General features: G+C 40.3%; 1 protein-coding gene across 1 annotated transcript; it reads left to right on the top strand.

Moving 5' to 3' along the window:
* The first annotated feature begins 19,374 nt into the window (after positions 1 to 19,374).
* LOC116752590 (ceruloplasmin-like) lies at positions 19,375 to 35,057 on the top strand. The gene is given in 8 exon segments (XM_032629379.1): positions 19,375 to 19,423; positions 22,601 to 22,924; positions 24,123 to 24,244; positions 24,246 to 24,336; positions 24,835 to 24,898; positions 24,900 to 25,003; positions 31,919 to 32,047; positions 34,951 to 35,057. Coding segments are annotated over 8 exon segments (990 nt in total).
* Positions 35,058 to 51,717: the final 16,660 nt, after the last annotated feature.

The raw sequence follows: 51,717 nt of genomic DNA, 5'->3' as shown, positions 1-51,717 counted from the left end.
CATTTATGAACTTTCTACTTATACTTGGCATGACCTTCTGGAGGACAGCTGTCATGTTTTATATTTTTCCATCATCCGTAGGGCCTAGCCCAAAGCAGACATAGGAGACACTCAATGTTGGACATTCATGCCAGGCTCTTCTGCTCCTCATGGCTGCTCTGCTGAGTACCGGTCTCCATCACGGACCCATTGGGCCTTAACACTTCCACCACTTCCCCATTGCCCTCCTCCATGGACACTGTCAACATTGCTCTACCAACGCCTGCCTGGCAGTTGTAGCCAGTAGTCTGGAGAATGCCTCTCTCCTTGGTGCCTGCTCAACCTATAGCCTCCTTTAAGATAGCTGCCCTGTTCACAGCCTTTGCTGAAGTGAGCATCTTGAAAGTAAGCCATGTTGGGTACCACATGACCCCCATGACCTGGACTTAGCTGACAGAACTGGGAACGGCACCCAAGCCATGGGCAGCCTATTGTCACTCTAGTGGCCAATGATTTAGCCTAAAGTGAAACACTGTCCAAATGAGATTGGTGGTTATTCTTGCTTGAAAATTTGAATTATGAAACCAAAAATGAAGCCACGCAGACATTGCTGCCAGGAAAACAAAGGATGAGGAAGAAAGCCAGCCAGAGAGTATCTGATTACTCTATCAAGCCCACAAGCTTGTCATATGCAGCATCCTCTTTCTCCAAAAGGCTTCTCAGTCCTCTTGTAAATGAACTTCTGGCAGGTCAACCCCACCAGTTTGTCACTAAGACTGTCTCCATTGTGTTTAGATTCATTATGGTACCATACATTGAGTGGACCATGAACAGATGTCATCTGAATGACTCTACCACGGAACTGGAAACAATGTCTAACAACAGGGGCACAGTCAAATTCAGTACAGTATATCTATCAGTAAATCAAATATTAACACAGCCACCCAAATTTTGTATTTAAAGAGTATATGCTGATGATGCAATTTTAAGTAAAAACTGTGTATAAATCTTTGTGCGCAGTGTGAACCCAAATTTTAAAAGAAGCCTACAATTACATGTAGACGTGTATAAACGTCCAGATACGTAGAAAAATGACTGGAAAATACCTAAATGTTAATAATTATCACCAAAGGATGAGATCATGAGTTACATTTCTTGTCTTTGCATTGTTCTATATTTTCGAATTTTCCTTGCATTACTTGAAGAATTAGAAAAAAATGTCATTTAAAAAGCAAGTATCCTCTAATCCTTTCTGTAAAATCCATTTGAGGACCTTAAAATAGGAAAGAACTGGACATGAAGCTATGTGTGTGATAGCCCTTTTCCTTACCTTTTTTAGAAGATACTCTTTCCATTTTTTAAGTCTCATATTGAATATTGCCAACTAATCCTAATTAAGAATGATTTCCATTTTGTTCATTTATGCTCCTATAGTTATTATCTCTCTCTTATTTTCCTTGCTTCTTTCTCATTGTACTTTTCCTGACTTTTTTTTTTGTTGTTGTTGTTAGTTTCTGCTTTATAACAAAGTGAATCAGTTATACATATACATATGTTCCCATATCTCTTCCCTCTTGCGTCTCCCTCCCTCCCACCCTCGCTATCCCACCCCTCCAGGCGGTCACAAAGCACCAAGCCGATATCCCTGTGCCATGCAGCTGCTTCCCACTAGCTATCTACCTTACGTTTGGTAGTGTGTATATGTCCATGACTCTCTCTCACCCTGTGACTTCTTAAATTGAAAGCCTAGCTTATTAATTTTTAACCTTTCTTCTTTTCTTAAAATAAGCATTTACGACTATAGTGGTTCCCTTTTACCTGCTGGAGATACGGTCCAAGGCTCCCACTGAATGCCTGAAACCACCAGTAGTACTGAACCCTATACATACTATTTTTTCCCTATACCTATAAACCTATGATAAAGTTTAATTTACAAATTAGGCACAGTAAGAGAATAACAACCATACTTAATAATAAAATAGAACAATTATAACAATATATTGCAATAAAAGTTTGTGAATATGATCTCTCTCTCAAAATATCTTATTGTTCTGTACACACCCTTCTTCTGCTGCTGCTTATGATAACATGAGATAATAAAATGTCGTGATGCAATGAGATGAATGATGAAGGAATTGTGATGTAGAGGTAGGCTACTATTGACCTTCTGACCCTATGTCAGAAGAAGGATCATCTGCTTCCTGTTCTCATGGATCATTGGGCCATGACGATATTGATGATGATTGGATGTCAGGAGTGGACGATGTCAACGGCTGGGGATCCCAGGCAGGACAGAGCAGGTCAGCATAAGATTTCATCACACTGCTCAGAAGGCATGCAATGTAAAACTTATTTAATTGAATCTTGAATTTTCCACTTAATATTTTCCATTTAATATTTTCAGAAGGTAAAACACAGAAGGTGAAACCACAGACAAGGTGGGGACTAGTCTATGCATTTTTCTTTAAGTACTGCTTTGGCTGCATCTCACAAGTTTTGAAATGTTGTATTTAACTTCTTATCCAGTTATGAATATTTTCTACTTTATGATTTATTTTTCAAGCTATGAATGTGCTTTAAAATTCCCAAATATATGAGTTTTTAAAAATTTTTTTAGCTTTCCACTTTATATGTATTTTGATCACAGAATATGGTATATATGATTCGGATACTATGAACATTTTTAAGACTTGTTTCATGGCCAATATTTATAAGTGTTCTATGTACTTACAAATTATGTTTTCTTCAAATATTGGGTGTAGGATTCTACATGTGTCCATTACTTCAAGCTGTTAATTTTGTTGTTCATATGTTCAGTATCTTTTCTTTTTGGTTGTTTGCTTGATCTAGGGTTTCATGAGGATTAAATGATTATATTTATGTACACTAACTTATAATATCTATCTATTATATATGTATGTTTACATAACATATAATATACATTTATATATTTTATATATATAAAGCAGTGTTTGGCATGGATAAGATATATAAGTGGCCTAAACATAGTGGTTTAAAATGTACTCTGGAGTCAGATTGCTCAGATTCACATCTGGGCTCTGACTGATTAGCTGGTTGACCCTGGTCAAGTTTACTTAACCTCTCTGTGCCTCAGCATCTGAATCTGTAAAACAGGAATAATAATAGAGTTGCTGTGGAGATTAAGTGAGTTAGTACATACATATAAAGCTCTTAGAACCATGGTGACTTAAATCTGAATCCAAGTGCAGCTGGGGCAGATTTGAAATGGTTGGACTTGGAAATGCCACAAATACCTCAGAAGGGAAAGAGGCTGGAAGAAAGTCACAGGGTCAGAGGGACAGCACAGGCTCAGGAATCTGGGGAGAGAAAACAGGCAAAGGTAAGAGGTTGCTAGGCTAGATAGAGTGAAGGAGAAACCAGCACTTCCTTTTATCACACGCTCCGAGACTGTGAACATAATCGCCATCATACTCAGGTTCCTAAAACCCCTGCCTCTGGTCAATACACTTCCATCCCACTGAAAAGCTACAAGGAATAGAGGCAATTCAAGGTTACTATTATGAAAAACACTACGTATACTCAGAAAGACTCCTGCCAGTTCTGCTTCCTGCTTTGTGAGATGAAAATGGGAATTAGGGATAAGATTCCAGTACTTGCAGGAAACCAAGGCAAGGAGTCACGCTTGAGGGTGCATAATGGGGCAGGTGTGGAGGATTCGCAAACCTGTTCACTCAAGTAAGAGCCAATCCATGCCTGACCCAAGGAACACAAGCAATACAAATTAAATGAGTTTTCTGGGTTAATATAAAAACACACAAATGCATGCAAGTATGCACACGTGCACACACACTTCCAATTTCATTCCTGCCTAAAATCACATTAAATTTACAATAAAGTGTTCTGGTTTTTTAAAGACATAAACTTACAAATATGGGGAAATTAGGGGAGGAGACAACAGCAATAAAAGTTTGGAAGCTACAAAGCATATTGATGATATGTAACTGACAAAAACAACTCAAGAAACATGAAAATCCCAAGTTATCACTGGAGGAAACTGAGAAAACCTGATTTACACCTTGGAATCTTCAAAAGACTCCCAAATGGATAACACCAGATTCCTCTGGAACTGGGAGTAAAGGAAGACCTCTAAAATGAGAGGGATTGGGTGCATCCCTGTATCCCCTCTCCTCTCCATGCCACCGGGAAGGGGCAGACATCTGAAAGTTTATTCTCTGGAAAAGGTAAAATAGAGGGTCTCTGAATTTGAGAGACCCAGATTCACCAAAGATAGGTCTACTACACCAGAACCAAAGAGATTAAGTGACTGGTATATCCTGAACGATGAATGCTAAGGCACACCCACCTCCAAGCCCTCTTAACCCACTCAGCTCTCAGAATGCTAGCAGCCAGAATTTTACTTTCCAACTTGGAGCCTCTTTCTAAGGAGTCTGACCAGTGCAAGAGGAAAAATGTAGATTCTTACTGTGGTAGGCTGAATTATACCCCTCCCCAAAGGCCCATGTCCTAATCCTTATGCCTGTGAATATGTTACCTCGAAATGGACTTTGCAGATGTGATTAAATTAAGAATATTAAAATGGGGAGATTATCCTGGATTATGCACATGCGTCCAGTGTAGTCACAAGGGAGGCAAGGGTATCAGATTCAGAGAGAAGATGTAAGAACAGAAATGGAAATCGGAGAGAAGAGGAGCTGCTACAGTGGTGGCTTTGAGGATGGAGGGAGGGGATCAATCAAGGAATGCAGGCAGCCTGTAGAAGCTGAAAGAGTCAAGGACATGGATTCTTATCTAGAGCTCCCTGAAGGAATCCGGGACTGCTGAAATCTTGATTTTAGTCCAGCGCCACTGATTTCGGACTTCTGCTCTCCAAAACCCTAAGACAGGAAATTTGTGTTTTATGTCTCTAAGTTTGTGGTAATTTGTCACAGTAGCAATAGGAAACTATTATAAATAATTTGAAATTCCTCAATGATATTTAAATTCCTCAATAAATGGCTCACCCAGCTCACCACGCAGCAGTGAAGTTCAGAGCCAATAAGCCCTACACACACACACACACACACACACACACACACACACACATTCAATTCCAATCAGCTTTCTTCCATTCATTGCCATCACCAGATAGACAGGGATCCCCAAATGCCTGATGAAAGCCTCCTACAGGGAAGTTAGAAACCAAAACAAATTTAAATAAAGATCAATTTGGAGGAAACCAACTTGGAGAAAAAGCTTAAAATATATATATATATATAATTCATTCCTCAGAAAGATAAGAGAAGATTCTGTGTTCATGAAAAAAGAAGAGAATGCTATTTAAAAAGGAACATTCAGGGCTTCCCTGGTGGCGCAGTGGTTGAGAGTCCGCCTGCCGATGCAGGGGACACGGGTTCGTGCCCCGGTCCGGGAAGATCCCACATGCCGCGGAGCAGCTGGGCCCGTGAGCCATGGCCGCTGAGCCTGCGCGTCCGGAGCCTGTGCTCCGCAACGGGAGAGGCCACAACAGTGAGAGTCCCCCGTACCGCAAAAAATAAATAAATAAATAAAAATAATAAAAAGGAACATTCATAGAACAGAAGTAGAACTCTTGGGAATTAAAAAGATAGCATAAACAAAAAAGTCAGTAGAAGATTTGGAAAATGAAGTCAAGGTGTTACTCAGGCACTAGAGCAGAGAGAGTAAAATATATTTTTTTAATGGTGCTAAAACTGAGAAAAATAAAGAACCTGTCAGTCTGAGGAGTCCAATACTAAATAACAGGAATTTCTATAACAGAGAAAATGGAGGACAGAAATCATTATAATTCAAGAAAATTTCATGAAACTGAAGAGCATGAGAATCTGGATGGGAAGCTTATACCAAATGATGTTTAAAAACCTCCAGCTGAAAGAGGGTCGTCTATGTGCTTCCAGAGAAGAAAGAACAGGTCACATATAAAGTATAGGGAATCGTATATTGGCTTTAAGCTTCCGAACAGCTAAATTGGACAAAGACTATGGAGCAATGCCTTTTAAATTCTGAAGGAAATTATTTCTATGATACATGATACTTTCTCATGAGTCAGTTCTCAAAAAAATCCCCCTTCCAAGAAGCTTCTGGAAAATGCACTCCACCAATGAAAGAATTCCTCTTCCTTCAAGAAGGGGAAGAAATAGAATTCAGGAAACAGAATGTAGAACACAGGAGAGAGGTTAGCGGAATCCACGGAAAGAAGGGAAGACTGTTCCAGAGCAACACCTGTTTGCCAGGTGTAGAGCAACCAGCTCACTGGAGCAGTGTGACTTGACAGACAGAAATGCCCAGGGCAGTCTTCAGCAAGGGCCCTGCTGCCAACGTACCATCCTTTGAATGTCAGGACAGCAAGCCTGGCTGCGATGTTTATCTGTATTTGGTTTGGCTTAACCATGTGCTGAAGCTGTTCCTGCCCTCCTTTCTGTTCTCCACTGTTTGGATCTCCTAAGGGCACTCCACTCCTGAGAGCTGGAGGGGGGCTGTGGAGCCAGACTGTGACCCGGAGACTTTCAGCTTATCTTCTCCCAGGAACATTCATCCAAGAGTGGCACAGTCGCCTCTCTGAATACAAACTGGTTTATGCTCACTATTATTTTTTCTTCAAAAATAAACAACAGGGGGGACTTGACAGTCCAGTGGTTAAGACTTCGCCTTCCAACGCAGGGGGTATGGGTTCAATCCCTGGTCAGGGAGCTAAGATCCCACAAGGCTTGTAGCCAAAAAACCAAAACATAAAACAGAAGCAATACTGTAACAAATTCAATAAAGATTTTTAAAATGGTCCACATCAAAAAAATATCTTTAAAAAAAATAAATAAACAACAGGGACTTCCCTGATGGTCCAGTGGTTAAGACCTCCTCTTCTAATGCAGGGGCTGCAGGTTCGATCCCTGGTTGGGGAGCGAAGATCCCACATGCCTTGCGGCCACAAATCCAAAACATAAAACAGAAGTAATATTGTAACAAATTCAATAAAGGCTTTAAAAATGGTCCACATCAAAAAAAATCTTAAAAAAATTTTTTAAAAAACCAGCATATGTTTTAGGGATAGATACTCAGGTAAAATCTTTAAATGATACAGAATAAAATAATTTACTTTCCAGGGGATGAGCTGTGTTCACCAAGGTAGATTCTAGTGTCACCCTGGCAGTTGGTTCCTGGATCTTTAACAATCAGTCGTGGATTTCACACAAAATGTTTTATTGAAAGTCTTGGGAAATTCAAGCTCAAGAAAACCCCCAAGCACAGCAACCCAGAGACTCACATTAATATTGAGGTCTTTATCTCATTCTCCAAAATTTCTCAGCCAGTTTCTGTGTAACCCAGATCTGGTCCTGCAGTTCCCTCCATGTGGCTTCGGATGTTTGAGCTCTGGTGGTGGTAAAGTTCATAACTTGTCACTCTAGGCACTAAGGTTAATATATCTGAGCAATGCTAAAAATGTTTAGAGAAATTTATTTTTATATGTAGACCATCTTGGGGGCAAGCAACTTCTGGACTCCCCCTCCACCCTTTTATCTTCAACAAGACTCTGGCTCTCTACTTGCTGAACCACTGCATCTAATGTAGGGATACAGCAGAAGGCACTGAATGGAAGTTGGAGCTCCGTTAGGCTGCGAGCTGGGGATTCCTTTGTAGATGAAGAACACAGAACCCTGCTGATTGAGTACCACTGAGCTCTCTTGGCATCAGGACATGAGGCCTCAAGGATCCTAAAGTTATTACTGGCAAACCAGAAAAAAGGCCCTAGAAATAAGCCTGGGAAATGAGCAAGATGTGGGATTCTCTGCCTCAGGGAACAGGATGAGGTACACCGGCTGACCTTGCAGCCCTAGGGAATCCATCAGGTCTACCATGGTAGGAATCTCTAGAAGTACAGATGCTGCCTGTCATCGAGGGGTCTTTCATCAGCCTCTCTGAACTGGAAAATGAGGTTCCTTTTGGTGTTCTTGGATATGACAGAGCAAGTTTCTGCTCTGCCTCTGAGCTCTGGGCTTCCTCTTCACCTACTCTAGCAGAGGCAGATAGACTCAGCCCTAAGAGTAAGGGCAGAGAGATTGACAGGAAACATTTGCAAGAATCCTAGAGGCAGTTCCTGGTGTCTTGGGTCAGCTTCTGCAATACCATAAAAAACCCTAAGGATGAGTTCTTTTTGACCGGATGTCTAAGAAGATAGCCAGGGGGAAGGACTGAGACAGACTAAAAGAGTCCAGGGGTCCAGATGAGGTTAACTGTCACTACTTATAGGTTTTTGGAGTTCAGTGATCAGAAATAGGGTTTGATCCCTTATTTTAATGAATGATGAGTAAATAATACTAAACTCATCTAGTGAAAGTATGTTTGGGGAATAAGATATGTATTCAATCTCAAAGCATCACCTTTGAAATTACTAATTAAAAAGGGGAAAGGTACCTTTCTAATGGAGAGACCTGGCAGGCATCACCTTCTTCAAGTGATCAAATTGAGTAGAGCAGACACATCAGTGCCTCCTGCATTTCCCCTTGGTTCACCCAGTAGGGCTTCTGCAGACAGTTCCAGGGCAGGCAGATGACTTTCTGCATCTCTCTACCGGAAGGTGTTCTCCAGGTGAAGGAGCACACTTGCACAGCGCACAGGGCAGGCCAGAAGTACTTGGGGGTTAACACCCCGTAATGGCCTTCAACCAGTGAGCGTTGGTAGATAAATTCCATAACTTCCTTGCCTTTCATTAGGATAATTCTGAGGGGGAGTATTGTTCAGTCTCTCAAAAATCCGCAGCCAGAATGAGCCCCAGTTGCCTAGAGCATTAACTCACTCACTTATTGGCTTTTCCTCCCTTCCCTGTCTCACTTCCTTACTCTCTCATTGTGCTTCCTGGGGTCACATCTCAAATAAACTACTTGTACCCAAATTCTTACCTCAGGGTCTACTTTTAGGAGAGCCCAAACTAAGGTGTGTAACATTACCAATAACAGTGCACACTGACACAACGGTAAGTACGTGATATTACACTATGTTCTTGCCAAAAAAAGTTTAAAAATAAATTATGTTTAAATAATTGTAAGTTATTAATTTTAAGTTGAAAAAAATTTTAATGGTGTTTTAAAAAAAACAAGAAATGGTTAGCCTGAATCCAATAATGAGGAAACAATCGGACAAATCCAGATTGTGGAACATTCCACAAAACAGCTGCCTAGTGATCTTCAAAAATGTAAATATGATAAAGGGCCAAAAAAAGTCAAGAAATTGTTCTAGAATAGTGAAGACTTAAGAGGCCTGACAACCAATTGCAAATATATTCCTTGATTGGCTCCTGGGTCAGGAAAAGGAAGAAAAAAGAAGCTTATAAGGGACATTATTGAAATAGTTGGGGAAATTTGATTATGGACTGTATATTAGTCAAGTTTTTGGTATCAATGTTAAATTGGGTGTGATAATGACATTGTGGTGATATATGAGAATTCCTTGTTCTTAGGAGATGCATGCTGAAGTATTAGGAGTGATAAATTACTTTTAAAGGATTCAGAGAAAAAATAAATATATAGAAAGAGATAAAGCAAATGTAGCAAAAGGTTAACTATTGTTGAATCCAGGTAAAGGGAGTACACGTGTTCATTGCATTAATTACTCCTTCAACTTTTCTGTAGTTTGAAATTTCAAACTAAAAATTAGGAGGGGTCAAACAAAGAGTCTGTAAAACACAAAAATGAATAGAATACATGTGTATCAAAGGGCTTGAAAATGTGACTGTTAAAAGTGCCAGAACAGCTATTATTATGGTTTATATGTTTTAACTATCGTGAAAGATGAATTCCAAGGAGAATAAATCCATGTTTTTCAAACGAATCATTTATAAAAAATTGATTCTGTTAACCCCTGAAGTCAGATAGCCAGCTTGTATATAAAGTCCTTGAAAGGGCTCTTTCAGAATCATTATTTCTTTTTCTCTAATTAAACTTTTTCATAAAAGAGCCAACATTGTCTTCTACCATTTTTATTGTATGAACCTAGTGATTGTTTAAAGTGACCTTTTATGATATCAGTTTCTATTTAAACATTTCTTCCCATATGACACAAATATCTTTCCGAATCCATTGTGTCAGTACATCTGTTACTCCGTGCTATAAATAGAATGCCATTCAAATGTAAATAATGCAGGATTTGAAAGTCACTAAAAGTAATGGGGAACTACCCAAATCACACACAATGTTCTGACAAATAAGGATCTGGCAGAGTTATGATAGGAAACATTTAAAGAAAAAGTCAAAAAGTATGATAACAGGTTATGATATCTAAAGAATGATTTGACTATTATAGATTAAGAGATTCCCTTAGGATGCCCTCTAATATTTAGGCAAAATCACCCTACTTGTGAAAGTGCTGCAAAAATCAAAAGTGAAATGAAGGACTCCATATTGTGCTCTCTTAAAATTTTGTCAATAAAAATGACAGCATTTGGATCTAAACAACATCTTGATTTATTTTTGGTTGATTCTAAGATTTGGTGCAGACTTACAAGACAAATTAAAATTGTGTTAAATATTAGATTGAACCATGTGGAACTGTCATTTTTATAAATCAAAAAAGGAGGGTTTAGGGCTTCCCTGGTGGTGCAGTGGTTGAGAGTCCGCCTGCCCATTCAGTGGACGCGAGTTCGTGCCCCAGTCTAGGGTGATTCCACATGCCACAGAGCGGCTGGGCCCGTGCGCCATGGCCGCTGGGCCTGCGCGTCCAGAGCCTGTGCTCTGCAACGGGAGAGGCCACAACAGTGACAGGCCCGCGTACCAAAAAAAAAAAAAAAAAAAGTAGGGTTTAAACTAATATAAGATAAAATAAGCTTATTAATTGGTTTGCATTTCTAACAATAAAATCCTAGTAAAATATTTTGTTTCCAGTTCCAAATGAATTCACTTTAAGCGGCTAATTTTTGGTAACAATTATCGTTGGTTATTTATCTACATTTGGGGTTACAGTGGCATTTGGAGGGCAGAGGTAGAATCCACCCACTGCTTGGAACATTGTTTCAGTGGGAGAAAAGTCATCCTGGAGTCCAAATAATGAATTAAAAACTAATTTTTGCAATCAACCCATTTTTTAACTGATAACATGCTGAAGAATTATGAATGTGACTTTGTTTTAATAAGATACACATCCAAATGTGCAAATCCAAGTGAGTGTTGATATTTTCAAAGCCATCACCATGGGAGCTTCCACAGACATTTTCATGATAGGGTCAAGGTTACAAACAGTTCTGTGGTCTTATCCTCTGGAATCACCCTGAAATTCTGTGGCAATAATTCCTTTTACTGTCTTTCAAGATGGTGAATAGTCATCCACTGAAGATGGGTTGGTTTTTTAGTAATGCAATAAGTAAACAAACTGGGCAATCTATTTGAGGGCACACATAAGAAATGATGTTTATGTTCTTGTCTGGCCATACTTTACTTGTGGCTGTACCGTCACCCACAGGACCTCTTCAGTCATTATACTGCCCGATTTTATAATGCCATTACTCCCTGAGCAACTGGAAAAGGCAAGGCATGTAGAAACTCTCCATAACTATTTGCTGAATGTTGAATACATGAATGAAGCTATGACTTCTTATATATGAGTGTCATTCACATACATAGTGAAGTAGGAATGGCTCACAGTTGGTCAATAAAGAAGACAAAAAACTTTTTTTCCAGTACAGTTTTCTTTATTGATCTTGCTGTTTTATATCTCAGTATGTCTGGGCAGTTGAGTACCTCTGAGCTGTATCAAGCTCCCCCAGTTCCCCTCCCACAAGAGTCCTGATCCACTTCTAACAGCAGGAGTTAAGGCTCTGCTAGTTTAGATTCATCTAGTGGTTTAAAATTGTTCTGTTTTCTTTGAAGTACATTGATTTGCAAAATCACTGTTTGCTCATCCTTAAAGGTACAGGGAACCTGGATAGGCAGGACTAGTCAGCACCGTATTGTGAGGGGAAAAAAAAGATTTCTCATGCTGAGTTGTGCATATTTGTATTTGAAAATCGGAAGTAGGAACATTAGGAAGGATCTGCAAAATGATGTCCACAGAGCCACTGGGTCCTGGTTCCACCAAGTCATTGACTGATAACTTAATCTGAAACCCATCAGCAAAGTTAGTAAAATAGTGAAGCAGAGTGACAATTTTGTGGATGCAAAAGGATCCTTAAAAGTAATCCAGCCCAAAAGAACAAATGCTGGAGAGGGTGTGGAGAAAAGGGAACCCTCTTGCACTGTTGGTGGGAATGTAAATTGATACAGCCACTATGGAGGACAGTATGGAGGTTCCTTAAAAAACTAAAAATAGAATTACCATATGACACATCAATCCCACTACTGGGTGTATACCCAGAGAAAACCATAATTCAAAAAGACACATGCACCCCAATGTTCATTGCAGCACTATTTACAATAGCCAGGTCATGGAAGCAACCTAAGTGTCCATTGACAGATGAATGGATAAAGAAGATGTGGTACGTGTATACAATGGAATATTACTCAGCCATAAAAAGGAACGAAATTGGGTCATTTGTAGCGACATGGATTGATCTAGAGACTGTCATGCAGAGTGAAGTAAGCCAAAAAGAGAGAAACAAATATTGTATATTAATGTATGTATGTGGAACCTAGAAAAATGGTACAGATGAACCGGTTTGCAGGGCAGAAATGAAACACGGATATAGAGAATAAACTTATGGACACCAAGGGGGCAAAGTGGCAGGGTGGGGTGGTGATGGTGGGATGAATTGGGAGATTGGGATTGACATATGTACACTAATATGTATAAAATGGATAACTAATAAGAACCTGCTGTATAAAAATAAATAAATAAAATTCTAAAATTAAAAAAAAAAGTAATCCAGCCCAAAAACTCATAATAAAGAGGAAAATGCCTGAGGTGCAGAGAGAATAATCCGCTTTCCCAACACAGCACGTGGATTAAGAACATGGGCTTTGGAGCCAGAAATGCCTTGGTGTTCAAATCCTGGCTTTGTCTCCAGCCAGCTATGTGACCTGGGCTGAGTCTTCCCTTCCTTCTGTTTTAATTGCCTCACTCTTGAGGTTGTCAAGATTAACTGTATTAAACTCATAAAGTGCTTTACACAAAAAAAGCACCTCCCAAATTGTTATTATCATTATTGTTGCTGCTGTTGTTTTCCTAGGCCACAAAGCCAGTTTCAGGGTATGCTACAACACATTCATCCAATAAATATTTATTAGGCACATTCTTTGTTCCAAACACTGTTCTAGGTGCTATAGATACATCAACAAACAAAACCAACAAAATCCTTTCCCTTATGGTGCTTTCATTTTAGTAAGGACAGACAGGAAATAACCTATAAACCTGGTAAAGGGGAAAGTTTTACAGTAAATTAGAAGATGATATGTACTATTGACAAAAACAAAAGGAGGGGGGGTGCTTCCCTGGTGGTGCAGTGGTTAAGAATCTGCCTGCCAATGCAGGGGACACGAGTTAGAGCCCTGGTCCGGGAAGATCCCACATGCCGTGGAGCAACTAAGCCCATGTGCCACAGTGACTGAGCCTGCACTCTAGAGCCCACGAGCCACAACTACTGAGCCTGTGTGCCACAACTACTGAAGCCCATGCGCCTAGAGCCTATGCTCCACAACAAGAGAAGCCACTGCAATGAGAAGCCCGTGCACCGCAATGAAGAGTAACCCCCACTCACTGCAACTAGAGAAAGCCCATGTGCAGCAACGAAGACCCAACGCAGCCAGAAATTAATTAATTAATTAAGTAAAAAAATTAAATTTAAAAAAAGTAGGGGGATCCAAGCACTGGGGAGAGGAGAGGTGGAGCAGGTGGCAATATTAAATCAGGTGGTCAAGATAGACCTCACTTGGAGTGTGACATTTAAGATTGGAGGGAGGTAAATAAGGGAACCATCAGGATATCTGAGGGAAGAGTAATCAGGCAGAGGGAAGATAGCTCAAGGGCCTTATGTTAAGAGTGGCTGGTATGTTCAAGGAACAACAAGGAGGTAAGCCTGGCTGGAGCATAGTAAGCAAAGGAGAGGAGAGGTGAGAGAAAAGAGTTAATGGGAGCTGAGATCCTTAAGAAGCTTTGAGAGCCATAGAAAGGACTATGGATTTTACTCTGCAAGAAATAAGGAGCCATTGCAAGACTTTGAGTGGAGGAGTGACCTGATGGGATTTATATTTTTAAATGATCACTCATGGTTCTGCTTTCTGGGTTATAATCCTCAGTTTGGCTCAAATGAAATTTTCTTTGTTCTCCTAAAAAAAAAGAGTATCACTCAGGTTGCTGTATTAAGAACAGACTGAGGGGAGGCAACAGTTGAAGTAGGGAAACTATTTAGGAGACTTTAGAGCACCCCAGAGGGGCATAATGGTGGGAATATACCAGGGAAGTATATCAGTAGAGGTGGTGAGAAACGGCTACATTTTAAATATATTTTGCACAGGTGACAGACAGGATGTGAAATGTGAGAAAGAAAGAAGCTATGAATGAATCCTAGATTTTTGGCCTGGGATGTTGGAATACTGAAGGTGTCACTAACTGAGATGAAGAAGGAAATGACTGGAATGGCTTTTGGGGGAATGAGCAAGATCAGTTTGTTTTCATAATTCTTATCCTTGTTTCTCTATAGGTAAGATATTTCCCCTTTCTGGCTTCTTCCAAGATTTTCTCTTTATCTTTGGTTTTCTGCAGTTTGAATATATGTTTAGGTATAGGATTTTTGGTGTTGGTATTTTTTTTCCTTTGGTATTTATTCTGGCCTTTGGTGTTCTCTGAGCTTCCTCTTGGATCTGTAGTTTGTGTCTGTCATTAATTGTGGAAAGTTCTTGACCATTATGACTTCAAACATCTATTTTACTCCATTTCTTTCTTCTCCTTCTGGCATTCCAATTTTCTCTATGTTACATCTTTTGAAACTTTCCTACAATTCTTGGATATTCTGTTTTGTTTGTGTGTCTGTGTGTGTGTGTCTCGTTGAGGTATAATTGACATATAACACTATATTAATTCCAGGTGTATAACATAATGTGTTTTTTGTTTGTTTCTTTGTTTGTTTTCACTCTTTTTTCCTCTTTGCATTTCAGTTTTGGAAGTTTCTATTGACTAATCTTTAAGTTCACTGATTCTCTCCTTGGCTGTGTCCAGTCTAATAAAGCATAAAAAGCATTCTTCATTTCTGTTACAATGTTTTTGATTTCTAGCATTTTCCTTTGATTCTTCCTTAGAATTTTTATTTCTCTACTTACATTACTTATCTGTTTTTGCATGTTGTTTATATTTTTTATTATAGCCCTTAACATATTTATCATAGTTATCTTGAATTCCCTGTCTGACAATTCCAACATTTTTGTCATATTTGAGTCTGCTCTGTCCCTTCAGACTTTTTTCTTGCTTTTTGTCATGCCTTGTCATTTTTTGTTTAAAGAGGAAGATGTGGTATTGGGTTATGGATACTGAGGTAAATAGGCCTTTTGTATAAGGATTTATGATAATCCAGCTAAGAGCTGAGCTTGGTTTAATGTTTTTTAATGTTTGCTGTAGCTCTAGGTGCCAGAGGCTTCAAACTTTTCTAGTGTCTCCTTTTTTTCTTTTCTTTTTTTTTTTTTGGTCTTCCCTCTTGACTTTGGGCCACCTTAAGTATGTCTTCTTAGGGACACACCGTGTCTTGTGGCTCTTTCAATTGTAATCTGCTTTTTTTATACTGGAGCACAGTGGTAAGGTATGAAAGAGGAAGAACATTCTATCATCTTCCAACAGTCTTTTTCTTTTTTTTTTTAATTTCTTGGCTGCACCACACAGCATGTGGGATCTTAGTTCACCAACCAGGGATTGAACCAGCATCCCCTGCATTGGGAGCGTGGAGTTTTAACCACTGGACTGCTAGGGAAGTCCCTAAATCTCAGTCAGCCTCTGTTTCTCTCCTGTGACCTTCACAGGTGCTTCTTCTAGTATAGCAGCTTTCTTTCCCTTAGATGAACAGGAAGGCTATAGAGGGCTGGAATGAGAGACATACCCTTCTTTTATGCCTCTGGGAAAAGCCTCTGATCAAGTCTTCTCTCTGGAGAATAAGCCTTTGCTATGGAGAAGTCTCTGGGCCTATTTCACTGGTTTTATTTTTCTCCTTCCCCTTCCAGAGCCATGTGGGGATCTTTCTCAGATCTTCACCTTGAGAACCTTGTGGGGTTCCTGGAGATAAAACCTATGAAAGTATGGCCCACCCCCCACCCCCCAGCCTGGCCCTGAGGCTATGGCCTCCTGGAGTTTCTCACTCTCATGCTAGTCCATACTCAGCCTCCAGCAGTTCATTAAAATTACCTTTCAAAGTGTACCTAACATTACACTCCAGGGGCTTCTGCTCCAGGTAAGCAGATGTCTTCTAGATTCACCTGACTCTCCAGATGTGAGGATAGCAGTTTGCCCTACAAATTCCATTCTCTGATGGGTTCAAAACAAGTTGTGGAATTCTGGCTTGTCCAGTGTTTCTTGTTATAAGGATGGCAGTAATGGCTTCCAAGCTCTTTACAAGTTGGAGTTAAAGCTAGAATTCTTAGGAGTTATTTGGGCATATTGATTTTGAGGTGTCTGTTGGATTCTTGCTACTCCAGGCGTGGTTAGGCACCTGCAGCATTGTCATTATCAGAAAGCCAGTGCAGAAATGCAGACTCTCAGGCCCCACCCAGAACTACAAAATCAGAACTTGCATTTTAAAAGATCCAGAGATCTTTCTGGAGATTCATCTGCACATAGATGTTTGAGAAATACTATATTAAACAATGAAGTGAAGATGTGGAAGAGACAACCATATGCACTGGAGTCTCGAGTTAAGCAGAGAGGTCCAGGCTGGAGACATAAATTTATGAATTTTTGTCATGTCGTTAGTATTTTAAGCCATGAAATAGGTTTCTTTTTCTAGGGAAAATGAGTGTCAATGCATCTGTAGTTGAATAAGTTGTGTTTATTCCTCGTTGCAAGGTGAGAGAACCCACACCATGGAGAACCTGGAGTATCTCAGAAAAAATGTGCTAGAAAGGACTTGTTATAGGATTAGGACTAACATTAGGTGATTTATGGGGGTGCGTAAGGAAGTAGGGCTTTGCTCTGGATTGAATGCAGTGAGAAAGTAGGGGTAATTTTATGACTGGATGTCTTCATAAATCTTTTCTGTAAGGTAGGAGGGTTAAAGCTAAAAGTGTAATAGGTAAAGAAGCAGCCATCAATTATGGCCAGGATAAGGGAATGTTTGGTTATTCTAAAGGTTTGGACAATGTTCATGTTCCTCATGTGTGTTCAGACATTATTATGGAATGGTCTTGTTTTTGTCTTGATCTATCCTGGTCACAGCGGTGTTGTCTGATATTGGTGTTCTAGAAATTGTTTATGTCCAACAGGAGAACACCAGGCCTACCTTTGAGTGCCAGGTCAGCTCTGGATGTCAGGGGTTGCTTTTCTCTTTCTCATCGGTCCTCAATATCTTCCCTCTATGCCCTTCTATGCCTTGTTTTGTGGGCATCTGGTCCTTCATGGAGTCCAGCCCATACTGTGAAAGCTTGCAATTTGTATAGTCTTAACCTGAAAAGGACAGAGGGCTTTATCTGCACTCATCTGTCCCAGCTACTAGTTGCTCTATTTATTTAACCTCCTGTAACCCAGAGGAGTTCAAAGAGGTTAAATAGTTTTACACAGAGTAGCCTAGATTACAAGGCAGAGCATTTAGTAGTGAGAGCATCCACCAGCCTTTAAGGCCTGTGTTTAAATTCCAGCAATAATACCTACTTGCTTTAGCAAGTTGTTTAAAACCCTCTAGTTCCAGTTTCTTCCTCTAGAAAAAGAGCTGAATAAACTTCCCTTTCGGGATTGGCTTACACAATTAGACCTAGTGTTTAGAAAGCGGCTAAGGAAAGTCTGATGGCCATTTCAACAAGTGGTGGTTATTGGTAGAAGTAACAGAAATAATAAAAATGGGTGTAAAAATTGCTGGCATCTTCCCCTTGTCTTTGAACTCCCCATCTTGTCCCCACACCATTTATATCGCATTGCTTTGCCTTATTGGAAGATATGGTTAGAATTATACATTCTGAGTAAAACTTAACATTTGTTGATAATATAGAAGTATACACTCTTCAATTATGGGAGCCAATTAGTAAGATCACATGAAAGAGACATTTGAGTTGGAATCCAATGATTTATATTTGACTCCTGGCTTCATAACTGGGAAGTTTACATCCTACAGCAACTTACCTGACCTTCTGAGTTGTAGATACCTCATCTGTTAAACAAGTATGAGGGGTGAGGGGTGGGAGCTAGGGGAGAGTGTTTTGAAGATGACTTTGGGTAATATTTTTGTTTTGTAAGGTATTTTATGTATTGTAAAGCTTTTTACAAAGGAAGTTCTATTATCATTCGGTCCTTATGCATATTTTTATGCGCTCAATTTATTCCTTAAACTTATTTTCAGTTATGGAATGGAAAAACCAGGAAAGCATTCAAATTTCCCTCCAAGGTATTTGAGCTCATACCTTGGGACCCAATTCAGCGAAGCGTATCTAAATCCGTTGCCTTATGTTCTTGGGCTACCAACCAAGAATATAGTCAAATAATGGTGACCAACTTCAAATCCTGCTGTACCAAAAGACTGATCTACTGAGGGCTATGCAGGAAGAGAAGGACAGGACTGCAAACATAATTTACCTATGGATGAGCCATAAAATACAACATTACCTAAGATAAAGTGCCCCCCTCACTTCCCCCCATATAGAAGCCAGTCCTAGTCATTTGTTGAGAAGAAAAGAAAAGAACAATGAACATTTACTAACACCATTTTCATTGTCTCAGGGGAGGATGCTAACTTTGAATGCCTACATTGTGTCAGGCTGGAAGAGGTCCTGAGGAGCCCTGAGGTTTCATTATTATTACCTTCATGTTACAGGTAGGAAGGGACTGGAGTTTAGAATGATTATGCAACTCGTTCCAAATCACACAGCTAGTAAATGGCAGAGTGAGAATTGGAGGTAGATCTATTTGAAGTGAATACATTAGACTTCTTTGAACTTATTGGGGTACTTACTGAGGGAAAAGTACCCCAGCTGAATGGCTCTTCTATTGTCTACATTCCAAAGTAAAATTAATGTTCCTAAAAGAAAGAGGAAGGAAGCTATAGAATTTCGATAAAGGGACATCTGAAAACCCATTTAAGGCATCCTGTCCCCCTGCCTGATGGGTGGATCCTTCTACAGCAGCTGGTCTAGGTCACAGTGACAGGGAAGGTTATAAGGTTCTTACATACCCAGAGCAAAATGTGGGAGACTGTAGCGTCCAACAATTCCAGCCCGATTGGATCTCCTCACTTAGGTCAGAGAGCCCATCCCTAACTCCTCTCTAGTGAAACGCATCATGTCTGACCTGCATCTTCTCCCCACTCCTTTCAACTGCTTCCCAAAGGGTGAGAGATGTGAATCCCTTCCTCATGGCTCTCTTGTGGGTGATTGCTCCACCCACCATGGTCCCTCTAGGCCTAGCTTTTCTGAATTTCTTCCAACATCTACTGGTGACATAAAAATCTGCCAAAGCAGTGGGCGGTTTCCCCAGCTTCCTCTTACAACCCTCCGAAGGATTCACAAATGTGAAAAACGTTGTGATATGACAACCTGCATGGGTTTTTTTTGTTTTTTGCAGTACGCGGGCCTCTCACTGTTGTGGCTTCTCTCCCATTGCGGAGCACAGGCTCCGGGGGACGCGCAGGCTCAGCGGCCATGGCTCACGGGCCCAGCCGCTCCGCGGCATGTGGCATCTTCCCAGACTGGGGCACGAACCTGTGTCCCCTGCATCGGCAGGTGGACTCTCAACCACTGCACCACCAGGGAAGCCCCAGCCTGCATGTTTTGACCTGTGTAGAATTTAGCAACTGTTGCTTATAAGGAAAATATTTATAGCCTCATTTTTTTAATGCAAAAAAGAAAACAAATTGCAAATATTTTGTTGATTTTTTAAATCAAGTAAATGGAAATGTGCTCTCCTTATAAAAAAACATTTTAAATATAATAATCCTCTCTCTTCCTCTCAGAACTGTATTTACTTTATGTCCTTAAGTATGCATATTTATCTGTATGAACTCCCAGAAAAAAATACACTTTGATCTTTTGTGTTTTAAAAAATAAATGGAGTACACTCATGATAGAAAAAAATATGCCGCAATTAAAATGAAAGCTGTAGACATCTAGGTAGTGATGTATAAAGGTCTCTAAGACTTGTAGTTCAGGAATAAAAACCAAGCTGCAGAACAATACATGCCATATCTGCTGGCTTAATATTTCTAAGTGTGGGTTTCTAGACCTAAATCAGAGCGGCACTCTGACTGTTGAAACCACTGTGGCTTTCAAATTGTAGAGTCTCAAACAACACCTCATAGTAATAGATATCCCAATATATGACGATCCACAGATCGATGGCAAATGAAGACTCCTACTCTTTTCCTCACTTTTGTAATCCTGGCCAAGGCACTCTATTTATTTGTCCCCCTAAAATGTAACATTTATTTCTCGACATCTCTGGGAGATATACAGAACAAAAAGAAGTGGTCCCTAATCTATTGGAGTTATAATCTATTCGGGGTAGAGAAAATACCACATAAAAATTTAAACAATGCAAACTAGTGTGTTGTTCATTGCCAGCTTTGATACAGCTGCTTGAAACTGAGGAGAGTTATCAGTTAGATCCATTAGACAATAACTAGCTTGTCTAGGTATTAGAAAATTGTAATCTGTCTTCACTTTGTTCTTGCAAAATTGCATACCCACCAAGCTTTATGTAGCTTAGACAAGGTACCACAAGACTCACTTCACCACCCCCCATAAATAGTACCTCCGGCATACGAGCCTTAAGGTGTGTGCCCAAGTTGTTTTTCAGGAACAAGGAGTCATCTCTCATCCAGTTCAAACCTGTTGAGACCACCGATCCCTCACCTGGGCCTGCTCAAGTGTCTGATAGGTGACCTTTTGACATCAGAGGGCCAAAAACTCCACCCTCAGAACATACTAATGTCACAATTTTCTGAACACGTGTCCCATGAAGAAACACGAAGCTCATTTTTACCTGCGCAGAACGACAGTTACTTCACCTTTTTCCTACCTCCAACCACCTTCCCCCAAGTCTCAGACCACCCTGTTTCTTTATCCCTTAAATATCCCAAGCCCCTCGCCTTTGAGGAGGCAGATTTGAGATTTGTTCTTCTCTCTTCTCACTTGACCGCTTTGCGAGAAAACCTTTTCTTTGACGCAAACCTTGGTGTCTCAGCGTTTGACTTGGTGCCCATCGGGCAAATAAACCTGATTTGGTAACATAATGAATTTAGAAAGCGGGGGCTGTCTGTAGACTAGACTAGACTAGAGGTGATTCCTATAATCCAGAAATAGATAAGAATCGTTAGGGGTTGATGGATGATCTGGGTAGCCCATCTACCCGGTAATTCAACAAGCTCTTAATTGGCATCGTACACTGTGTCAAGAACCAGTATTCTCTATGTGTTGTGCAACATTTCACCTGGCCTGACTAATGAAAACTAAATGCATTTGGAATGGAAATGACATATATGTAGATGAAGTGTTTGATGAGCTCTTCTGCAACCCTGATCTATGTAAACAAACACAAATAAAGGAAGACAAACATCACTCAGTTAGCCTATCCAGGAGCAAGGTTTGAAAATGAAGATCCTTTTACCACTGACCTTTCTGGTTTTTATTAGTTCTCCAGGTTGGACAATAGAGAGGCACTACTACATAGGCATTAGAGAAACTACTTGGAGTGATGCTTCTACTGGTAAATATACGCTCAATGAAATGCCTATTTCAGAAGATCAGTAAGTAATACCTTCACACTGAAAAAGCTGCTATCAGAAGCAAACGTTGATAATTATTATTCACTGATAAAATGCTGCTAAAGAATTTTCCATGATTGACCCTTTCAGGGCACATTTGCTATTAGAACCGCTTCCTTTGAATTTTTAGTATAAGCATGACATGGAAGACAGCTGTTAATATAAATCAGAAATTGCTCCTTCCTGGGATTATTGCCACTCTTGCCTTCATGATGCATATTTCAGGGATTATCTCTAATTCTGTATTTATCATCGATTTTGTTTGAGTGGTGCTTAAGATGTAAAACAACGCTTTTCCTTCTCACGTGGAGTCTATGGCAGAGATTGTAAAATTGCAGCTCTCTTCTTGATTTCTCTGTTCAGATCATTGGGACAAGGGAATCTAGAGGTTATGAGTCGGGTTCTGATTTACTCTGCTTGTGTGCCAAATTGCCCCCAATTCTACCAACAAATCCACGAATCATTGAAATGTGTAAACAATCTTAACCTGTAGGAATTGATCTGATGCTTGAGAGCGAAAATAACCTCAGGGTAGGGTTAGAAACCTTTCGTGGTTCAGTACAAAGAATTTGGTAAGTCATTTAAACCGAAATACCATGTATATTACTTGCTACATTTGCATTTGATCTCTTCACCAGAACTTCCAAACTTCTCCTTGCCTACTGCCCTGTTTTTGACTCCTTCTAGATTTTCACCAGTGTCTGGGTTTGCTCTATAAAATTAGGCTGTAACGCTTCTTACTTCTAGTTTCAGTAGATTTAACACTGCTTTCTTTCAAGTCAAACATTGTTCAAGTTCTTGTCTGTTTGTTTGTTTACAGAGAGTTTCAGTCCCAAACATATCTAAAACAAAGCCAAGATAGGATAGGACCTGTTTATAAAAAGGCTTTGTATTTTGAGTACATGGATGATACATTTCAAACGATCATTGAAAAACCATCCTGGTTGGGATTTTTAGGTCCAATCATGAAAGCAGAGACTGGAGACCTCATTTGTGTACATGTGAAAATTTTTGCTTCAAGAAACTATAGTTTCCATCCTCACGGAACCAACTGCACTAAAGAAAACGAAGGTAAGTGGGTCCCCTTTCCTTAGATTCCTGAGCTTTTGCTTATGAAGGGCATGAGACCAAAACCTCAGGAAAAGCAAGGTAATCGTGAACTAGGAGTAGTTTGGGGTGAATGTAGACTTTTACTTCAGAGCTCTTTAATTTTTATATCCCAGATTGTTCTGTAATTTCTCATTTGAAATGAGTGGACCCTCCCCCCTGCACCCAGTGCAATTTCTGGAAAAGAAAACACACTTTTCTCTTATGTAAATAAATAAATAATTGGGGGATGGGTAGGAGACACTCATGAGCTAAATGTTAGGTTGGCAGAAATATTGTTCTACCTTCATCTCATTTCCATTTCCTAGCGAATGAGGATTAGCTTCTTGGAAAACACCACTGTCAGGTGAAGTCACTATTTTCCAGACAGTAAGTATCTTCTCCCCTAAACGTTCACACTCACAGCTGCCTGATGGTGTTGGAAAAAGGAAGGGAAGAGAAAGCTACCAAATAGGGTTTTGTGTTCAACATGGAGCAAGGTCGTCTCAAAAGATGATAAATGATAGGTTGGCCACGCTTCAAAGTCTTCTGTTGAATGAAGGAATGTTACCTATAACTATCAGATTCCAGCTTCCAGAGGTGGAGATCTGAAGCCAGATTCTAGGAGAGAAAGGAAAAGAAGAGAGCAAGATGCCAGCTTCAGACTAAGGTATAATATGCAGTATTATAAGGTATAATATGTAAGTAAGCATAAGGTATAATATGCTCAGTATAATATGCAGAAGGCCACTTCCCGATGCCTGTGGGCAGCTTGTAGATAACATGGAGGCTCTTGAGGCCCTGGGTCCCAAAGCCTGATTTGCAGTATAGAAAATACGGAGGGCAACTCAGGATCCTAGCTCTCTGTATCCAAGATCTAGCACATAGTAGGTACACAGTAAATATTTGTGGAATCTATCAATAAAGGTGATGATAGTCTGTTAATATGCTGCCTGACTCATTCCAATTTAGTCTGGAAACTGGCCAAGCTGGGCATTCAGGTAGAAACCAAGTAAGGGGGATCTAGGGAGACAGGAGGCAGGAGAAAGGAAGGTGGAGATGCACACTTTATTCTAAAAATACAAATTAACATCCATTCATGACTTAATGGAGAAAGCGTGGATCACATGCAAAACAGTGTCGTCCGGTGGTTACTGTGACCACACTGCAGGTTGTTTTCTAGGCGCTCTCTATCCTGATAACACTACAGGCCCGCAAAAGGAAGATGACCGGCTAGAACCAGGGGCAAGGTATACTTACCGGTGGTTTGTAGAAGAAACTCAGGGGCCTTGTCGCAATGACAGTTAACTGCATGACACAGATGTACCACTCCCATGTAGAAACTCTAAAAGATGTGGCTTCAGGACTTCTTGGACCAATTCTGACTTGTAAAAGAGGTTACATTTTAAAAATCTCATTATAGCAATAGAGCCAACCGGGATACGTGGGGTCTCCCTCACTCTTCCAGTGGAATTTTGCTATCAAATGACCTCTCTTTGCCTGGCTTGACCTTGATTCTCCAGTCAAGAAAGTAACGTTGCCACTGGAACTCTGAGCTCTAGATGGCAATCTTGAGTCCAATGCCTCCATTCAAGTCCAGGAGTGCAGGTTGGACACTAGATGGTAGTCAAACCCAGTAATCGTCACCTTAGCCACCTTCACACAAAACTCTGTCACCCTTGTACAGAGAAGTGTTGAACCCACAGGGTGGGAGGAAACAGGGAGATGAGAGGCTGTCTGTTCCTTGCATGCTCAGTTCCTTAGGCTTCTGTCTGTGGAGGTGCAAGATTTTCCTTTTACATTTTGAGTGGAATCAGTTAGAATCACTAGTTTATTTCATAGCGAAAAGAATTTCTGCAAAGAGGAAGTTCTGCTGTTTTGCTATTTTGTTTCAGGAACCCTGGATAGAGACGTGGAAAAAAATATCCACGAGTCTTACGTTCTGATGTTTTCTATAACTGGAGAACCGTAGCTGGTATATCGATGACAATATTAATATATATACTGAATCTGGCCAAGTTAATGCTAGAGTTTCTAGCTTCTGGGAGAGCAATCTCATGTGCTGTAAGATTATAAAGAACTTTCTCATTCATTATATCCTATAATTCTAACTTCTATGATTCTATTTCGTGATTTCCCTTTGTTTGAGTTGGTTTAAATGAGTTTTTATTTCCCAGTTTTTTACCCCAGGTATGCTGGTTGATAGGCAAGTCATCTAGTAAATCCTCTTGGTTTCCAAAGTCTCACAGCAAGTAAAGTTAAACAGATGCATTTGTTTCTAACATCTGATATTGATCAAAAGTAGGTGGTGACAGCAGAGCAAAGATGTAATTTTAAGGTAATAAAATATTATAGAAGAACAAAGACATAACTGACCAGATATCTTATGGAAATGTGTTTCTATGTAGAACCTTTCAGAAAAGATGCTCCTGTTATCTCAGTCACCTTTATTCTTGTTTTCTTCTTCCATGGACTTAGCTTCTTTCTATTCTTTTCCCCTTTTCACTGTTTCCCACTTTTTAGCTTACTTTTCCTCCTCTTGCCTCTAAATTTGTGTGCTCCTCAGCTTTAATCAGAAACAATGCTTATGGCCTCTTTTTTGGGAAAACAAGTCAAGTCCTGTCGTAGATTATGCATGAGAACAAAGATGATACTGCCAGGCTTATGTGATGAGAAAATGCATAGAATGTATACCATGTGGCCTTGATCTAACATGCTCGATAGGTTAATTTACATCTGTTTTCAGCAATAAATGGATACATGTATGGAAATCTGCCCAATCTCACCATGCGTGCAGAGGACAGGGTCAAGTAGTATTTTATTGGCATGGGAGGTGTGTTGGACACACACTCCATCTTTACCCACGGACAAACTCTGATCTCTCGGAATCACAGAAAAGACGCCATTACTGTCTTCCCTGCCTCAATGCAAGATGGCTTCTTGGTGGCCAAGGGTGCTGGAGAGTGGATGCTGGGCTGTCAGATACATGGTAGGGATTTATTCCTTTTACATAATACAGTGTCAGGGGACTCCCAGGGTTACGACCTATTACAAATGCCTCATCTTTCAAATGGGGGAAACTGCTATTGGGGAGGTGATAAGATTGCCTTTTGGAAAGTCAGTGACATAGTTAGGACTAGAACCCACGTCTCTGACACCTTTAACTTTATGGTAATAAACCCTTTTAGGTATATAGGGATTATTTTTGTTGTTTTTTTTACAAAAAAGAAGTTTATATTCATTAGCTGGTGAGCCTTACAAGAAAACCCTGAGTGTCAGACAGAGCATGTATTATTACACCTTTTTAAAATTACTATTTATTTATTTTATTTTATTTTGCAGTACGCGGGCCTCTAACCGTTGTGGCCTCTCCCATTGCGGAGCACAGGCTCCGGACGAGCAGGCTCAGCGGCCATGGCTCACGGGCCCAGCCGCTCAGCGGCACGTTGGATCCTCCCGGACTGGGGCACGAACCCGCGTCCCCTTCATCAGCAGGCGGACTCTCAACCACTGCGCCACCAGGGAAACGCACACTTTTTTTTTTAATTGAGAAAACAAGTTCCAAGAGGTTAAAACACTTACCCAAAACCCTATGAGAGCCAGGAATTATGTAGGACCAAGTAATTCTAATCCAGTACCCAGTAAACCTCCTTATTTTAGTTTATTTCCCTGTTCAATCACACTTCACATTTAATGATAGGAAGGCCTGTTATGAAGTTATTGATCTTCTCTATTCTTAAATATGACTAAACTCTACATATAATCATGTAAATGTTTTGTTTTATTTCTCAATCAGTAAACATGATTGTTACTAGAACTGAAGAATTTTTTTCTTTTTTTGTACAAAAATGGGGTTTACTGGGCTTCCCTGGTGGCACAGTGGTTGAGAGTCCGCCTGCTGATGCAGGGGACAGGGGTTCGTGCCCTGGTCCGGGAAGATCCCACGTGCCGCGGAGTGGCTGGGCCCGTGAGCCATGGCCGCTGAGCCTGCGCGTCCGGAGCGCAATGGGAGAGGCCACCGCAGTGAGAGGCCCGCGTACCGGAAAAAAAAAAAAAAAAAAAAAAAAAATTGGGGTTTACTTCTCTGAGAAAAACCTTTCTTTTTTCTAAGTCCCATACGTTGGTTAGCATCATACTTCAATTAATTATTTAAACAACTAAACAACAAGTATTTATTGGGATTTCCTATGTGCTGTGTCCCTCCCAGAGTTGTGAGAAAAAGGAGACCCACACACAGCTATAATAACTCGACAGAATTTAATGATAAAAAGGTTCTCACTTAGAAAGGAATTTGTTTTAACATACGTTTTAAAGGTTAAAAGGTACACTCAGCCCCACTCCTCCTATTTACCTCGTTTACAGATCTTGCCTTTAAATCAGGTCTTTCCTCCTCAACTCTGCAGAAAAATATAGGGTCAGGCTAGGCACAGTTGCGAAAGCTTCTGAAAGTTCTTTGGCTGATGGACCCCATAGCCTTCCCGTGTTTCTTCTCTTCCTGTGACCTACAGTTTTGGGGTTTGTTTGTTTGTTTGTTTTTTGTTTTGTTTTGTTTTTAGGAATTATAAGAATACATGAATAGACTTGTTGGAAAGAAAGGAAGAAAAGAAAGAGGAAGGAGCCGGGGCAGGGGGCAGCGAAGGAGGGAGGGAGAATTTGGTGGCAGCAGCAGACAGAAAGAGTGAAAGTCTAATATGGTATCTGGGAGCCACCTCATAGGACCTCCAGAGAGTTGAGAATTAAATAAGCCAGCTGATAAACTTGTGGTAGCTTCAAATTGGCCAAGGGGGAGAGTTTACACTACCAAAATTAGCAAAAAAAGAAAAAGAAGAATCAGATTTTGTGTTCACCTTTAGAGAAATGGTTTAAGAATAGACCATTAGTCTAACCCTACCCCACTACCATCCCAGTTCCCTCTCCAGAGAATAATCCCTGTAAGCAAGTTTGCGTGAATACCTGTAAACCTGTTTACCATGCATTTTCATACAATACATATGAACATGTAGAAATAAAAAATGCACAGCTATTGTTTTGTGTTTTGTTCTACATAAGTAGATCACACTGCATATAAGTTTTATTTAATTATATAACTTTAAAAAATAGGCTATTATTTTTATATAATAGGCTTTTCTTTATTCTGCTGCTTGCTTTCTTCACTCATCCATATGCCTTGAAATCTTTTCCATGATATTCCCTATACCTCTAACTTACTCTTTTAAACAGTTGTATAGTTTTCCATATTTGAGACATAGCCTAATTTTTTTAACCATTTGCCTACTGATAGATATTTAAATAGCTTTCACCTTCTTGGTTCACTAACAGTGTTATAGCTAACCCCTTTTTATTTCTATCTTTTTATGTATGTGCAAATATGTGTCTTGCTTAACTATGAAGAAGTGAAATTTTTTTTTTTTTTTTTTTTTGGCGGTATGCGGGCCTCTCACTGTTGTGGCCTCTCCCGTTGCGGAACACAGGCTCCGGACGCGCAGGCTCAGCGGCCATGGCTCACGGGCCCATCCGCTCCGCGGCATGTGGGATCTTCCCGGACCGGGGCAGGAACCAGTGTCCCCTGCATTGGCAGGCAGACTCTCAACCACTGCGCCACCAGGGAAGCCCAAGAAGTGAAATTTTTTAATGGAAGTGTTTTTCATTTTAACAAATGCCACCTAATTTTCTTCCAAAAAGTCTGTGTTAATTTACTCTCCCACCAATGTCACTCTAAAATCAAAACACAGGACTGATGCCCTCATGGAAATGTACCTGCCTTGATTTTCTTCCTGCCTGCCAACTAGTTAATCTAATAAACCAACTAACTCATTAGTAATTAATGGTAACAATTTCAGACCCATAAGGGAAAATACTTTTGGCTAAACAGACTCTCGAATTCCTCTCATTAGGCAGGTGCCTTATTCACGTAGGAGCTGTTCCAATGTTTGTTATTATTCTCCACTAATATATGTTCCTCTAACATTCATCTTGGCCTCCTGTGTTTTATACTTGCTTCATACATTTCAGGTTTTTACACAGCTTCCATAAATAAAATACCTCAAATTTCTCAAAGGAAGGGGAAGTTGCAGTGTTGTCGGCTACAATTTTTAAAATACATATGGACTAAGAAAAATGTTTTAATATTTTCATAATGTAAGGAGTTGCCAAAACCCTTCGACAGATGTTATTGGGACACAAGTTTTACATTATTATATTGCTGCTGAAGAAATTTTTGGAACTATGCTCCATCTGGTATAGATTTCTTTGCTGGAAATAATTTAGCAGCAGCTGGAAGGTAATGATTCAGCAATTAAAATATTTATAGTTAAATAAAGATAATTGGACTTTTTCATAACCTAGCTACTCCTGAAAAGATTGAGGTATCTATAATAAAAAGATACTGATAAAATAAAGGTAGGAAAATAATTATAACAATTATTGGAAAATATTGAGCCTAAGGATCATTGTTACACAAAGATTTTCTCTAAAAGCCTTGGAAGCCACTGCCAAGAAAAGCATACTGCTTATCTTTTTCTTAGAGCTCAATTTTTAAATGGATTTATTTTATAGTTATGAGATATTTAACAGCACAGTGGATGGTGTTATCAGCTGTGTTGTTAAATATCTCATAATTATAAAATAATTTTTGTAAGATAGCAAGAGCAATTTTACAAAAATTCAAAAATATTCCTCATGTGGAATTGGTACTTTCCTGCTAAGATCTGAGGATATAATTAATAATTTCTTATGACATCCTTAAATAATTTTAAATAAATATTTTTTACTCAATAACACCTAAGGATATATTACCAACTGCTTCTTTAATAACCAAAAACTAAGACTAAAATACATTGCTGTGACATTGGCATTTAAAAGTGCACAAAAAGTTTTTCTGATGGCCCATCTGCTAAATATATTTACCAGTTTGAAGATTACAGGAGTTTTCATTCTTTTGGTCTATTGAATGAAAGTTTTATGTCAGAAAATACCAAGTTCCATAACCACCAAAAAATAATGTTTCCCATAGTACTTTTTTTCTAATTTACTCGCAGAAAATTTAAGAAAACTAAGAATGTTATATCAGGCGAATATTTTCTCTTCTTACATTTTAAGCTCATCAGTAAATTCAATCTATGTAGTGGAAATTTTGTATTAATTGTGAAAAGGCTATCTGGGCGTAGAGCAAAAATTAGATTCAACTCTCATTTTATATTGACTAAAATAAGTATGAATTAATAGATTCTTTTGGCTTGCATGATTCTCCTGACTATGAAATTTGATGATGTCTCAGCATCACTTCTTACTAGGGAACACTTTTTCTCAGGGGACTCCATTTTATGTTATTATAATAGAATTAAAAAGTCAAGAATGACATCTCTCATCTCAATACTATAGCATCTCAGCACAGTTGTTTTAAAAGCAATGTTGGTTACTACCTGCCTTAAAAAAAAATCAGACAAGTGTTTTTAAAATTTTATTCCAAAAGAAGATGTGTAGATAAACTAGTAGGTAGTATACAGACAGACACTTGTATACACATGTATAGACAAAAGACTGAAAAAATATCCATGCAAAATGTTGACAGTGGTTATATAGAGATGGTGGGATTATGAAGATTTTAACTTTCTTTGTCATATTTTTCTTTATTTTCCAAATTTTCTACAATGAGTATGCATTGTTTTTATAAATAAATTACAAGTACTTTAAAACAGATGCATGTAGGTTCTTGCTTTCTTTTCACATGATCACTGTTCAATTTAAACGTTCTTTGTGTATCTACTTTCTCTGTACAGTGAATCCCGGCTCTATTTCGAACAAGGCCCAAACAGAACTGGAGGAATTTACAAAAAACCAGTTTACTTTGAATACACAGATGCTTCCTTCCAAACACAGAAGGCAAAAGCAAATCACCTCGGACTCCTTGGTAAAATTATTTCATAGCTTGTGGGGTTATAAACGCCATTTATACATGTTCTGTGCCATCAAAAGAATATTCGCCAGTTTACAGTTTTAGAGATTTTATCTCTCATCACTGACTGTAACCCTGAGAAGATGGATGTTCGTGCTGACGGGGAGAAACTTTTACTTTTCTTGGCTCCTCATCAACCTCTTGGGCTTTGCAACCCCTGGAGGGAGATCTATTCTATCCAGTTCCCAGTGCTTTTGAGTGGGCTCTTATCTTTAGTCACAGCATCATATTTGTTTTCTCTAGGATTCTGGCCAAATGTACTAAGATAAATAACAAAATAGGACCCTCTAGATTCCTTTATTATTTATACAAAAAAACCACCCTTTTTAGAAAAGGAAAAACAAGCATAGTGTTTGAGAAGGTAGAATCGCCATGGGGGGCAAAGAGTTGCTTTACTTCACTAGCATCTAATGTCCACAAAGTCTCTTCAAGGCTCTGATTTTAGTAATTATAGCACAAGTTTAAGGAGAGTTCTTTCTGCTTAGTTCATCTCTGTTTCAGAATTTTTAGAGTCACAGATTCAACCTGCCTCCAGATGGAAAGAAGTTTTATAACAAATTATATACCTCTAGTTCTTGGCTTGGGTTGAAAGGGAGAGAGAGTAAAATGAAGGGTCTTTACTTTGTGAGAGAGATAATTGCCCTGGGTCAATAAAGATGCCTTGCAGCTTCTCCCAATCCTCCACTAGGCTTAAAGGGGAAAAGAATAAAAGGCTTAAATGATGAGGTTGTTCAAGAAAGAAAATAAAGTGTTCCACTTCTACATTGAGTGTTTTCATAGGTATTAACTGATGCTCATCGAAGTAAGTTTTCTAGAGCTGGAGCTTATAAAATTCTAGATGACTTAAAGGCAAAAACCATGTGTCATAAACCAGCAATGGTCCATTTGTTAAATGTGTTTTCGTTTCATTTGGCCGCATGTTGAGGAAAAGAATAAGTCACTGTGTATATACTTAAGGGGACAGATGACTCATAATTTAAAATAAATAACAACTATCCACACATTTTCCTTTTTCTATTTCCTAGGTCCCATAATATTTCTTAGCCCTGGCGAGAAACTCTATGCTGTCTTCAAAAACAATGCCTCAAGGCCGTATTCTATTCATGCTCATGGGGTGCAAACAAACTATTCCACTGTTGCTCCAACACAGCCAGGTAAATGCTTTGGGAGAAAGAAAAGTCCCAAAGATTTCATGCAGGACTGTGAGGCTAATGTTTGCTCTTTTTTTTCCTGTTTTTTTTTGTTGGTTGGTTTTGTGGAATACCTCCTATATGCCACGCCATATTTTTTTTTAATTGAAGTACAGTTGATTTACAATATTATATTAGTTTCAGGTGTACAACATAGCGACTCAAAATTTTTATAGATTATACTCCATTTATAGTTATTATAAAATACTGGCTTTATTCCCTGTACTGTACAATACAATACATCGTTATAGCTTATTTATTTTATACATAGTAGTTTGTACCTCTTAATCCCCTGCTCTTATCTTGCCCCTCCCCACTTCTCTCTCCTCACTGGTAACCACTATTTTGTTCTCTATATCCACGAGTTTGTCTCTTTTTTGTTATATTTACTAGCTTGTTTTATTTTTTAGGTTTCACATATAAGTGATATTATAGTATTTGTCTTTCTCTGTCTGAGTCATTTTACTAAACATAATACCCTCTGGGTCCATCTGTGTGGTTGCAAATTTCATTCTTCATTATAGCAAGTAGTATTCCAGTGTGTGTGTGTGTGTGTGTGTGTGTGTGTGTGTGTGTGTGTAACATCTTCTTTATCTACTCATCTGTTGAAGGACATTTAGGTTGCTTCCTTATCTTGGCTATTATAAATAATGTTGCTATGAACTTTAGGGTCCATGTATATATTTCAAATTAGTATTTTCACTTTCTTTGGATATATATCCATGAGTGGAATTGCTGGATCATATGGTAGTTCTATTTTTAGCTTTTTGAGGCACCTCCATACTGTCTTCCATAATGGTTGTTCCAATTTACAAACAAAACCTAAAGTTAGGGCTTCCCTGGTGGCACGGGTGGTTGAGAGTCCGCCTGCCGATGCAGGGGACACGGGTTCGTGCCCCGGTCCGGGAAGATCCCACATGCCGTGGAGAGGCTGGGCCCGTGGGCCACAGCCGCTGGGCCTGTGCGTCCGGAGCCTGTGCTCCGCAACGGGAGAGGTCACAACAGTGAGAGGCCCGCGTACCGCAAAAAAAAAAAAAAAAATGCCTATGATATTCCTAGAACCATGCCAAGTGTTGTGTGGAGATGAAAAGAAACCAGAGTTATCTTTCAGGGGATACATCTACATAAATGATAATATTATAAGGCGTCAAATTAAGTGGACTTTATGGTAACATTTCTATAATGATGATTATAGCTAACCTTTATTAAGTCCTTATGTGCCAGATGCTATGCTTAGTATTTTGCATGGATCTCTCATTGAACCCACACAACTTTCCTATGAAAGAGGTACTATTTTATCACCATTTTATAGAGAAATGGAGGATTAACAAGGTAAAGAACTTTCCAACAAGCAGGAAGTGTTAAACGTAGGATTTGAACCCCTGGCTCTGACTCCAGAGCCCCTCACTCTTAGCCTCTTCAGAAAGCTGCTCCCCTTAAGAATGATCCTACTTGGGACTTCCCTAGTGGCGCAGTGGTTAAGAATCTGCCTGCTAATGCAGGGGACACAGGTTCAAGCCCTGGTCTGGGAAGATCCCACGTGCCGCCGAGCAACTAAGCCCGTGCACCACAACCACTGAGCCTGTGCTCTAGAGCCCAAGAGCCACAACTACTGAGCCCACGTGCCACAACTACTGAAACCCGCACGCCTAGAGCCTGCTCTCCGCAACAAGAGAAGCCACCGCAACGAGAAGCCCGCACACCGCAACGAAGACCCAACACAGACAAATAAATAAATAATTAAATTTATTTTTAAAAAAAGATTTATCCTACTTGTACCACGGAACCTGGTACCATTAGCTGTCAACTCTAGCCACTCACTCCAAACCCATCACAGATGGACTCAAATAGTCTTCCCCTCCCCTTGAGGTCAAACTTAAGTACTCCAGCAATGATGCAGCTGCTGGTCTGTATTCCCTGGAACATCTAGGGACAGCAGAGCAGCCCCCTGGGGTTACTAACTGGGTCTTGGGACAAGCCAGCCAGTCACTTCCTATTCCCTAAGGCTGTGGTTTCCTTCGGTGCCAGGGCTCCAGGTACATACGGTACATTTACTAATACCTTGGACATTGTCAGTTCTTAGTTAAAATTGTTTCATATCGTTCTCCAAATTTTCTGACATCTTAGAAATGTATCTATGTCATGCATATCATTGTCACTTTAGATGCAAAATTAATTTCCCTAAATAGCAATGACTCAAGTGGGAGAAGGCTCAGCCTTCCCCCTACCTTCTAATATCTCCAAGGAGTCTTGAGAGCCTAAGTTTCTTCTAGCCATCTCCAACTCTCATTTCCTGCTTCTGCTCAGTTTTCTGGCTCCTCACCTCCTGTGGCTGGTATCTCCTCATGTCTCTGTGCAGCTCCAAATTGGAACACACCCCCATTTCTTAGGACTCACCTAACCAAGCACAAAATCAAGGCCATTGTGGGTCATAGATTTCAAGTGAAATTTGGGGGGCAAGTAAGAGGATTTTTATTATTATTATTACACAGTGAAAGCATCACCATTTGTTGTTACCATTTGACATTAAATGCCCTTGTCTTTAATTATCCCTCCGCTATGCATGGCCGAGAACCTCTGGCTCTCCTGCTTTTTATTCTCACCCTCAAGACTTCTTTCTCTGTATTCTTCCTCTCCACATTCTCTTGGCTTCTCTCCTCTCCTCACATTATTCTGGACCCCATCTTGAGCTGCACTCTCCAACACATCCCCCATCCTCCAAATACCTCCCCTATTATTATACAGAGAAATTCATCTCCCTCTTACTCTCTTTCTAATCTAACCTAGCCAGGCCCTGGGCTTCATTTATCAAAATCAAAGTAGCCTACATATGAGATAGTCTCCTAAACCTCGGGTTCTCTGCTTAGGAGAGAAATTGGCCACTAAAGCCCTCAGCCCTCAGGCCCAGCCCCAGAATGCAGAGGTAGCTCTACTTCTTCCTGTAACCATGAGTTTTCCTGATAGCTACATCTAGGGAAATGATCATCTTCATATCACCAACATCCCTAGTTAGAAATATTTCAGTTAAAACCTTTGGGATTTGTGAAACCGATGTTCTCTGAAATCTAGAGTATTCTGTGTGAGACGCTGACAAGGTACCTAACACCGATACGGACACAGGCATCCTGTTAGAGCGAGATGTTTTCCCTGTGGCCTGTCACTAAAAAGTTCTAGGACTTCCTTCTCCAAACTCTCAGTTGTATTCAGAGGAGAGGTTCAGTGGTACCAAATGCATTCTAATCGTCGTCTGATGAAGTACGTAGAAATGAGAAGTTACAGCAAACAGTAAGGTGTGTAAATGACTGATACCTCTTTTAAGCTATTTAATTGTGTTTTGTCTTTTTGCTGAGGATTCGGGAGAGTATCACTGATGTTTATGACCTTCCTCCTGGGATCTATCAAACTGTAAAAATGTATCCAAGAGATGCTGGAATCTGGTTATTTCATTGTCTTATCAGTGTTCACATTGGGGCTGGAATGGAAAGCACTTAACACTGTAATCGAGTGAAAAGGTATGCCAAATTAATTAGAAGTGATGATATTTAAATACACTCAGTGTTTATATAAGGATATCTGATCCACTGGTCATTTACATGATGTGACACACCACTCATTCATTCAAAGACTACTGTTTTGACAGGACCAAGATAATCTAGCTTTATTTTCTTTACCAAATTTAGGTAACTATATCTGATCTGATAAAAGATGCTTTAGCGTTAAATGTAATTTCTGGATTCCTACAATATATGCATGAGGATTTGAACAGATAATTCATAGAAGATGAAATACAAATGACTATTGAACCTATAAAGATATCTAGACTTGCTCATAATCAAATCACTTAAAATTGCATTTAAACAATAGTAAGATACTTTTTGAATGAGAAAGCCATCAATTTGGCAAAGTTTGTTTTTGTTTTTGTTTTTTCCAGTGATAGTATCAATAATAGTGAGGTGAGAGGGTGCAATGCACATACTTTGGTGGAACTATATACTGTTTCCACAGCTCTGGAAAGAAACTAAATAACGATTCTAAAAATTTTATTTTCACATCCAAGTAACATTTTATTTCCTCTCATTCCCATCTCCCCTTTCTCCAATACATTTTATTAGCAACTTCAGTATGAAAATAGTGTCTTTGTTACTGAGATTTTCATCAGTTCCTTAGACTGTTCATGAAGTCATTTTTATCCTTTTTTGACAGAATGATTCTAATATTTTGACTCAGTAATTTTTTTTTTTTTTGGCTGTACGCAGGCCTCTCACTGTTGTGGCCTCTCCCGTTGCGGAGCACAGGCTCTGGACGCACGGGCTCCGGACGCGCAGGCTCAGCGGCCATGGCTCACAGGCCCAGCCACTCCGCAGCATGTGGGATCTTCCCGGACCAGGGCACGAACCCATGTCCCCTGCATCGGCAGGCGGACTCTCAACCACTGCGCCACCAGGGAAGCCCCTGTGGTTTTTTTAATAGCGATATCTTGTAGGCAAAATAATAGCCCCCAGAAAGATGTCCACAGCCTAATCCCTGGAACCTGTGAGTATATTATCTTAGATGGCAATGGTGAATTAAGGTTGCAGATGGAATTAAAGTTAGCTTATCAACTAACCTTGAGATAAGGAGATTTTCCAAGATTATCATGGTGGGTCCTTAATAGTAGAAGAGGAGGCAAAAGAGGTTAGAGTGATGCAATGTAAGAAAGACTCAACCTGCCATTGTTGGCTTTGAAGATGGGAGGGGGCCATTAACCAAGGATTGTAGGCAGCCTCTAGAAACTGGAACAGGCAGCAAATAGCTTCTCCCTTAGAACTTCCTAAAAGAAACAGTCCCACTGACACCTTGATTTTAGCCCAGTGGCACACATGTCAGATTTCTGGCATACAGAACTATAAGATAATAAATTTATGTTGTTTTAAGCCACTAAGTTTGTGGCCATTTGTGACAGCAGCAATAAAAAAACTAATACATCTATCTAATTGGTTGCTGTGAGAATTAAAGGAGATAAAATTTATAAGGCTTTTACACAGTGCTGGCATACAGTAACCATCTAATAATTATGAATGACTATTATTATAGTTAACATTCGTTTGTTCTTTCTATATTTATTAAGCTATATGTCAAGCACTATGCTAAGTGCTTAGGATTCAATAGAAAACAAGGCATAGTTATTTGACCCAAGGAGACCCAGTCTAACTGAAGAGAGAGTCACATAAATACTTAATTCTGAAATGAAACATGTATTAATTATGTTTTTAATTTTCAATATTTGATGGTGCTTTGACATCTTTGGTGGACCTTACTAGCTGGGGAGGGACTGCCACTCCCAGAGCTAGTTAATTCCTAGAGATTATAAACAACTTGCTGGTGAGCCAGACTTTTATACACAAACCTGCCAATCCCAAGTCCATATTGCCAGCAGCCTCCTTTATCTAGATTTCATACACCAAGCCAATGCTTCCCTTGCCCTAAATCAACCTGAGATAAGTACCAGACAAATACAGTCCCTATGCCTCTAGAGCCTGCTGGAATTGTTCAAAGTAGCCAATCCTAAACCGTTCATTGTGCCTTGCCTTGCCTTTTTCATAGAAACCGCAATGAATGCTGTGGCCTCCTATGCTTTCCCCTGGTTCCTGCTTCTGAACAATTTTGGTGCCTCTTCATGTGGCCGTGTGACACGTCTGCCTCTCATTTCTAGGGGAACTAACTGTGAGTCACAATGAACTTTTCTTTCAGTGGTGTTGGCCTCTTCGTGTCATCACTCAGTCACCTTTTATAAATTAAGACCAGGGCACAAATCAAAGTGCTAAGCTCTGCACTGAGTATATTAGCCCGGCATGGAATAGAAGCAAGAGGGAATCAGTCTGGAAAGACAAGGGAGGAAGACATTTCAAGAAAGTCACCCAGTGATGTTCTTGTAATCAAACCTTGTGAATGCTATTCTTTAATCTTTTGCAAAACTAATTCTAGTATTGTGGCTCTTTTTCATTGTTAATAAATCATATGCTTTGATTTCTACATCATTCAAGGGAAGTGAAAGAACAGGAATGAAGGAGTAATTGAAATCCTTATGCCATTAAAAAAAAATCCCCTTTCAATACCACTGTAGACATCAATACCATCAAGGCTTTTGCTCGATTAGAGTTTTGGCTTTCTCTCTTCCTCTGCCTTTGACTCCTTTACCTGACAGAAGGTGATGAGCAGGACCTTGACCCACTAACAGGCATCCAAAGGGCATGGAGCGATCAAAGACCTACCTGCGCGATCATTCCCAGCACAGTCCTGAACTGATCAATAGTGGAGAAGAGGCTCTAGGTCAGGTCAGGGACTCATTATCAAAGTTCTGTACGTGACCACACTCACTGATGAAATTCCAGAGTTACACAACTTCCTGTGAAAAAGATAGCTCTGTGGTGGTCTGACTGGTCACAGCCAGAATGACCTGCTCTTTTATATTCAATGTCTCCTGCTGTCACAAAGTGAAGCACTGTCCTGGGTGGTTCCTTTCTGATGTCATGGAGGAGAGGTTTAGAGCCAGTTCTCATGGGTCAACGAGAAACAAATTAGAGAGTATAAGCAGGAATATTGGAGATAACGAGAGACTGCATATTGCCAGAGAGAAATAAAGCTGGAGCAATATTCTGTAGACTGCTTCCTTGTTTTTATTCATTACCAGTCATTTAGAATCTCGATTGCTAAATGCAGAGACGACCCACCCAGTCCAGAAATCTTTAAGCCAACAAGAAAAGAAACTGTGGAAAATGATTAAAACTTGTGATATGTGGGACTTCCCTGGCCGTCCAGTGGTTAGAACTCCACTCTTTCACTGCTGAGAGCCCGGGTTCAATCCCTGGTCAGGGAACTGAGATCCCAAAAGCTGTGTGGTGCAGCCAAAAAAAAAAAAAGTAACCAAAAAACTTGTGACATGTAACTTTACTTGGGCTACTAAACAGTTAACTCGGGCATATAGTAATTATTTATAACAAGCTACAAAGTTATACCCTGGGATTCTGAGGTGAAAACCTTCTGATAGACACAGCTAAGAGGAAGGGGTGTTTGGTCTGGTCTAGGTTCCTCTCTTCTCTTTCCCAAAATACTTTAAGTAAGCTGAGCCTCTCCTGGTGGCTGGCTCCACCTTCTTGTCTCACCCCAGTCTACGCTGAGGGCAGAAATTCTCAAATGCAGCATTATTCTTAGTTCACTTTTAAGTATCAACTCTGGAATCACTGTAAGGAGGATCAGTGTTCACTCTGTCCACGACTGGCTGCTTATTAGCCCTCAGTGACCTGTCCCTCTTATTGACAGAGTCCTGAGGCTCACAGCCCTCTCCCCACTTCCTGCCAGAGAGCAGCTACATGCCTTTTAACGGGAAGGTCGACTGTCTCAAAACAGGACAGAAATATGACTTCATGACTCTTCCTGTATTACACCATAAAATATTTACTTGCACTGGTCAAGGATGTTACTGTTTATCCATTTCATTTCACCGCAAATATGAGTGTTATAAGTATATATTCTGGAGCCATCAGCTCAGTAACTATCTGAGCATTTGTGTGTGGGGGGTAGAATTTTCTGGAAAATGTGACTTCGGGGATTGTTGCTGTGCTCTGATCACTGTCCTTCCATCCCACAGGGCTGCGTTTGAACATGGAGTAGAAAATGAGTAAGAAGAAAATGCCTGGAGGGATCCCTGGTGGTGCAGTGGTTAAGAATCTGCCTGCCAATGCAGGGGACAGGGGTTCGAGCCTTGGTCTGGGAAGATGCCACATGCTGGGGAGCAACTAAGCCCGTGCGCCACAACTACTGAGCCTGCGCTCTAGAGCCTGCGTGCCACAACTGCTAAAGCCCGCACGCCTAGAACCCATGCTCCGCAACAAGAGAAGCCACTGAAATGAGAAGCCTGCGCACCACAACGAAGAGTAGCCCCCGCTCGCTGCAGCTAGAGAAAGCCCGTGCGCAGCAACAAAGACCCAACACAGCCAAAAATAAAAATAAATAAAATAAATAAATTTAAAAAAACATAAAAGAAAATGTCTGGAAACTTGCTGGCTGTTGGATGACAAAAGAAATGAAAAGTGTCCACATGACTCAGAAGTTACCTTGAGACCAAAAAAGGAAGCAGACAGCTCCATATAATCAATGGATCCATTTATTACAGGATAATTTACTTGATGAATAGGATTAGGTGGACAAGAATCCAGAAGCATTCACAGCAGCTGTTCTCTGCACCGCCGAGGGGCCATTGGGACAATTTTATAGTTAACCTATGGTATGGGGGTAGATGCTTGGAAACAGGAAGTACATTCCTAAGTCAAGATTTATGAATTAGTAACTAGTTTCATGGTTTGCCGGGAATATGTCAGTGAAGATCTTCATTACTGGAGGCTAACAGAGCACAGAGGCCACATGGACCTAATGGTCATTAACCAATATCTATTTACTACCAAGCCCTTGTTGAAACAGAAGCGATTTCCCATGTACTACAGTCCTGGGTAGGGTCAGTGGAAGGACAGGAGGAACTGGATGAGCCCAAGATGGCATCAGTTATGACAACAGCCATACACTCAACCCTCAACAATTTGATGGCTCCACAGTCTTATCCGTCATTCTTCCCCGTAGACCCTAGGGCCAGACATCCAGGGTGGCTTGCACTCCAAACCCATAGCAACAAGATGAGCAGCAGCAAGAACAAAGGATTCCTACTAAACATAAAAGAATACTAAGAACTACGCTTCCCCATTTACCTAGGAGAGAAGTAAGTCAGAGGTAAAAGCATCAGCAAAGGAAACCATTTGATTACTGACTGTTTTCACACAGGACAGTAAATCAGTTATGTTGGATTCCTATGCAGGCATATATGTACAGCATTCATGTCCAATGAAGGTACAAGTTTTGGTAGCCTTCCAGAAGCCCCAGGTTAAGCTGTGCAGGTTTCTGGCACAGAACATGGGGCCCCAGCCTGAGGTCTGCTGAGGTCCAAAGCCACAGCAGCCCTCACAACTTTCCATTGCATAGCCTTGGGGCCAGTTGTCCCTCCCGACAGCTTTGAGAAAAATGCAGATGTCTAGACCCCTGCCTGATAAACTCTGACAGACACCAAAGTTTGAAAGTCATTGCTTTAGCTTCACTCCGATTAAAGAAAATACACTTGCCAAAATGACTGCATTCTCTTTTCAGTATAGGATAGGACTGGCTTAAGATGGCAGAGTAGAAGGTTGTGCGCTCACTCCCTCTTGCAAGAGCACCAGAATCACAATTAACTGCTGAACAATCATTGTCAGGAAGACACTGGAACTCACCAAAAAAGATACCCCACATCAAAGACAAAGGAGAAGCCACAATGAGACGTCAGGAGGGTGTAATCACAATAAAATCAAATCCCATAACAGCTGTCTTCAGGTGGGAGACTCACAAACTGGAGAACAATTATACCACAGAAGTCCACCCATTGGAGTGAAGAGTCTGAGCCCCCACATCAGGTTTCCCAACCTGGGGGTCCAATAATGGGAAGAGGAATTCCCAGAGAATCAGACTTTGAAAGCTAGTGGGATTTGATTGCAGGATGTCGACAGGACAGGGGGAAACAGAGACTCCACTCTTGGAGGGCACACACAAAGCAGTGTGCACATCAGGACCCAGGGGGAAGGAGCAGTGACCCCAGAGGAGACTGAACCAGACCTACCTGCAAGTGTTGGAGAGTCTCCTGCAGAGGTGGGGGTTGGCTGTGTCTCACTAAGGGGACCAGAACACTGGCAGCAGAAGTTTTGGGAAGTACTCCTTGGCGTGAGCCCTCCCAGAGTCTGCCATTAGCCCCAGGAAAGAGCCTGTAGGCTTCAGTGCTGGGTTGCCTCAGGCCAAACAACCAACAGGGAAGGAACTCAGCCCCACCCATTAGCAGACAAGCAGATTAAAGTTTTACTGGGCTCTGCAGACCACATCAACACCCAGCTCTACACACCACAAGTCCCTTCCATCAGGAAGCTTGCACAAGCCTCTTAGATAGCCTCATCCACCAGAGGGCAGACAGCAGAACCAAGAGCTATAATCCTGAGCCTGTGGGGAAAAAAACACATTCACAGAAAGACAGACAAGATGAAAAGGCAGAGGACTATGTGCCAGATGAAGGAACAAGATAAAACCCCAGAAAAAAAATTAAATGAAGAGGGGATAGGCCACCTTCCAGAAAAAGAACTCAGAATAATGGTAGCAAAGATGATCCAGGACCTCAAAAAAAGAATGGAAGCAAAGATTGAGAAGATACAAGAAATGTTTAACAAAGACCTAGAAGAATTAAACAACAAACACCTAGAATAATTAAAGAACAAACAAACAGAGATGAAAAATAACTGAAATGAAAAATACACTAGAAGGAATCAATAGCAGAATAACTGAGGCAGAAGAACGGATAAGTGACCTGGAAGACAGAATGGTGGAATTCACTTCTGTGGACCAGAATAAAGAAAAAGGAAAGAAAAGAAATGAAGACGGCCTAAGAGACCTCTGGGACAACATTAAATACACCAACATTCACATTATAGGGGTCCAAGAAGGAGAAGAGAGAGAGAGAAAGGACCCAAGAAAATATTTGAAAAGATTATAGTCAAAAACATTGCTACCATGGGAAAGGAAATAGCCACTCAAGTCCAGGAAACGCAGAGAATCCCAGGCAGGATAAACCCAAGGAGAAAAATGCTGAGACACATAGTAATCAAATTGGAAAAAATTAAAGACAAAGAAAATTATTAAAAGCAACAAGGGAAAAATGAAAAAAAAAAACATACAAGGGAACTCCCATAAGGTTAACAACTGATTTCTCAGCAGAAATTCTACAAACCAGAAGGGAGTGACACGATATATTTAAAGTGTTGAAAGGCAAGAACCTACAACAAAGACTACTCTGCCCGGCAAGGATCTCATTCAGATTCAATGGAGAAATCAAAAGCTTTACAGACAAGCAAAAACCAAGAATATTCAGCACGACCAAACGAGCTCTACAACAAATGCTAAAGGAACTTCTCTAAGTGGGAAACACAAGACAAGAAGAGGACCTACAAAAACAAACCCAAAACAATTAAGAAAACTGTAATCAGAACATACATAGAGATAATCACCTTAAATGTGAATGGATTAAATGCTCCAACCAAAAGACACAGGCTTGCTGAATGGATACAAAAACAAGACCCATATATATGCTGTCTACAAGAGACCCACTTCAGAACTAGGGATACATACAGACTGAAAGTGAGGGGATGGAAAAAGATATTCCATGCAAATGGAAATCAAAAGAAAGCTGGACTAACAATTCTCATATGAGATAAAATAGACTTTGAAATAAAGAATGTTACAAGAGACGAGGAAGGACACAACATAATGATGAAGAGATTAATCCAAGAAGAAAATATAACAATTATAAATTTATATGCACCCAACATAGGAGCACCTTAGCACATAAGGCAAATGCTAACGGCTATAAAAGAGGAAATTGACAGTAACACAATAATAATGGGGGACTTTAACACCTCTCTTACACCAATGGACAGATCATCCAGACAGGAAATTAATAAGGAAACACAAGCCTTAAATGACACAATAGACCAGATAGATTTAATTGATATTTATAGGGCATCCATCCCAAAACAGCAGATTACACTTTCTTCTCAAGTGCGCATGGAACATTCTCCAGGATAGATCACATCTTGGGCCACAAATCAAGCCTTGGTAAATTTAAGAAAATGAAATCATATCAAGCATCTTTTCTGACCACAATGCTATGAGATTAGAAATCAATTACAGGGGAAAAAATGTAAAAAACACAAACACATGGAAGCTAAACAATATCTTACTAAATAACAAAGAGATCACTGAAGAAATCAAAGAGGAAATCAAAAAATACATAGAAACAAATGACAATGAAAACACAATGATCCAAAACCTATTGGATGCAGCAAACACGTACTAAGAGGGAAGTTAATAGCTATACAAGCCTACCTCAAGAAACAAGAAAAATCTCAAAAAAACAATCTAACCTACACCTAAAGGAACTATAGAAAGAAAAAAAAAACCCAAAGTTAGTAGAAGGAAAGAAATCATAAAGATCAGAGCAGAAATAAATGAAATAGAAACAGAGAAAACAACAGCACAGATCAATAAAACTAAAAGCTTGTTCTTTGAGAAGATAAACAAAATTGATAAACCTTTAGCCAGACTCATCAAGAAAAAGGGAGAGGACTCAAATCAATAAAATTAGAAATGAGAAAGGGCAAGTTACAATGGACACCGCAGAAATACAAAGCATCATAGAGACTACTACAAGCAACTTTGGGCGAATAAAATGGACAACCTGGAAGAAATGGACAAATTCTTAGGAAGGTATAACCTTCCAAGACTGAACCAAGAAGAAATAGAAAATATGAACAGGCCAATCACAAGTAATGAAATTGAAACTGTGATTAAAAATTTTCCAACAAACAAAACTTCAGGACCAGATGCCTTCACAGATTAATTCTGTCAAACATTTAGAGAAGAGCTAACACCCATCCTTCTCAAACTCTTCCAAAAAATTGCAGCGGAAGGAATGCTCCCAAACTCATACTATGAGGCCACCATCACCGTGACACCAAAACCAGACAAAGATGTCACAAAGAAAGAAAACTACAGGTCAATATCACTGATGAACATAGATGCAAAAGTCCTCAACAAAATACTAGCACACAGAATCCAACAACACATTAAAAGGATCACACACCATGATCAAGTGGGATTTTTCCCAGGGATGCGAGGATTCTTCAATACATGCAAACCAATCAATGTGATACACCATATTAACAAACTGAAGAAGAAAAACCATATGATCATCTCAATAGATGCAGAAAAATCTTTTGACAATATTCAACACCCATTTATGACACCCATTTATGATAGAAACTCTCCAGAAAGTGGGCATACCTCAACATAATAAAGCCCATATACGACAAACCCACAGCAAACATCATTCTCAATGGTGAAAACTAAAAGCATTTCCTCTAAGATTAGGAACAAGACAAGGATGTCCACTCTTGCCACTATTATTCAACATAGTTTTTGAAGTCCTAGCCACAGCAATCAGAGAAGAAAAAGAAATAAAAGTAATACAAATTGGAAAAGAAGAAGTAAAACTGTCACTGTTTGCAGATGACATGTTACTATACATAGAGAATCCTAAAGATACCACCAGGAAACTACTAGAGCTAATCAATTAATTTGGTAAAGTTGCAGGATACAAAATTAATGCACAGAAATCTGTTGCATTCCCATACACTAACAATGAAAGATCAGAAAGTTAATTAAGGAAACAATCCCATTCACCATTGCAACAAAAAGAATAAAATACCTAGGCATAAACCTAACCAAGGAGGTAAAAGAATTGTGCTCAGAAAACTATGACACTGATGAAAGAAATCAAAGATGACACAAACAGATGTAGAGATATACCATGTTCTTGGATTGGAAGAATCAACAGTGTGAAAATGACTATACTACTCAAAGCAATCTACAGAACCAATGCAATCCCTATCAAATGACCAATGGCATTTTTTATAGAACTAGAACAAAAATACTTAAAATTTGTATGGAGACACAAAAGACCCCAAATAGCCAAAGCAGTCTTGACAGAAAAAAACGGAGCTGGAGGAATCAGACTCCCTGACTTCAGACTATACTACAAAGCTGCAGTAATCAAGACAGTATGGTACTGGCACAAAACTAGAAATATAGATCAATGGAACAGGATAGAAAGCCCAGAGATAAACCCATGCACCTATGGTCAACTAATCTATGACAAAGTATGTAAGGATATACAATGGAGAAAAGACAGTCTCTTCAATAAGTGGTGCTGGGAAAACTGGACAGCTACATGTAAAAGAATGAAATTAGAACACTCCCTAACACCATACACAAAAATAAACACAAAATGGACTAAAGACCTAAATGTAAGACCGACACTAGAAAACTCTTAGAGGAAAACATAGGCAGAACACTCTCTGACATAAATCACAGCAAGATCTTTTTTGACCCACTTCCTAGAGTAATGGAAATAAAAACAAAAATAAACAAATGGGACCTAATGAAACTTAAAAGCTTTTGCACAGCAAAGAAACTATAAACAAGATGAAAAGACAACCCTCAGAATGAGAGAAAATATTTGCAAAGGAAGCAACTGACAAAGGATTAATCTCCAAAATTTATAAGCAGCTCAATATTAAAGAAACAAACAGATACAGATGACCAAGAGGTACATGAAGAGCTGCTCAATGTCATTAATTATTAGAGAAATGCAAATCTAGACTACAATGAGTTATCACTTAACACCAGTTACAATGGGCATCATCAGAAAATCTGCAAACAACAGATGCTGCAGAGGGTGTGGAGAAAAGGGAATCCTCTTGCACTGTTGGTGGGAATGTAAATTGATACAGCCACTATGGAGAACGATATGGAGGTTCCTTAAAAAAAACAAACATAGAATTACCATATGATGCAGCAATCCCACTACTGGGCATATACGCAGAGAAAACCATAATTCAAAAAGACACATGGACCCCAATGTTCATTGCAGCACTATTTACAACAGCCGGGTCACAGAAACAACCTAAATGCCCATTGACAGACAAATGGATAAAGAAGATGTCGTACATATATACAATGGAATATTACTCAGCCATAAAAAGGAACGAAATTGGGTCATTTGTAGAGACGTGGATGTACCTAGAAACTGTCATACAGAGTGAAGTAAGTCAGAAAGAGAAAAACAAATATCGTATATTAACACATGTATGTGGAATCTAGAGAAATGGTACAGCAAACCAGTTTGCAAGGCAGAAATAGAGAACAGATGTAGAGAATAAATGTATGGACACCAAGCGGGGAAAGAGGGACCAGGGGTGGTGGTGGTGTGGTGGGATGAATTGGGAGATTAGGATTGACATATATACACTAATATGTATAAAATAGATAACTAATAAGAACCTGCTGTATAAAATAAAGTAAAATAAAAATTAAAAAAAAAAGGCACAAGTTTTCTCCCTGAGCACCTCTCAGCATATCTAAAGCCATCGGTTTTGCAGCACCACTTTTTCATGTGAGTGATTTCCTCGTTTAATAGAGAGATGCTCTGGTGGAAATCATTCAAAGCTGACCTGGGAAACTGTGCTAACGCCTGGATTTCTAGTTTAGCACTTACATCTATGTATTGGAGAAGGAAAATAGATGTCAGCCATTCCTACTATGACATGTATGATTGGCCCGCCACCTGGACTTAATATTGGGAAGGTTATGGGGAATTCCCAGTAAGGAGGGATACTGTGCTAATGCTTTGGGAGAGGTGATTTGGGTCTGTGTGGGGCCCATTCCAATATAAAAGACTGGATTGAAAGTGATACCCAGGGTCCCCCAGAGGATTAGGATACCAAGCGATCTGGGAGGGAGAGACTAATTGAAATGCCAATGAATTACAGTAACACCAGGTGGGAGGTCCTGCAGCAGCCAGAAAAATGAGGCCTTCAACTCCCATAAACCTAAAGCCACCCTTTTATCCTTAATCCATCCAGACAGGGAAGTCTGTGCACTGACGCTGATGAATAGGTCGGTGGTTAGCCCCTCAATTTGTTGTAAGGCTAGGTAAACTGATAACAATTGTTTCTCTGTAAGACCATATCGCTTATCTCCCCCTTTTCATAATTGAGACCAAAATCCTAGCAGAACACATTTCCCATTTTGTGGCTGCCACTGTCACCATCCAAAACCTTCTGGATATATATTTACATCCAATTCACAACTTGCATCTGGCATCAACACCCCTAGTCCTTGAACTTGTTTGACAACCAACTTGACCTTTTTAAAAGTTTCTTGTTGTGGGATATTCCAGTCCTCGACTGTTCCCTTTTTCACTGAAGCATATAGGGGTCTTAATAACTGGGCAAGGTGGGGAATAAAAGACCACCAGTACCCTAGCAGACCTATAAAGGCTTGTTGTTCTTTTACATTGCAGGGCATGGGAGCTGCTGGTACAGTAAATTCCCTATATACAAACAAGCTCTGTTCTGAGAGTGCGTTAGTAAGCCCAATTTTGTTCATAAGTCCAACAAAGTTAGCTTCGGTACTCAATGAACACAATCAGCTATAAAGTACTGTACTGTAATAGGTTTATAATACTTTTCACACAAATAATACATTAAAAACAAACACAAAAATAAACATGTTTAATCTCACAGTACAGTACCTTGAAAAGTACAGTGGTACAGTATAACAGCTGGCATCCAGGGGCTGGCATCAAGTGAACAGGCAAGAAGAGTTACTGACTGGAGGAGGGAGACGAGGTGGGGGGTGGTAGAGTTGAAGGATCATCAGCAGTAGGAGATGGAGGGCAAGATCCAATTTCATTCACACCTCACATTGATGGCATAGGTTCTTGTTCCTTGCTGGAACCAGATGCACGTTCACATCTCTGAAAATTCACAACTTGAAGGTTCGTATGTAGGGGACTTACTGTATTTTATCAATAACAGCCTCAGGCATCACTTTAGTCTTACCAGACCACATAACTCCCAAGAACTTTATTGACTGTCCTGGTCCTTGCTCGTTGTTAGCATTTACCTCCCATTCCCCTGCTTTTGAATGTCCCTGAAGAGATGCAGCAGCTTGGAAAAGAAAGAGCAAGTCTTCACAGGTTAACATGATATCAAGGTAATGACAGAGAACCAAAAAGGGAGGGAGAGCCCGTTTCTCCAAGTCCTGGGCCACCATCCCATGACATATAGCAGGGCTGTGCAGATAACCTTGGAGTAAGACAGTAAAAGTCCATTGCCTCCCTTCCCACGGGAAGGCTAACTGGTCCTGGTACCCCCTTAACTAAGGATATGCTAAAAAAGTCATTAGATAAATATAAGACTCTGTGGTTTGTCTTGAGAGAAAAGGAGATTGTATCCAAGAGTTGGACTATGGTTGGAACTGCTGCATAGATACAGGGTGTTACCTTGTCTAATTCTCTATAGTCTACTGTCATAAGCCAGGTGCTGTTTGGTTTTTTTCACCAGCAACATAGGGCTATAGAACAGGCTTTGTGCTGGTCTTATAACCCCTACTTTCTCTAATCCCATGACGGTAGCCTTTATTCCTTCCTGTCCCCCTGGTAGACAATATTGTTTTATTGCCACCATTCTCCCAGGGATGGGAAACTTTACAGGGTCGCATTTAGCATGACCCACAATTACAGGCTTGATCACAGGTTCTATTTTTTTTTTTTCGGTACGTGGGCCTCTCACTGTTGTGACCTCTCCCGCTGCAGAGCATAGGCTCCGGACGCGCAGGCTCAGCGACCATGGCTCACGGGCCCAGCCGCTCTGTGGCATGTGGGATCTTCCCGGACCAGGGCACGAACCCGTGTCCCCTGCATCGGCAGGTGGACTCTCAACCACTGCACCACCAGGGAAGCCCTTGATCGCAGATTCTTAAGCAGTACTTACTGGTGGTGGTTGTGAGATCCAGGTCCTGTAGGACATCCACATCCAAAATATATCCAGGTATGGGTGAAATATAAACCAGATAAACACGGGGAGTTAATCGTTCAATTTGTACATTCAAGCTCACATGTTTCAGCTGCACCATTTGGCCTCCATATCCATCAATGGGTCATATTTCCCCTTGGAACTTGGATGGATTCCTATAGATCAGGGTGCACTGGGCACCAGTATCTACTAAATCCAGAGAAGTCATTTTACTGGTGCAGGACCAATAAATAGTTCAACATTGGGTCTCTGGTCACCCCTTAAGACCATACCAAGGAGCAACCCTGGTATCTAGCCCTGATCCCTAGAACTGGGGGTATCTACCCCTGATCTTCATCTATCCACAGTGGTAGAGTGTGGGCTTGTGCCCCTCCCTCTTGCTGTCAGGGGAGTAAACTGGTTTTCTTTGGGTAATGCTTTCTATAAGGTTAAAAGGACCGAATTAGGTTGTTTATATTTATTCTCTTTAGGGGTCCTGGTTAATACAAGTTCTTGCCATAATTGCTGTGGGAAATTCTAGTTGGGTCCCTTTAATTTCCTCACTATTTGTGTGTGTTTTTTTCTCTTTGGTGTTATCTACCCATCTATTTCCCCTGTGTCAGATCTCTTCAGTCTCACTTAAATCAGCTATCATGGCCACAGTCATCTGAATGGGTTGATTAACAATTGGGGCCAAAACTGAAACTAAGGTCCCTAACCAAGGTCACTAACCAAGCTCCTGGAGTAGTCTTCTGGATACGATCCTTCATACCTGCTGTAAATAACTCTTTATCAGGTCCTCAGAAATTAGGGACATTGATCGCATGCTTTATTCCTAATTCTCGTGCTATTTCTTGTAACTCTTCTACAGATGCCATCCTAGTGGTGGGGACGGCACATCTCACTCAAGCTGGCTAGGCGCCCTCGGCCACATAGAAACGTTGCCAGAGGCCAGGCTGCAGTATAACTAAGGCCATTTTAGACATTTCTGACCCATTTAACATGATGCCATCTCCCCCAGTATTCCATAAATGGGGCATCCAGGCTGCTATTCCTTCCCTACTCTTCTGGTTAAACCTGCTGGTTAATTCTATTAACTCAGCGGAGGAATATTCTGGCACTGTGGTTTTGGGGCCTGTAGGGATCTCCTCTCAATTATCTCCTGGTTCCCTAGTGGCCTAAATTTTAGTTTGGATCAGAGGTTGTGCTTCCTTTTCCTCCTCTATAATTATGTCTTCATCTTCTGACAAGTCATTATCCCAAGGATCACACCTCTTGGAGTCCCAGTTCTGCTGTGAAATAACAGTCCTCACCTTTGAGTGGGGCAGCCTACCACCCTATATTTTAGCTATCTTACATGCCGTCACTACAATATGCTCTTCCTGTTGTATTTTCTTTGACATGAGGTCAGAAGTGGAAGAACATGCCCTCTGGACAGCCCTGTCTAACAACAAAATCTCTTTAGTCTTCTCTAGTTTCCTGCTGAGCTGTAATTCCTTTTCTGTGCTAATCCTTAGAGCATATAATGAAGGCCATGCAACAGCTGAGATAGCTTGCTCACTCTTTTTTTTCCACTTTCACTTTCCTGCTGCTTCAGTCAATATATCTAGGAAGCCCTTTAGCATTTTCCAGGCATCCTGTACTCACACAGTGGCCCAAAGTATCCCACAAACCTAGCCAGGTCACCCCACATGGAAGAGGCTGGCCAGCCTGGGATTTCCCCCACCACAGCAGGCTTTCCCCCAACATGACCCCTTTACCCATTCCTGTGTCATTTTCTGTCTCCTGGCTGGCTCACCAATTGTTGGAGGATGGAGAGGATGGAAAGTGCCCACGAACTGAGAAGGTTTCTTGACACCAGAAATCGAGGCAGGCAGCTCCATACAATCAATGGATTCATTTATTATAAATTCCTCACAGGGTAGGATTGGCAGACAAGGATCCAGAAGCATTTGCAGCTGCTCTCCACACCACCCAGGGGCCATTGGGACAATTTTATAGTTAACCTAGGGTATGGGGGTAGTTGCTTGGAAACAGGAGGCACATTTCTACGGCAAGATTTATGAATGGGTAACTAGTCTCATGGGCACTGGCAATATATCAGTGAAGGTCTTCAGGGCA

The sequence above is a fragment of the Phocoena sinus genome, chromosome 4 (assembly GCF_008692025.1).
Source record: "Phocoena sinus isolate mPhoSin1 chromosome 4, mPhoSin1.pri, whole genome shotgun sequence".
NCBI lineage: Eukaryota > Metazoa > Chordata > Mammalia > Artiodactyla > Phocoenidae > Phocoena > Phocoena sinus.
The sequence above is the reverse complement of the archived record's forward strand: the minus strand, read 5'-3'. Positions and strand labels throughout refer to the sequence as shown.